Source organism: Salmo salar, chromosome 29 (genome assembly GCF_965601325.2).
Source record: "Salmo salar chromosome 29, fSalSal1, whole genome shotgun sequence".
NCBI classification, from domain to species: domain Eukaryota; kingdom Metazoa; phylum Chordata; class Actinopteri; order Salmoniformes; family Salmonidae; genus Salmo; species Salmo salar.
In genome coordinates, this window is record NC_138319.1 from 25,841,819 (window position 1) to 25,902,766 (window position 60,948).

The following is a 60,948-nucleotide window of genomic DNA, read 5'->3' on the forward strand; positions in this document are numbered from 1 at the left end:
ATTCATTCATCTGCAGGAACGCCCCCCACTCTAGCATCCCATTGGTTCCGGCTAGTATTCTCTCGGGTATGCAATCTGGTTTCCACTCAGGAGATGGATGTGTAACTGCAACCTTAAAAGTCCTCAATGATGTCACCATTGCTCTTGATTCTAAGCAATATTGTGCTGCTGTTTTATTGACTTGGCCAAAGCTTTTGATACCGTAGACCATTCCATTCTTGTGGGCCAGCTAAGGAGTATTGGTGTCTCTGAGGGGTCTTTGGCCTGGTTTGCTAACTACCTCTCTCAAAGAGTGCAGTGTATAAAGTCAGAAAATCTGCTGTCTCAGCCAATGCCTGTCACCAAGGGAGTACCCCAGGGCTCAATCCTAGGCCCCACATTCTTCTCAATTTACATCAACAACATAGCTCAGGGAGTAGGAAGCTCTCTCATCCATTTATATGCAGATGATACAGTCTTATACTCAGCTGGCCCCACCCTGGATTTTGTGTTAAATGCTCGACAACAAAGCTTTCTTAGTTTCCAACTAGCTTTCTCTGCCCTTAATCCTTTTCTGATCACCTCCAAAACAAAGGTCATGTAGTTTGGTAGCCCCTCTTCCCACAGGTGTGATTACTACTTCTGAGGGTTTAGAGCTTGAGGTAGTCACCTCATACAAGTACTTGGGAGTATGGCTAGATGGTGCACTTTCCTTCTCTCAGCCCATATCAAAGTTGCAGGCTGAAGTTAAATCTAAACTGGGTTTCCTGTAACGTAATCGCTCCTCTTTCACACCAGCTGTCAAACTAAGCCTGATTCAGATGACCATCCTACCCATGCTAGATTAGAGACATTTAATTTATAGATCGGCAGGTAAGGGTGCTCTCGAGTGGCTAGATGTTCTTTACCATTCGGCCATCAGATTTTACACCAATGCTCCTTATAAGACATATCACTGCCCTCTATACTCCTCTGTAAACTGGTCATCTCTGTATACCCGTCGGAAGGCCCACTGGTTGATGCTTATTTATAAAACCCTCTTAGGCCTCACTCCCCCCAATCTGAGACATCTACTGCAGCCCTCATCCTCCACATACAACACACATTCTGCCAGTCACATTCTGTTAAAGGTCCCCAAAGCACACACATCACTGGGTTGCTCCTCTTTTCAGTTCGCTGCAGCTAGCGACTGGAACGACCTGCAACAAACACTCAAACTAGACAGTTTTATCTCAATCTCTTCATTCAAAAACTCAACCATGGACACTCTTACTGACAGCTGTGGCTGCTTTGTGTGATGTATTGTTGTCTCTGCCTTCTTGACCTTTTGTGCTGTTGACTGTGCCCAATAATGTTTGTACCATGTTTTGTGCTGCTACCATGTTGTTATGTTGTGATGCTACCATCCTGTGTTGTCATGTGTTGCTGCCTTGCTATGTTGTTGTCTTAGGTCTCTCTTTATGTAGTGTTGTGTTCTCTCTTATTGTGATGTGTGTTTTGTCCTATATTTATATTGTATTTATTTATTTATTTATTTATTTATTTTAATCCCGGGCACCCGTCCCCGCAGGAGGCCTTTTGCCTTTTGGAAGGCGGTCATTGTAAATAAGAATTTGTTCTTAACTGACTTGCCTAGTTAAATAAAGGTTAAATAAAAAATTAAATAAATAAATAAAAAATCCTCTGCAGCATAGGTGACTCTGCGTCTTCCTTACCTCTGGCAGTCCTCATGAGAGCCAGTTTCATCATAGCGCTTGATGGTTTTTGCACCTGCACTTGAAGAAACTTTCAAGGCAAAGTGTGGCTACTTTGAAGAATCTCAAATATAAAATATATTTGACTTGTTTTACACTTGTTTGGTTGCTACATGATTCCATGTGTTATTTTATAGTGTTGATGTCTTCACTATTATTCTACAATGCAGAAAATAGTAAAAAATTAAGAAAAACCATGGAATGAGTAGGTGTGTCCAAACTTTTGACTGGTACTGTTTAAATACACACACTACATGATCAAAAGTATGTGGACACCTGCTCGTCGAACAGCTCATTCCAAAATCATGGCATTAGTATCTAGTTGGTTCCCCCTTTGCTGCTATAAAAGCCTCCATTCTTCTGGGGAGGCTTTCCAATAGATGTTGGAACATTGCTGCGGGGACTTGCGTCCATTCAGCCACGAGCATTAGTGAGGTCGGGCACTGATGTTGGGCGATTAGTCCTGGCTTGCAGTCGACGAAACAGGAAAGGGCCTTCCACAAACGGTTGCCACAAAGTTGGAAGCACAGAATCGTCTAGGATGTCATTGTATGCCGTAGCGTTAAGATCTCCTTTCACTGGAACTAAGGGGCCTAGCCCAAACCATGAAAAACAGCTGCAGACCATTATTCCTCCTCCACCAAACTATACAGTTGTTACTATGCATTGGGGCAGGTAGCGTTCTTCTGGCATCGGCCAAACCCGGATTCGTCCTTCAGACTGCCAGATGATGAAGCGTGAGTCATCAGTCCAGAGAACGCGTTTCCACTGATCCAGAGTTCAATGGAGGTGAGCTTTACACCACTCCAGCCTACGCTTAGCATTGTACATGGTAATCTTAGGCTTGTGTGCGGATGCTCGGTCATGGAAACCCATTTCACGAAGCTCCGGACGAACAGTTCTTGTACTGACATTGCTTCCAGAGGCAGTTTGGAGTGATGCAACCGAGGACAGACTTTTTTTACATGCTACGCATTTCAGCACTCGCCGGTCCCATTCTGTGAGCTTGTGTGACCTACCACATCGCAGCTGAGCCGTTGTTGCTCCTATACGTTCCCACTTCACAATAACAGCAGGGCAGACATTTGACGAACTGACTTGTTGGAAAGGTGGCATCCTATGACGGTGCCCGTTGAAAGTCACTTAGCTCTTCAGTACGGGCCATTCTACTGCCAATGTTTGTTTATGGAGATTGCATGGCTGTGTGCTCGATTTTTATACACCTGTCAGCAACGAGTGTGGCTGAAATGGCCAAATCCACTAATTTGAAGTGGTGTCCACATACTTTTGGCCGTGTGTGTGTGTGTGTGTGTGTGTGTGTGTGTGTGTGTGTGTGTGTGTGTGTGTGTGTGTGTGTGTGTGTGTGTGTGTGTGTGTGTGTGTGTGTTTTTCTCCGGTAGCCTTACCTGCAACAGATATTAACCTTAGTCTCTACGAAGTACAACAGCAAACTCCCCCCACCCTGACCCACAGAGCAAGTTTTTTATGATAAACATAACCTGGTTTGGTAGCTTGGTTAATGATAGCATGTGTGCTGTGCTTTTAACCTAGTACAATACCCACCTGCTGCAACGCTTTCTATTCAGAGAAAAGAATGGCACCAGACAGACCTTGAAGAGTGTGGCCTTGGAATGAGTGTCAAAGCAAGGTGACAGGATAACACCAGGCTGCTGTGTGAACCTGGTCATGAGGACACAGGTAAGAAATGGTTACGGACACAGTGATTGACCAATGAGCTGAAGCTTGCTCAACCAGTGCCAGAGGAAAAGCCAGTCAGGCAGAACAAAACCATCATTAGGGACTATGAAAGGAAGAATGGTATGAGATGTTCCTTGGTTTAGAAAGTGTCAACAATAGCTGGCAGCATCTCCAGGTCCACCTCTTGCTCCGCAGTATACATGGCTGTGGTGTGGTGAGTTTACTGTGGTACTTTGGAGATTCCTGAGAAGAAGAATTAAGTGTGTCACTGAAACATTCCGTCTCCTTGAAGTACAGGTCTCTGTGAGCTCACCAGGGCTCCGACCTGCACCCCTGTGGTTTCATGCCACTTCGCTCAAATCAACCTGGATCAAGAGCAGGGGGCTCTCTAGAAAACCTGAACAGCCAAATGTTAAACCAGTCCCCTAAACCATTCAGTGACATTTGTAACAACAATAAAATAAATATTATAACATCCCTAAGCAATGTAGTGTACAGTACAGCCAGTCTTGCCATTTTTTTGGCTTGTTTGGTTTAAAATGAAAACATGGAGAGGGTGATGACAGATATTTCACGGTCAGGCTTTCCCGCCTAAGCCATTGACCGTTTATGAAATTCCAGACTATTGCCGTGGTAAATGTCAAGCTCATGCTCAGTAAAGTACCTATTACAGGTTTGTTGACTTTGAGCTGGCCAATCGTAGCACACAAGATTAATTCTCTCATACAATATAAACTTGTTGAATGTGTCACATCTGCTCCTGCAACGCCCTCTACTGCTCAGCCTGTGTCTCCTTGACCTGCTGCCACTCCCCCAGTACTCTCTCCCCCTTCCTCTCTCTCGTGTGTGTGTGTGTGTGTGTGTGTGTGTGTGTGTGTGTGTGTGTGTGTGTGTGTGTGTGTGTGTGTGTGTGATTGTGTGGGCGGAGACAGGTGTCCTGGAGTCAGAGCAGATCCTCACCGGCTGCAACCTGTTCCATAATCAAGACTTCTACAAATACTCTGCCCTGGCACTTCCACACTGCCAGATCGTAATCTCTGCTCAGTCAGTCTACGCTTCTAGCTATTTGTTACTATTCAGATCCTGTTGTGCTTGTTTCCCTGCCCGATGCTGTTTTCCTCTCCACTACAGTTCTGCCCGCTCTGACTCTGGTCCCTGTCTCCTGTCCCACGTCTCGTCATCCTGCTACTCTGTCCTGGATTCCCCACTCTACTACTCCCTTGGATTGCCCCCCTGACCTGCTTACCCTGTCTCAACCCCTCTCGCTCCAGCCTCAGCCTCCGCACCTGGTCTTCAGTAACCCGCCCGAGCTTCCCCTGACCTGCACCCCATCTTCCCCCTGTGTTCCAATAAATACCTTGGTTACTTTATCGTCTGCTCTTGGGTTCCACTCCGTGTAACAGTACGATCTGGTCTAAGAGCTGAACCCAGCAGACTGCTACTCTCCACCAAACTTTCATCGGCCAAGGCGCCCTGCTCGAGCAACATGACCAAGCCCTGAAGACCCTTCCAGAGCACATCAAGGAGTTTTCAGAGCCTGTCTGACCTACAGGGCCGACCCCTTGCCCAGAGCTCACAACCAGTTCCTAGTCCTTCTCCTTACGATGGCAACCTCAGAGCTTGCAGAGCATTTTTGTACTATGTTCACTAGTATTTGAGCAACAGCCCTACTCTTATGCTAGCGAACAGGCCAAGATGTCCTTTCTGATTGGCTGCCTCTGTGGAGCAGCGTTTTCCTGGGCCACAGCAGTGTTGGAGAGACAGTCCCCTATCTGCAGCTCCTACTCCAGATTCACAGAGGAGATGAAGAAAGTCTTCGACCACCCGGTCTGCAGTAAGGATGCCCCTAAATGACTCCTGTCCCTCCGTCAAGGTCCCCATAAGGTTGCTGAGATGGCATGTGAGTTTTGCACCCTCACTGCTGAGAGCGGCTGGAATGAGGAGGCCCTTCAGGGAGCATTCCGGAACGCACTCACTGAGACCCTCAATGACGAGTTGGTGTCCAGGGATGAGCCTGATGGACTTGATGAACTCATCTCTCTCGCTATCCACATCGACAACTGTCTCCTTCTCCGACTGCATCCCATCCCCAGGCTCGGCCAGATCCTGAACCCATGCAGCTCGGCCGGGTCCGTCTCTCTCCAGGGGAGCGGCAACGACGAATCGGCGCTAGGAGCTGCCTATACTGTGGCCAGGATGATCACTTTGTCTCCTTGTTCCCTGCGTCCAGCAAAAGAGGGGGCTTGGCAGTAGTGGGGGATATACTGTTGAGCCAAATCGCCTGCCCATCTTCCCCCAGACCCCTGCTTGAAGGCAACCTTGTGCGGCAGAGCCAGGCTCTTTCTCTGTCTGCTCTCATCGATTTGGGCACTGACGAGAGCTTCGTGGACCGAGATGTCATTAACCAGTTGGGCCTGGACACTGTTCCACTTGATTCACCCCTCGATCCCAATGCTCTCAATGGAAAACTCCTCGCCCGTGTCTGTAAGAATCGTCCCTGTCATCCTGCGTCTCTGGAAATCTCCAGGAAAAGATCAGTTTCCACAATCGACTGTCCTTACTCTCCATTTTTTATATTTATTTAACTAGGCAAGTCAGTTCAGAACAAATTCTTATTTTCAATGACGGCCTAGGAACAGTGGGTTAACTGCCTTGTTCAGGAGCAGAACGGCAGATTTGTACCTTGTCAGCTCGGGGATTCGAACTTGCAACCTTTCAGTTACTAGCCCAATGCTCTAACCACTAGGCTACCTTACTAGCGAGAGGCCTGCTTTTATGACCACACTTGGATTGTGTACAGCTGCCTCAGTGTTCTCTATGGTTACTTGAACCATCATCAAACAATAAAAACAGGTGAGATGGTCTTCAAAGAAACTAGGGAGCTTATTGCTTCGGGAACTACATTTTTACATTTTACATTTTAGTCATTTAGCAGACGCTCTTATCCAGAGCGACTTACAAATTGGTGCATTCACCTATAATATCCAGTGGAACTAGTATGGCTTACTGTGCAGGTAGACTAGCTGGTGTAATGGCCAAGCCAATTTACTCCACGGTCACTTGGTAACACACTTTCATGAGATTTCTATAGGGCGGTAATGGAGGGATGCGACCCAGGGGGGTATTCTATCCTCACCTGCTGTCTCATACGTCTCTGTCAACATGGGGAATCATTTACTAAGCGTGTACTGCAGTGGGAAGATTGCACTGTTGCAAGGTTTGCACCTGTTCATTTAAGAAGGGCTGGAAAAAATATATATTCGGGTACACCTTACTTTCGTATTCCTCTACCTTTTGTATTTCTTTTTATGTTGTATACCATTTTGAATGCAAGTGAGAACGGTTGAAACCAATGATATGTATTAACCCTAGATGACTATTGGGCCGCTGTTTTGAAGCCACTTTGGTACTCCGTTGTAAAAAAAGATTTTGGAAGCTATAGAAATAAATGTATTTATGCTTACATTCATTTCTTAAAAGTATATTCTATTTCAGACACCTTAACACATACTTCTAAATTATTTTTTGTGAGCTGAGCATAACAGTAGGGTACTAGGGGGCAACTAGTCCCCCTAAGAACAATGCCTAATTGCTGACACAAAAAAGCAACGTTCGGAAAACAAATTGGTATGTGGATGAAGGTCATGCTTAGGCAAATAAACTATAGAGGGAAATGGCTACAGTTTACACTTTTTATTTTTTATTTCATGAAATGTTTTTATTTTTTTTAAGGGATTTTTTGTTGTTTTTCTCTCTAAACAAGTGGATTATTTAGGGTTCCTACTTATATAATTTTTTAAAAATATACATCTACAACTTTTATATAATGTAAAAAAAAAATGCTAAACTTACCACAATCGTTTTGTTCAACAAGAACAGTGACAGCCAGGGAAACTGTTGGGAAAATAATTTGGTGACATCTTGTGGTCTTCATGTAAATTACGGGGGGGGGCAGTTACCCCCTACTATCCTACCAACTTAACTGTCCCCACTACAACAAATAAATTGTCACGACTTCCGCCGAAGTTGGTCCCTGTCCTTGTTCGGCGGTCGACGTCACCGGTTTTCTAGCCGCCACCGATCCAGTTTTCATTTTCCATTTGTTTTGTCTTCATTGTACACACCTGGTTTCCATTCCCATATTTATATGTTCCTTATTTAACCCTCTGGTTTCCCCATGGTTTTGTGCGTGTTTGTTCATTGTAAGTTGGACTGTGTTTGTGAGCTTGGTTATTTTCCTTCTTGGAATATATTTGTTGTTTTGAGTAAAGTTACATGTATTACTCATCTCTGTGTCCTGCGCCTGACTCCGCCTTACCTGCTACACCTAGATGCCTTACATAAATACTTAAATACATGTAATTTTGTCCTTGAGACATTTTATTGAAATACTGTATAATTCCATTCATTCCTATAGAGGACTACTCCTTCTGAGGAGTACCAATGTGGCGGCCGATGGATTCAAAGCCTCTCATTGGCCATTACATAACATCAGCAATCCAGGGTTTATACACATCATTGGTTAAAATATGTCAGCAATTCATCTCACTTTCCAGCGGCTAGCTATCTGATTAAACTGAAAGTTCACACGTCTATTTTTTGTCAATTAAAGCGTCTGTCAGTAGGCCCTACATAAGAAAAAGACTATCAAATGCCACAGTTGCGCAGCTGGCTACATTCATATTTGACATATGGGACAGTGGATACAAGCTACTGTATATTTCACCACAACCCCAAATTCATGAAGTCTGAAGTTTAGCGATAACAAATCGTCAGTGTGTTCTGCTAGGGAAAGCTGCGGTCTCTGCGTCCACGCAACAAAAAAATAGCATGGGCTTAGCTTCTGTGTGAACTCACGCAGCAGATTGGAATGCGCTGGGTAAACAGTAAGGTAGTGCTCGAGGGCATTCAGCTTTTAGAAAATGCTCCTTTTGTACCGGTACTGTCAGGATGGAACACCCAAAATACAAATGTACACCACAGTTACCCACATATACCATGCATCTACATGGAATATAACTTCAAAGTAACTATACGAGTCTAAACTCATATTAGGCCAGTTTCTCTCACTACACAATTTAGTAATTGTTTTATAGCTATACATTATCTACATTTGCCATATGTGCAGTTAAGTAATTATTTTCTGAGATCTATGTAGGTGTATTAAATTAGAGTAATTGCATGGCATGAGGGCAACTTTATGTAACGCTAGATATAAAACTTGATGATCAAAGCAATCCAGAGACTAAAATTCAGTACTGTAGAAATTAATTACACAAATCATTGAGAGCTGTGTGCCAGCGGAGGATTTAATAAATTATGTAAGTACTCCTACAATGTGTGTTAATAAATCACAGAGAAGGAGGAAAAGATCTAATTCGAACGTCAGGACTTTTGACTCACTGCTAACTCTGGGGGGGGGGGGGGGAGAGCACATTCCAAAGACTTGCTGGGATGATTCAATTGGATATCATTACAAACAAAATCATAAAATGATGCAAGTCGTTGCAAAAACCACATGAATAAGTCCAGCTGCCGAGTGGAGCGGGCTGTGGTAACAAACCAACAAAAAAAGTCCTGCTCATGAATTACATTATGAAATGAGCTCTGGAGACTCCCTGTGGACTGGCCAGTGTGCCTGAGAGGATGATTTGCAGGTTTGTAAGCCATGTTTGTGTCTGTAGCATGCTTATCAGTGACAGATTAAATACTACAGACCACTTGACTGCTGCTGAAGGATAGGGGAGGGTAAGGGTGAGGGGGTGAGAGGGGTTAGGGGAGGGGATGTCCTGTTTAGGTCATGTGCACTGGAGCAAGTTAGTGTGGGAAAGGGGAGGAGCGAGAGAGAAAAGCCTCTGTTGTGAGTGAGTCTGTTGGGGGCCTCAAGGAGTCTTGCATGTTACAGGGACTCCGTGGGAATAGGGTGCTTACACGCACACACACGTTTTTTTTCCCGCAGTTGGCAGCTTTTGGACTCTCTTCCTCCCTGTGGTTCTCTCTCTTTATGGAACACACGTGTAACTTGACATTTTCATGAATCATTACTGTAACCTTTCATACTGTGACCATTCATATTTTCTACACATTGTAATCAACGACTGGAGGGTGGAGTGGGGGTGGGGGTCTCAAGGAGGGTGGGTGGAGACAGGCAAACTCTCAGAGCTGAACAGTGCCATTTGGCGGACCCAGTCATAACAATGCATGTATGAGGAAGTATGGCACTCTTTGCACTTCCTGTACCTCTTTTAGTTAAAATCATAGCCAGCCCATTTCCTTTAATTCTTCGCCGGCTCTGGGAAACAATTGTACATCCTTCCTGCAGTCCAACTTTTGTGCTGCAGAGGCACTGGCAAGTCATCCTTGAGGGCATGAACTATTGTCTTTTTGTTTGCGTCTTAAACCCTCATACAATGCCGGGCTGTTTTTTGCCATATAAATCATGCTTGTCTTGTCCCTCTATGTTTATCCCTCAAAATGATGATAATAATAATTTCTCATTGTACACTGAATGTACAAAACATTAGGAACGCCTTCCTAATATTGCGTTCCACCCCCTTTTGCCCTCAGAACAGCCTCAACTTGTTGGGGCATGGACTTTACCAGGTGTCAAAAGTGTTCCACAGGGATGTTGGCCCATGTTGACTTCAATGGTTCCCTCAGTTGTGGCTGGATGTTCTTTGGGTTGTCGTGTCGTTGCTTATCATTAAATGTGAAGACTGTATATTATCAAATCAATTCTATATGTGGGATTTAATTACGTGATTGAACTAATCATGTAACTTTAATTAATTAGGAAGTCCAGGCACCATGGGAACATGTTGTTTATAGAGTTTCAATTTCCCGAATATAACTCTTCAGATATTTTCATATCTTATCAAAACAGTCGCTTATTAATGAATTTTACCTCATCAGTCTCATTACTGAACATTGCAAACCCTTGGATATCTGCACGAATCCTAGCCTAGATCATGAATCAGCGATATACAAATTGGCTTAATTATTTATTTATTTACTAACTACCTTAATCAATCACAGAATTACATAAACACACACACAAATAGTTCATACATCGGTTACTACATGATACAAAGAAAAAGTCCCTAGCGGACGAAACCGATATGATGGCTTGGTAGACAAAGGAAAGGGGGTAGGGACCACTCAAGAGCGGGAAACTCAGAGGATTACTACACTCATAGAAATTGCTAATACTTTGAACATGAACAACCGCTCATTTGAAAATAAATTGCAATTTACATATTTACGAGTGTCTGCCTTTGTTGTCCCTCTCTGCGATTGCCGGTCAGTCTGCTGGATAGTCAGTCAACAGAGTCTCTGATTTGTCCACCAGAGATTAAAGTCGTAGGTTGTTAGAATGGATACTTCAGAGTACCATTCGGGAATGTTCTTAGGATCGGATGCCTTTACCAGACTAAAGTATTTAAACAGCTGCAGTCTGAATAATTGTTCTTTAGTTTGTAGGTTTATTCGCCATTTCAATGTTGGGACCTCATCCCTGCGTTTTTAACTCTTGTAGAGTTGCCAACCATTTCAACATGTAGCTACCGTTTCATGTTTTCTGATCTTGTCCTTTGGTAGAGTTGTAGTTTGAACCACTTCACACAACAGCTTCACCCGGCATGTTTTGGTCTCGAGTGACAGCCATTCCAACGTGGGGACCTAATCCCGCCGTTATCTTGACTCTAGTTTAAATTGCCAACCATTTCAACATAGCTACGGCTTCATTTTTTCTGATCTTATGTACATTTTGTCGGAAGTGGGTTTTATACTCTGTGGAAGATGCCTAATGAGATGTCTGGTCACGTGGGCATGGCCACCGACTTGGTTAAACCCTTTTATATGAAGAGACATTTTGTCATTTAGAAGGCTGACACAACATTACATCTTTTCACAAATAGTTTCATATTCACTCATTCATTTTATACAACATTCAGGTAGAAAACTAATAACTGAGGAATGTGCACTTCCATACAGTGAGGGAAAAAAGTATTTGATCCCCTGCTGATTTTGTACTTTTGCCCACTGACAAAGAAATGATCAGTCTATAATTTTAATGGTAGGTTTATTTGAACAGTGAGAGACAGAATAACAGCTCGTTACCTGTATAAAAGACACCTGGGAGCCAGAAATCTTTCTGATTGAGAGGGGGTCAAATACTTATTTCCCTCATTAAAATGCAAATCAATTTATAACATTTTTGACATGCGTTTTTCTGGATTGTTTTTGTTGTTATTCTGTCTCTCACTGTTCAATTAAACCTACCATTAAAATTATAGACTGATCATTTCTTTGTCAGTGGGCAAACGTACAAAATCAGCAGGGGATCAAATACTTTTTTCCCTCACTGTAGATACCGTTATCTTGTCCTACTGCCATGGACCATTCCCACATTCTCAAAAATATAAATATTGTTTAACTATTCAAACTTTTGATGTCCAAGTATCTCTCTGTGTTCCACAGTTTACATTCCAATCTTAAACACCACAGAGCATAGCGGCAGCGTATTTTACGACCGCCATAAAACAGCCGACTTTCCGCTCTCTCCCTCTACGAGAGAGAGCATGCTGTATAGCGGACCCACTGTAACTTGATCCTTCAGATCGTCACAGGAGAGTTACGACAGGGTGGTGGTCCATTCTTGATACACAATGGGAAACTGTTGAGCATGAAAAACCCAGCACCGTTGCAGTTGTTGACACACTCAAACCAGTGTGCCTGGCACTTACTACCATACCCTGTTCAAAGGCACTTAAAACTTTGTCTTGCCCATTCACCATCTGAATGGCACACATACACAATTCATGTCTCAATTGTCTAAAGGCTTCAAAATCGTTCTTTAACCTGTCTCCTCCCCTTCATCTACTCGGACAGAAGTGGATTTAACAAGTGACATAAATAAGAGATCATGGCGTACCCCTGGATTCACCTGGTCAGTCTATGTCATGGAACGAGAAGGTGTTCCTAATGTTTTTTACACTCAGTGTATATCACTCCGTTTGACATCCTGATGATCAGAGCTGAATGTCAACATCTTTAGATTCATATGTTTGTTTTGATCGCATAATAATGGGGAAATAGTCCCCATTTTATAAAGTGACTGTCTTAAATTGGAATATTTTGAACAGTGGTAGACAAAGTACCCAATTGTCTTGAGTAAAAGTATAGATACCTTAATAGAAAGTTACTCAAGTAAAGTGAAAGTCACCCAGTAAAATACTAAAGTAAAAGTCTAAAAGTATTTGGTTCTAAATATACTTAAGTATCAAAAGTAAATGGAATTAGTAAAATATACTTAAGTACCAAAAGTAAAAATGTCATATTCCTTCTATTAAGCAAAGCAGATGGCACCATTTTCTTGTTTTTACAATGTACAGATAGCCAGGGGTACACTCCAACACAAATAATTTACAAACAATGCATGTGTTTAGTGAGTCTGCCAGATCAGAGGCAGTAGGGATGACCACGTGTTTGCTTGATAAGTACGTGAATTTGACCATTTTTCTGTCCTGCTAAGCACTCAACATGTAACGAGTACTTTTGGGTGTTAGGGAAAACGTATGGAGTAAAAAGTACATTATTTTAGTGAAGTAAATGTAAAAGTTGTCAAATATAAATAGTAAAGTACAGATACACAAAAAAACCGAAGTAGTACTTTAAAGTATTTTTACTTATGTACTTTACACCACTGATGAGGAATATGAACATCCCCCCCAATCCCTTCTGAAATGTTCATACGGCCTTGTTAGTAGCTTTGCCCATATGGTAATGTATCATACAGCAATGTTGAGTTTTACGTTGAAAATTAACCTAAATGTCAGAACATATTTTTTTGCAGATTCGACTGTTTAACTACATTTACACACTGAAATGTCAAAAAAATATTATTTTGCTATGACCACCGTACTAAGGATGTTTCAGTTGAATTGGAGATACATCGAGATGGATGTAGTTTGAAGTAGAGGTAGGAATGGTTTCGAAACGGCAGAGGACAAAAAGTGGCAAATGACATTGCACTATGGACATGTTGATTAATAACCAAAGCATTGACTAATTCTAAGTCATTTAATTAAAACATTAAATAGCATTACAGTAAATAATTCAATAGCTCCTCAATACCAAAAGTTTTCTGGCACAACGAAATTCTCTCAAAACGAGTCCGTAATCTTGACAGTGATTTATGTTCCTACCGCCCATACCTCCCAGAACGATTAAACTACAATTAGAGTGAGCAGAATTCCTGCTGAGGTTTCACCACATGAGCAGTGCAATCAGTGATAACAACTTTTGGGGCATTGCAATGACAACCCAGAGACAAGATAAATAATGAAGTCAAACAACCATTTCACTTCAAGAAACAAACCAAGTTCTCTAGTCTAAGCGACACATATAGGGCTTGTTCCCATTCTATGGCCAAGCTTCAAAGTCAGAATTGCCTATATCATGAACATGAAAATTAGCATTGGTCTTAAATGAAGGTGTTGGTTTGGCATATGGTTAGGGGTGTGGTTAAGGTAAGTTAAATCAGGGTTAGATAAAAAATCAGATTGTTTTGGAAAGAAATTGTTGTATCCGTCTTTGCAGCTTGAACTGATAGTGACAACACATAACAGACGAGGAAGCGTGAAGAAGGCCATGGTGCCAGGAACACTGCCGTTGAGAAAGAATGGCAGGCGATAAAGGAAGGAAAATTCAGGGTCTTTACAGTAGACGGAACTGGTACAGAAAAGTATTCTACATGTTCAGGTGTCAACTTGTCCGTGTTCTCCCATTGAGAAGACTCTTCACCAGAATATATACCCACAAGCTTAAACAGCGTCTGATAGGTGATGATGTTGAGGCAGTCCCTGGGCCTCTGTCCCTTTTCACACCAAGGATCAACAATCCTGAATGTCTTGTAGCTCTGTGCCTTGAGTCCTTGTATATCTCTCAAAAGGGCTTGGACCGTCTCAAGCTAGCAAAATGGATTTAGGATGCATCTCCCTCAAAGGCGTTAAGTAGCTTCTTTTGGTCCATTCAATCCACCATAATCCTGAAATGACACAATGAACAAACAAAAGTTCCCTTTGTAGGTTCCCTACCTGTCTTCCCAGGCTACCTGTCTAACCCAATTTCCCCTCTGGGGATCAATAAAGTATTTTCATTCAAAGAAGTTCATGGGTCTCTGGACAGCCACATTGCACAGTCACATGGGAACCAAACAAACCAACATCTTAAGCCAGGATGTCGCTGCGCTTACTGCACCACACCACCAGTGCGATCATAGCCAGGGTGAGGAAGACGGGGATGAGGATGAGGATGGTGAGTGTGTCGTCCGGTGGGTCCACCAGGATCACCCTCTCCAGGGTGCAGTTGGAGAAGAAGTGCTTGTGGATGCGGATGATGTAGTTCTCCACCAGCGGATTGGGCCAGTAGCAGTTGATGCGCCCGGCGTTGGTCTCTGTGCACAGCGAGAAGACGTGGTACTCACTGCGGAGAGAGCAGAGAAACACAAATGTTTAAAATAAACAGTCAGGTTGAGAAAGGGCTAGTACTCACCAGAGCCATAGAGGTGTAAATATATGGCTCTGGTACTCCCGGCCTAGAGCAGGGCTTGGCCAACCCTCCTCCTGGGCATGTACAGTAGGCTTTTGTTCCAGCCCTGCTCTAACAGCCCCTGAGCAGCTGATCAGTAGATTCAGATGTTGGGGCAGGGCTGGAACAAAAGTAGCTATCCAGGAGGAGGGTTGGCCAATACCTGGCCCAGATGATCGAGGAACACAAAGTGTTTAGCAAATCAGAAGACAGGGAATCTGGGGCCATGGATTAGACTGAAAATCATGTTCTCTGCATCTCCGTATTTATTTTCTATTTCAGGGGAGAAGAGATAAGGGGTCTACTTAGCAGATTTAGCATCTTAGCTGTTACCTTACGCACAGCTACTTAGTGCAATTAATAATCAGGGAGAAAAAGGCGTGGATTCACCAGCAGAGCGTGACAGGTGTTTATTTTGCCTTCGCAGAAGGCAGGAATCGTGGTCACAGGCAGGCAATGGTCATAAACAGGTAGGTGAAATAAAACTAGGACTGAAGGCTATAACTGGTTCTCACAAACGAACTAGTAAAAGTCTTAGCAGAGTCAAAACGAACAATACCTCACAAAGGCACAAACAGAATGAACTGAACTAAATAAGGAGCTGATGAGACCAGGTGAGTAACTTATCCAGGTGAAGTCAATGAACAAAAATGAAAGACAGGACTAGGTTCAAGAACACAAAGAAACAGAACACAAGGTTGACTAAGAAAATAAATACAGAACCTTACACATAGGATGTGTCTAAACGGATAAACAGGGAGGGTTTATCCCTAAAATTCTTACTCTGCAAAAAACTTTTTCAGCCCGGTGTGAATCTATAAAGAAAGAGGCATGCCTCTTTTGTCATAATATGCATAGAAAATCGATATGAATGGATGTGCGTCACAATGGTAAAATGTAAACACATAATTTTTGAAGACGTTATTTTTGGAGGCACGGTAGCGCTACTGTAGCTAGCAAAATAGTGTATAAGTGATTGCTAGCTACAGTAACTGTAAACCATTTTGGCTTGCTAGCTAATCATCATGGCTAACTGTGGGGCAAAACAATTCACTTATTTCCATTTAAATGAACCACAATTTATAGAGCATTCATAAAGCCTTCTTAAGCACTGCTTAAGGATGTCCTAATTTATATGGACACAGTTAAATAGATGGTTTTTGAAGAATCTATGTAGTGCTTATGAATGCTTTATGAATGTGTTATAAAGCCCTTGTAACATTGTTTTTGTTCAAACTAGGACCAATGTTTTTATGTCACTTTGGAAACTGTTGGAGTAGCCATATGCCATGTGTGTCCTCCTCATCAAGTTTACATCATTAGCTACGAGTTGGACACAGGCTGCCTCATTAGGGTGCATTTCTGTATGTACTATGCCCTATAAACTGCACTAAAAGCAACCCATTATAACACACACAGTTTTTCTTCCAGTATGACACAAATTACCTGCACTTCCCAGGCTTGTTACAGTACACAGTTAGGAGCTAAATGGGTGATTAGAGTTGATATAATAGCATTCTGGGTAACATGATGCTTACCTAGCAAAACAGATCCTATCAGACCACATTAAGTCAAACTAGTCAAGACCAAAGTGCCATTTTCCCCTCCTATGCCTTTCATACTAGCGGTGTGGTTTGACGTCAGCCAATCCTCATCATTGCTTTCAGATAACCTCCGCCTAAGTGCTGCAAATCGAATGAGTCTTGGTCAAGCGTGTAGACTGTGTCTCCATACGACATAAGGGAGGCTGCTGTAAATTAATGGATTAATTGTATGGTAACTCTGGAATAGCTTTTGGGCTTGTATATTATTGTAAAAAACGATGGTACAAGATGTTGACCCCAGACTTAAAAGTGATGGAATACGTGAAGCTACCATTTATATTTAGCTGCGTGCTGTGTTATTTTCTTTTATCATTTAAAACCGGCAAAAGCTTACCCATCATTAAAAGGACAAATACATTCTTATAAAAGCTGATTGTCTCTTGAAAATCCTTAAGAGTCTAAGCTGGGGGAATGGGTTCTACTAAGCTAACATATGGAATTGTTTTAAACTGGTCATACCAAAGATCATTTTGCTATTTGGTTTGGAATTTTAGGACCACTTAAGGTATCAAAACTATATACAAATTTCTGGGCGGATGACACGTTGAATTTGACCTTACTTCTATTAGCTCATAGAAACACATTTAATAACAGCTTCATACATGGATAAACAGACAGTGAAAAATAATAATCTGAAGGAAGTTTGTTCTGAAGTGTCTGTCCTATGTATATAGAATACTTTTTTTTACATGTCAAATCAAATCAAATCAAATGTATTTGTCACATACACATGGTTAGCAGGTGTTAATGCAAGTGTAGCGAAATGCTTGTGCTTCTAGTTCCGACCATGCAGTAATATCTAACAAGTAATCTACCAATTCCACAACAACTACCTTGTACACACAAGTGTAAAGGAATGAATACGAATATGTACATAAAAATATATAAATGAGTGATGGCCGAACGGCATAGGCAAGATGTAGTAGATGGTGCAGAGTACAGTATATACATATGAGATGAGTATTGTAGGGTATGAAAACATATAAAGCAGCATTGTTTAAGGTGGCTAGTGATACATTACATCAGGATGGCAAGATGCAGTAGATGGTATAGAGTAAAGTATATACATATGAGATGAGTAATGTAGGTTATGAAAACATTATATAAAGTGGCATTGTTTAAAGTGACTAGTGATACATTACATCAAGATGGCAAGATGCAGTAGATGGTATGGCGTACAGTATATACATATAAGATGAATAATGTAGGTTATGTAAACATTATCTAATATAAATAATATAAAGTGGCAAGTGATAAATTGATTACATCAATTTTCCCATCATTAAAGTGGCTTGAGTTGAGTCAGTATGTTGGCAGCAGCCACTCAATGTTAGTGATGGCTATTTAACAGTCTGATGGCCGTGAGATATAAGCTGTTTTTCAGTCTCTCGGTTCCAGCTTTGATGCACCTGTACTGACCTCGCCTTCTGGATGTTAGCGGGGTGAACAGGCAGTCGCTCGGGTGGTTGCTGTCCTTGATGATCTTTTTGGCCTTCCTGTGACATCGGGTGGTGTAGGTGTCCTGGAGGGCAGGTAGTTTGCACCCGGTGATGCGTTGTGTAGACCTCACTACCCTCTGGAGAGCCTTCCGGTTATGGGCGGAGCAGCTGCCGTACCAGGCGGTGATACAGCCCGACAGGATGCTCTCGATTGTGCATCTGTAAAAGTTTGTGAGTGTTTTTGGTGACAAGCCGAATTTCTTCAGCCTCCTGAGGTTGAAGAGGCGCTGCTGTGCCTTCTTCACCACGCTGTCTGTGTGGGTGGACCATTTCAGTTTTTCCGTGATGTGTACGCCGAGGAACTTAAAACTCTCCACCCTCTCCACTACTGTCCCGTCAATGTAGATAGGAGGCTGCTCCCTGTGCTGTTTCCTGAAGTCCACGATCATCTCTTTTGTTTTGTTGACATTGAGTGCGAGGTTATTTTCCTGACACCACACTCCGAGGGCCCTCACCTCCTCCCTGTAGGCCGTCTCGTCGTTGTTGGTAATCAAGCCCACCACTGTAGTGTCGTCTGCAAACCTGATGATTGAGTTGGATGCGTGCATGGCCACGCAGTCGTGGGTGAACAGGGAGTACAGAAGAGGGCTGAGAACGCACCCTTGTGGGTACCCAGTGTTGAGGATCAGCGGGGTTGAGATGTTGTTACCTACCCTCACCACCTGGGGGCGGCCCGTCAGGAAGTCCACGACCCAGTTGCACAGGGCGGGGTCGAGACCCAGGGTCTCGAGCTTAATGACGAGTTTGGAGGGTACTATGGTGTTAATTGCTGAGCTGTAATCGATAAACAGCATTCTTACATAGGTATTCCTCTTGTCCAGATGGGTTAGGACAGTGTGCAGTGTGATGGCAATTGCGTCGTCTGTGGACCTATTGGGTCGGTAAGCAAATTGGAGTGGGTCTAGGGTGTCAGGTAGGGTGGAGGTGATATGGTCCTTGACTAGTCTCTCAAAGCACTTCATGATGACGGAAGTGAGTGCTACAGGGCGGTAGTTATTTAGCTCAGTTACCTTAGCTTTCTTGGGAACAGGAACAATGGTGGCCCTCTTGAAGCATGTGGGAACAGCAGACTGGGATAAGGATTGATTGAATATGTCTGTAAACACACCAGCCAGCATGCTCTGAGGACGCGGCCGGGGATGCTGTCTGGGCCTGCAGCCTTGCGAGGGTTAACACGTTTAAATGTTTTACTCACGTTGGCTGCAGTGAAGGAGAGCCCGCAGGTTTTGGTAGCGGGCTGTGTTAGTGGCACTGTATTGTCCTCAAAGCGAGCAAAAAACTTGTTCAGTCTGTCTGGGAGCAAGACATCGTGATCTGCGACGGGGCTGATTTTTCTTTTGTAGTCCGTGATTGACTGTAGATCCTGCCACATACCTCTTGTGTCTGAGCCATTGAATTGCGACTCCACTCCACTTTCTATTTAACCCCTTGTCTTAGGCACAAAACTATCTCCATCTATGCTTCCATTCATTTTTTAAACTGGTACCCGGCTTCAGACTATTCTTGTGAGGCTTGGGGGCGTCCTAGAGCAACACCATCATGTTTGTGAGAGTCTCATCTTTCCATAGAGGGGTCAAAATAGTTTGTAGGCTAAACCATTCGGACCCTACAGACGTTTTCATGAGACAACCAATTTTCAGGATGTCTCATGGTCTGACAAACACAGCTCTAGCTCTGCTACCTTTCACTGCAGATGCGGAAGGGCGACATCGGTGGATGTGGTGGATTGAGACGCAGCCATGCAAATAAAACAGATATATCTAGCTTAAACAGATTTTGATGGGGATTTTTTTTATTATGCTAATTAGATTTATGCGGGGGCACGGACATCAACTCTAGGTTAACAAGGGTACATTTTAGACGAATGAAGTCATATTTATTTTTATTTAACCTTTATTTAACAAGGCAAGCTCGTTAAGAACAAATTCTTATTTACAATGATGGGCTACCCAGACAACGCTGGGCCAATTATGAGCCGCCCTATGGGACTCCCAATGCCCTGCCAGATGTGATACAGCCTGGAATCGATCCAGGGTCTGTAGTGACGCCTCTAGCACTGAGATGCAGTGCCTTAGACCGCTGCGCCACTTGGGAGAAGTAGTGGTGCTGAGGGTGCTGCAGCACCCCCTGAAAAATGTGAATTCAAAAACGATATATATAATATATATAAATATATATATTTTTTATTACACAAAAGTTGTGCACTGGGCCTTTACTAGCCTTCTGTAGCGTTGGCAAATTTGTTTTTAAAATCTGCTGTGCTTCAGATAAAGTAATAACTGGAAAAACTACATTATTTCCAGCAGCTGTACATTTGGTGCGCGAGAAGAGCTGAGGCATATTCTAAATGTTTTCTCAGATGTATTTTTCATGTAAGGAAAATTCAAAGCTTCCCAATAGCAAAACAAAACCAACCCACAATGCCAACATTACAGGTCAACTTCACTGCCAAACATTGCCTGCACAAATATTCTTCAGAAATGGCAAAGACTTGTAAAAAGCCTTTTGGGTCAGTTTAAGTAGCTTATGTTAGCAGTGGCTTTTGAAACATATCTGAATAGCGGATCACTGTCTCTTTGGGCCACAAACAATACTTTCAGGGCAAGGAAAAAATGTTTTTAATGAAGCCTCATACTCTTTATAAAATGCTTCAGAAATCATTCATCAGCAAACAACACGCTAGGACCTTTTTATATAACCGTTTATGCGGGATAATATTGCTTATAAATAATTTCTGAAGTATCCATGTATTGCTTATGAAGACTTTATGAGTGTTCTAAAAAGACTTTATAAAGTGTTGATTGTCCAATGGGATCCTGTTTTAAAGTGTTTTGAGTCCAGCTTGTCAGAAACATAACAAAAGATCATTATATCTGATTGTTTAGAGTCAATGAGTCCATTAGGTTGTCAGAAGAAGCTATGCTGCTGAAAAATTCATCATAGTCTGCACTGCTCTTAAAAAATGTAATAAAGGATATGTACAGACAGGCATACTTGGGGGAGGAGAGGACATAAATCAAATCAAAGTTTATTGGTCACGTCCACAGGATACAGGGTGTAAATGGTACAGTGAAATGCATAGGCTTTACACCAAATTTATGTCATCCAAGATGGATTTTTGCTGGATTGTTTTGGATTATGGTTGTTGAGGTAATTTTCTTCCGACCCAAGGGACAGTGGCATAGCGCAGTTTTGCTGGATTTATGTAAACTCCATCAGACATCCTAAAAGGCATTTCATTTTTACAAGTATTGTCCAACAAGTGTTTAAAGGCCTTGATTGTTTAATTATAACATTACATTATTCAAATATGTAATACAAATCTCCAAACTTCTTTTTGTTTTGTTTTAGACCACTATTAAATGGTCCAGGGCTAATTTCGTTAGCATTTTGGCATGTGTTTCTAGATTTAGTACATGAAACAACATTTATAAAGCGAACATTATCCCTTAGGTCTAGCACAGCAAATAATTCAATTGTTTAAGCATATGTTGCAGAACAGTGATTCAAATATTTTTGCCTCTAAAAATGTAATTGTAATAAAAACATTTTGTAAAATATGGAAAATTATTCATTTGAAAATCCCAATAGAAACATAACCATTCTATCAGATCTTTCAGCACTCTGACGGAGTTGACGTTAGACAAAAATCTGACAGAGTTTATGTTTTGCGGAGTTGACAAAAATTGCATTTTACTTCTTCATTCAAGTGGTATACACTAGCAATCCCAAGGGATCAACCTGGGACCTGGAGAGAAAAAAAACGGTTCCCTTCAAGTTGTGGTGAATTGATTATATTTCCAACTCTCCTCTCAGTATGTCCTCTGTGACTGGTACTGCAATTACCACATTTTCTGTTCTACTAAATTACACAGACAGTAAATTCTCATTGCGTTTGCAAATGGCCATTTGGGGCACTCTAACATGCACTGTTGACCTTGGAGGAGCATCTGTTAGTTAGAAAGCAGACCAAGCCTGCTGATGATATTGTCCCTAGGCCTGCTGTTGATAACGTACCTGTGTTAATATTCATTAGCAGTGGATGGCACCGTGCCTGGCATTCAGTCTCTGCTGATGTTCTGCAGTTAGTCCATGCCTCCTCGGCTGTCCCATTCTCTTGACTGTGTACCCGTGGTGAGATTCAGATTTGCTCATTTGAATCAATATACAGATTTAGGATCTTAATTTGATCACCTTGTTGTTTCAGGAAATGCAAAATCTTGGCATATTCAAGGTTTAAAAAGTCAAAGTCTGTAATTTCCCCTTAAAAATGTCAGACTTGATTTGCCCAAACAAAAAATCTATCAACCCCTACAAAAATGTCCATTAATTACAATCCACACAATAATTCACATTTCCTGTTGCTGCAGGATACTGCTCTGAGAAACTGATCAAATGAAGATCTTACATGTGTAGATGGCCGTGCATTTTGGAAAGAGTTCCATCTAACATATACTGACACCTCGCTGACATGGTCCTTCACTTTATCTCATTCTATTTCTTTCTCTCTCTCTAAACAGAGTGCCACAGATTCACTGGGGATGTCCATGAGAACACATGTCTCATGAATAACATGTTAATGTAACGCCCTGGCCATAGAGAGGGGTTTTTTGTTCTTTATTTTGGTTAGGCCAGGGTGTTACATTGGGTGGGCGTTCTATGCTCTTTTTCTATGTTGGTTTGTTTTGTTGATTTTGGCCGTGTGGCTTCCAATCAGGCACAGCTGTAGAGTGTTGTTGCTGATTGGGAGTCACACATAAGTGCCTGTTTTTCCGTTGGGGTTTTGTGGGTAATTGTTTCTGTTAGTGTTTTGCACCTGACAGGACTGTTTGGCTGTCGGTTTTCTTATTTTTGTATAGTGTTCTTTCGTCTATTAAATATTCAATGATGAACACTAACTCCGCTGCACCTTGGTCTACTCTCTCTCACGACAGCCGTTTCAGTTAACAAGCACTGTAAATATCATTTTCAAGCTGGTATGTTTGGTAACGGATGTCTTGATTAGAGAAAACTTAAGCAATGTCTTGACAATACGAGCTACTGGACATAATATGAGGTATTGTACAAGGTACAGAGGAGGAGGGAAGGGTTGGTGGAAATGGCTGTTACACCCTGTAAAGATAATTTGTCTCTCACATAAACATCTGGCCAGTTGGTAATAGAGAGGTACCTAGATGGAAGCTAAAGTAATAGTCAAAAGTTTGGACACACCTACTCATTTCAGGGTTTTTCTTTATTTTTACTATTTTCTACATTGTAGAATAATAGTGAAGACAACAAAACTATGAAGTAACACATATGGAATCATGTATTAACCAAAGAAGTGTTAAACAAATCAAAATATATTCTATATTTGAGAGTCTTCAAAGTAGCCACCCTTTGTCTTGATGACAGCTTTGCACACTCTTGGAATGATTAGGTGTGTCCAAACTTTTGACTGGTACTATATCTGGACATATTATACACTGCTCAAAAAAATAAAGGGAACACTTAAACAACACAATGTAACTCCAAGTCAATCACACTTCTGTGAAATCAAACTGTCCACTTAGGAAGCAACACTGATTGACAATACATTTCACATGCTGTTGTGCAAATGGAATAGACAACAGGTGAAAATTATAGGCAATTAGCAAGACACCCCCAATAAAGGAGTGGTTCTGCAGGTGGTGACCACAGACCACTTCTCAGTTCCTATGCTTCCTGGCTGATGTTTTGGTCACTTTTGAATGCTGGCGGTGCTTTCACTCTAGTGGTAGCATGAGACAGAGTCTACAACCCACACAAGTGGCTCAGGTAGTGCAGCTCATCCAGGATGGCACATCAATGCGAGCTGTGGTAAGAAGGTTTGCTGTGTCTGTCAGCGTAGTGTCCAGAGCATGGAGGCGCTACCAGGAGACGGCCAGTACATCAGGAGACGTGGAGGAGGCCGTAGGAGGGCAACAACCCAGCAGCAGGACCGCTACCTCCGCCTTTGTGCATGGAGGAGCAGGAGAAGCACTGCCAGAGCCCTGCAAAATGACCTCCAGCAGGCCACAAATGTGCATGTGTCTGCTCAAATGGTCAGAAACAGACTCCATGAGGGTGGTATGAGGGCCCGACGTCCACAGGTGGGGGTTGTGCTTACAGCCCAACACCGTGCAGGACGTTTGGCATTTGCCAGAGAACACCAAGATTGGCAAATTCGCCACTGGCGCCCTGTGCTCTTCACAGATGAAAGTAGGTTCACACTGAGCACGTGACAGACGTGACAGAGTCTGGAGACGCCGTGGAGAACGTTCTGCTGCCTGCAACATCCTCCAGCATGACCGGTTTGGCGGTGGGTCAGTCATGGTGTGGGGTGGCATTTCTTTCTTTCTCCTCCATGTGCTCGCCAGAGGTAGCCTGACTGCCATTAGGAACCGAGATGAGATCCTCAGACCCCTTGTGAGACCATATGCTGGTGCGGTTGGCCCTGGGTTCCTCCTAATGCAACACAATGCTAGACCTCATGTGGCTGGAGTGTGTCAGCAGTTCCTGCAAGAGGAAGGCATTGATGCTATGGACTGGCCCGCCCATTCCCCAGACCTGAATCCAATTGAGCACATCTGGGACATCATGTCTCGCTCCATCCACCAACGCCACGTTGCACCACAGACTGTCCAGGAGTTGGCGGATGCTTTAGTCCAGGTCTGGGAGGAGATCCCTCAGGAGACCATCCGCCACCTCATCAGGAGCATGCCCAGGCGTTGTAGGGAGGTCATACAGGCACGTGGAGGCCACACACACTACTGAGCCTCATTTTGACTTGTTTTAAGGACATTACATCAAAGTTGGATCAGCCTGTAGTGTGGTTTTCCACTTTAATTTTGAGTGTGACTCCAAATCCAGACCTCCATGGGTTGATAAATTGGATTTCCATTGATTATTTTTGTGTGATTTTGTTGTCAGCACATTCAACTATGTAAAGAAAAAAGTATTTAATAAGATTATTTATTTCATTCAGATCTAGGATGTGTTGTTTAAGTGTTCCCTTTATTTTTTTTGCAGTATATTTACTATAAAAATGAATGTCTTGAATCCTCAAATAGCACATATTAAGGAGAGAAATAAATGTTTTTGTCTTTGGTCAATGGCTCAATTCTTTCATAAATGTAGCCAACTGAAATTGCAACACAAGTGGCCATCTTTCGAAAGCCCTCACTGTATTACTCATTAGACTATACTCTGAGCTATGCCAGGAGATACCTATTTGATATTATGTTTTGAAAAGAGATAGGCTATTCTATGATGGCATCTAATCCAACTTGATGGCCTGATACAACATCATCCATCTCTTTATCAGATTAGGCTGGTTATCACACCCCTGAATGACTCCCTATTGCATTCTCTGTCATTCATGCTGAGTTTTATTGAGGCTTAATCGGATCCAGTAGGGCAAAAAATCTATGCTAGGCCTCTGAATCCCCAGCACAATTATTTATTTACAAAACACTGAAATTCACAGAGGGACATTTTTCTAGTGTTGATTTGGCATATGCAGTGCATTCAGAAAGTATTCAGACCCCTTGACTTCTTCCACATTTTGTTACGTTACAGCCTTATTCTAAAACGTATTAAATACATTTTTTCCTCATCAATCTACACACAATACCCCATAATGTCAAAGCGAAAACAGGTTTTTCGACATTTTTGCAAATATATTAAAAATAAACACAGAAATACCTTATTTACATAAGTATTCAGACCCTTTGCTATGAGACTTGAAATTGAGCTCAGGTGCAGTATGTTTCCATTGATCATCCATGAGATATTTCTAGAAGTTGATTGGAGTCCACCTGTGGTAAATTCAATTGACTGGACATGATTTGGAAAGGCACACACCTGTCTATATAAGGTCCTACAGTTGACAATACTTATCAGAGCAAAAACCAAGCCATGAGGTCGAAGGCATTGTCCTGTAGAGCTCCAAGACAGGATTGTGTTGAGGCACAGATCTGGGGAAGGGTACCAAAAAATGTCTGCAGCATTGAAGGTCCCCAAGAACACAGTGGCCTCCAGCATTCTTAAATGGAAGAAGTTTGGAACCACCAAGACTCTTCCTAGAGCTGGCTGCCTGGCCAAACTGAGCAATCGCAGAGAAGAATTAGTCAGGGAGGTGACCAAGAACCCGATGGTCACTCTCACAGAGCTCCAGAGTTCCTCTGTGGGAATGGGAGAAACTTCCAGAAGGACAACCATCTCTGCAGCCCTCTACCAATCAGGCCTTTATGGTAGAGTGGCCAGATGGAAGCCACTCCTCAGCAAAAGGCACATGACAGCCCACTTGGAGTTTGCCTAAAGGCACCTAAAAGACTCTCAGACCATGAAAAACAATATTCTCTGGTCTGATGAAACCAAGATTGAACTCTTTGGCCTGAATGCCAAGCGTCACGGCTGGAGGAAACCTGGTACAGCGTTTCCCTACGGTGAAGCATGGTGGTGGCAGCATCATGTTGTGGAGAAGTTTTTCAGAGTCAGGGACTGGAAGACTAGTCAGGATCGAGGGAAAGATGAACGGAGCAAAGTACAGAGATCCTTGATGATAACCTGCTCTCTGGAGAGACATGAAAATAGCTGTAGAGCAACAGTACCCATCCAACCTGAGCTTGAGAGGATCTGCAGAGAAAAATGGGACAAACTCCCCAAATACAGGTGTGCCAAGCTTTTAGTGTCATACCCAAGAAGATTTGAGGCTGTAATCGCTGTCAAAGGCGCTTTAAAAACGTTCTGAGTAAAGGGTCTGAACACTTTCATTTTTGTATTTTTTTAAATTACATTTGCAAAAATGTCTAAAAACCTGTTTTTGTTTTGTCATTATGGGGCATTGTGTGTAGATTGATGAGGGGGGGAAACAATTTCATCTATTTTAGAATAAGGCTGTAAACATAACAAAATGTGGAAAAGGTCAGGGGGTCTGAATACTGTATGGGTATGTGAGTATGCCTGTGGATGTGTGTGTCCATGTGTGTGTTTATCTGTGTGTGTGGACGGTTCAAGGGTGTTAGAGAACCATACTGGGTCAGCCAGCAGGCACAGGTGCCACTCATTGGTGAGGGGGAAATTATCACTGGGCAGGCCCAGCCAGGCAAACAGCCCCCTGGATCTGCAATGCCAACTAGCATTTGGATGCCAATCGCCTGTTCATACACAAACAGCCAGATGTATGCATTCACACACAGAGTGGACACATTTTTTTTATTTTACTAGACTACCTACACTGCAATGGAGTATTCTTTGATTTATCCTACAGTAGGTTTCTTAAGACAACTTTTTAAGTAGGAAAACTGTTCTGAGCTTCCCCAAGATGTTGTACAATAATTATTGTGCTGAAATTATCATTTTAGTGGAAATAGGTTTTATTTTGGCTTTAAGATCCAAATCTTAGACTGCCTCCAAAAGCAAAACGTTTACCAACAGGTAGAGTGGGGCTACGCATGTTTTTCTGGCTGGAACTAATCCCACCTTTCCCTTCTCACACACATTTATTCAGAAATTATACTGAGTGCCTTTAAGAAATGGGTCAGTGAATTGATAGGACACTGGCTTGTTCTGATAAGACTGAAAGGGCAAGATATGGCAGGGGAGTCTTTTACCTGATGAAGTGTGTTAAGTTGCACCAGTTCTGGGGATCCACATAAGCCATCTCTCGCTTGAAACCCTCTCCACACACCTCCATCTCCCACAGCAGCTGGGTCTCGTTGCACAGAGCCACACTAGGCCTTCGTGGTATAGACTCAACATTGATATTCTCGGTGGCTGCAGGACATAAAAAGGTCCAAATTACAGAAAGAAACATGACCTTCAATGTTCCACAGTAACATTAGGGTCGTGTTCATTAGGTCAAGCAACAGAAAAAGTTCTGCAACTGAAAACGAAAATGTATGTCCAGATAGTCCCTCCCTGTTTTAGTCAGTTTTCTTTCCATTGTCTCATGAGCACAACCCAGAAGTGAATATACTTCTGGCACAGGGTTTGTCAGAAGTCAGGAAATCTGAATTTTGTCAATTTTAACTATTATTGTTATCACGGGGTTAAAATGACTTCTTATAAAAACATAAAAAGTACAGCATTTGTAAGCTGTGTTCCACAGTGTTTCATGTCTTCAGAAGGAGATGAGGTTACTTACCTGACAATCCTCTAGTCATCCAAGAGTTCACTGTCAAAGACAAAATCACAGAGACTTGAAACAGTGTTAGTAGTCATGACAACAGTCTCATTGAATCATGACTTTTTTGGGACCAACATTAAAGATGCAATATGCAGAAATCACTGCCATTTCCTAGTTACTAAAATTCGAATAGCTTGCCTAATTTAAATGTATAGTGTAGAGAACCATTGTACCATCTATATCACTCTGAAATATATTTTCAGTTACCCAAAATATTGTATTTTCAGCTGTTTGAAGGTAGTGTGCAAAACCGAAAGTAAAAGATGCAAAAACAAAACTTAAGAATGGGAAGCATAGAAAAAGTGCAAATAGAACAGATGTACTGCTTCTTAGACTTGCTTTCAATGAAAATGACAGATCTAGAACACAATTTTCTACATGAATTTGGTCGGGTTGCCGAAAAAGCTACATATTGCAGTTTTAAACGTTGTTGTCAAAACACAACTGAAACATATATAGAACCTTTAACATAAAACTGACAATTCTGACCAGCTGGCCCTTACCTTTCCCATTCTAAACACATCCTGGCTGACAAAAAAATAAAGAAACATGAATTCACAGTTTATGAAACAGTTGTGTGAGAATCGCTAATTGAGTAAATGATGGCGAGAAGAACAAATTCATTAAAGAGTTTTCTGGAACAATGGCAAGCTGTCTGATGTCGGATGTTGTTGCTGCTGCTGCTGCTGCTGCTGTTGTCATGCACAAGTGCACACTAAATTCAGGGGGGAGGACCATGACTGCATGGCCATGCACGACTCCAACACTATCATCAAGTGGTAGGCCTGATCACCGACAGCGATGAGACAGCCTATAGGGAGGTCAGAGACCTGGTCATGTGGTGCCAGGACAACAAACTCTCCCTCAGTGTGATCAAGACAACGGAGATGATCGTGGACAACAGGAAAAGGAGGACCAAGCACGCCCACATTCTCATTGACGGGGCTGTAGTGGAACAGGTTGAGAGCTTCAAGTTCCTTGGTCTCCACATCACCAACAAACTATCATGGTCCAAACACACCAAGACAGTTGTGAAGAGGGCACGACAAAGCCTATTCCCCCTCAGGAGACTGAAAAGATTTGGCATGGGTCCTCAGATCCTCAAAAGGTTCTACAGCTGCACCATCGAGAGCATCCTGACTGGTTGCATCACTGCCTGCTATGGCAACTGGTCGGCCTCTGACCACAAGGCACTACAGAGGGTAGTGCGTATATCCCAGTACATCACTGGGGACAAGCTTCCTGCCATCCAGGACCTCTATATCAGGCAGTGTCAGAGGAAGGCCCTAAAAATTGTGAAAGACTCCAGCCACCCTAGTCATAGACTGTTCTCTCTGCTACCACACGGCAAGCGGTACCGGAGCACCAAGTCTAGGTCCAAACGGCTTCTTAACAGCTTCTACCCCCAAGCCATAAGGCTCCTGAACAGCTAATCAAATGGCTTCCCAGACCCCTCTTTTACGCTGCTGCTACTCTCTGTTTATAATCTATGCATAGTACCTACATGTACATATCACCTCAATTACCTCAACTAACAGGTGCCCCCGCACATTGACTCTGTACCGGTACCCCCTGTTTATAGCCTCCCTTGTTATTTTACTGCTGCTGTTTAATTATTTGTTACTTTTATTTGAAATGTTTTACTTATATATTTTTACTTAACACATATATATATTTTTTCTTAACTTCTTAAAGCATTGTTGGTTAAGGGCTTCTGTCTCTTAGGACACCTGTCGTCCTCTCGGCTGAACCTGTGCCCCCACCCCGAGGGGGCTCTTCGTCATTGTTGGACATTGACTCAAAACCACAAATACAGTGTAAGCATTCTGAGTGAACCCACAGTTGTTTTTACTTGATCTGCGATTACAAAAACTATGCTGTTTAGTTCAGTCTCACCCGGGGGATAACTACGTTAAATTTAACAATTTCCTCCCGCAGGATATGTGTTCAAAGCAGAGGGGTCTGTGATCGCTACGTGTGATACGTTCAAATGGTATCGGGGCATGACACAAATACAGGGTCGTCACAATGAGTGTTTTCACAAATCAGTCCCCCCCTCTCCTGACAAACCTTCAATACTATGTACATCCCAGACACAAAGGCATTCAGCTTCCCTTATACCCACACAGTGTTCCCCCACGATTGTATAGGTGGCTCACGGCTCACTTTCTCCCCAGCTGAAAGAGTTTGGCTATTATGGGTTTCAATTGACAGTTTTAGTTTCCAGCGGGTCTGGAAATTGCTATGGGGGCCTTTGCATCTCGTATGAAAAGTCTGGAAGGGAAACACAAATAACACACGGATAACAAACTGAAACTGATAACACACTGATAACAAACTGAAACTGTTAACACACTGATAACACACTGAAACTGTTAACACACTGATAACACACTGAAACTTATAACACACTGATGACAAACTGATAACAAACTGATAACACACTGATAACACACTGAAACTTATAACACACTGATGACAAACTGATAACAAACTGATAACACACTGATGACAAACTGATGACAAACTGATAACAAACTGATAACACACTGATGACAAACTGATGACAAACTGATAACACACTGATGACAAACTGATAACACACTGATGACAAACTGATAACAAACTGATAACAAACTGATAACACACTGATGACAAACTGATAACAAACTGATAACACACTGATAACAAACTGATAACAAACTGATGACACACTGATGACAAACTGATAACACACTGATGACAAACTGATAACAAACTGATAACACACTGATGACAAACTGATAACACACAGATGACAAACTGATGACAAACTGATAACACACTGATGACAAACTGATAACAAACTGATAACACACTGATGACAAACTGATGACAAACTGATGACAAACTGATAACACACTGAAACTGATAACACACTGATGACACACTGATGACAAACTGATAACACACTGATGACAAACTGATAACACACTGATAACACACTGATAACACACTGATGACAAACTGATAACACACTGATGACAAACTGATAACAAACTGATAACAAACTGATGACACACTGATGACAAACTGATAACACACTGATGACAAACTGATAACAAACTGATAACACACTGATGACAAACTGATAACACACAGATGACAAACTGATGACAAACTGATAACACACTGATGACAAACTGATAACAAACTGATAACACACTGATGACAAACTGATGACAAACTGATGACAAACTGATAACACACTGAAACTGATAACACACTGATGACACACTGATGACAAACTGATAACACACTGATGACAAACTGATAACACACTGATAACACACTGATAACACACAGATGACAAACTGATAACACACTGATAACACACAGATGACAAACTGATAACACACTGATGACAAACTGATAACACACTGATAACAAACTGATAACACACTGATAACAAACTGATAACACACTGATAACACACTTATGACAAACTGATGACAAACTGATAACAAACTGATAACACACTGATGACAAACTGATGACAAACTGATAAACTGATAACACACTGATGACACAATAGAAAACGACTGAAGTAAAAATATAAGTCAACCAGTAAAATACTACTTGAGTAAAAGTCTAAAAGTATTTGGTTTTAAATATACTTAAGTATAAAAAGTTCGGTTACTAGTCCAACGCTCTAACCATTAGGCTACCTGCCGCCTCTCTTACAGTGCCACTTTAAAAGAACAAGTTATAACGTCTTTATAGAGCATTCATAAGCACTCAATAGATGATACACAAATCATTAGGACAAGTCATACTATATAAAGGGTGATATAAAAGGTCCTTACGTCTGGTGCTTTGCCAAATGTGGCATAACCCTTTTGCCACGTTGTACTGCATAGCTATAGAATCTCATATCTGCTTATGAATGATGTCTGAAACATCTATATAGGACTTATAAAGGGTTTATGAAGGCTTCATTAAGCCCTAAAAAGTTAACTTCCGTTTACAGTTGGATCACTAGCTTTATGACCTGCTGAATGCATATCTGAGTTGAGGCTGTCGTCCGTTGCTTGAGTTTGATAAAGACAGCGTGGTGTCTGTCTGCTGCTGCTTTGGGTGCCTTCATTTTTACTACAGCCTTGTTCCCTCTCACTTGGCAATAGGATGACAGGGTTTATGAGAACTAGAAATCTGAAGTCTCACATTAACCAATGAGGCGTCTCTTGAGTAATATTCCTGGTTTACATTTGCACAGCAGTGAGTCAAAGGGCCAAATCCATCCATTAAATAGAGAAATTAAAACACAGCTTTTATAAGACTGGAGCTAGTAAACCCTTGTCAGTCTCTCTTCCACACTACAAGGATATCATTCAGAAAGCTGAGAAATTCACTTGCATCCTGACTCGAAAATAAACATTCTTCTGGAGCCTAAAAAGAAAAAAGAAAATGCTGTTTCAAATTGAAGAGACAGTATTTGAATTAGTCGCTTCCTAGCAACCACATAATCCATTTTGTATAAGTCTATTAGGGAAGCTATAGAACCAACATGCTAGGTTCTGAAAATAAAAATAGAAGCATAGCATTGTGCCAAGTGCAGGGCCATCAAGCATAACACTTCTCATTGGGTTTTATCTTCATATGGGAACAATGCTGTGACTGTCAACACCTCCCCGCATGCCCCCACCTCACCCCTCCATATGCCTAATATAGTCCTGTGGTTGAAACAATTAAGAACTTGTCGGTAGAGAACGTCGACTGAAGCATGAAATACAAAGATACAAAAAGGCTTCACCTTGTAGCGTTGCCATGTTCCTGAATTGCCAACTTGTCTGTTGTATAAATATTCTATACACAGAAATACACTTTACGCTGAGTGTGATACAGTAGGGTGAAAAATGTAGCTACCTGCAAAAATGGAGTACGTAGCGGGGCTAATGTAGACAGTAAACAAGATACACTATATATACAAAAGTATGTGGACACCCCTTCACATTTTTGGATTTGGCTATTTTAGCCACACCCGTTGCTGATAGGCGTATAAAATCGAGCACACAGCCATGAAATCTCCATAGACAAACATTGGCAGTCGAATGGCCTTACTGAAGAGCTCAATGACTTTCAACGTGGCACCGTCATAGGATGCCACCTTTCCAACAAGTCATTTCGTCAAATTTCTGCCCTGCTAGAGCTGCCCCGGTCAACTGTAAGTGCTGTTATTGTGAAGTGGAAATGTCTAGGAGCAACAACGGCTCAGCTGCGAAGTGGTAGGCACACAAGCTCACAGAACAGGACCGGCAAGTACTGAAGCATGTGGTGCGTAAAAATCGTCTGTCCTCGGTTGCAACACTCACACCCAAGGTCCAAACTGCCTCGGGAAGCAACGTCAGCACAAGGACTGTTCGTCGGGAGCTTCATAAAATGGGTTTCCATGGTGGAACAGCCGCACACAAGCCTAAGATCACCATGCACAATGCCAAGCGTTGGCTGGAGTGGTGTAAAGCTCGCCGCCATTGGACTCTGGAGCAGTGGAAACGCGTTCTCTGGAGTGATGAATCACGCTTCACTATCTGGCAGTCCAGCGGACGAATCTGGGTTTGGCGGATGCCAGGAGAACGCTACTTGCCCCAATGCATAGTGCCAACTATACAGTTTGTTGGAGGAGGAATAATGGTCTAGGGCTGTTTTCCATGGTTCATGCAAGACCCCGTAGTTCCAGTGAAGGGAAATCTTAATGCTACAGCATACAATGACATTCTAGACAATTCTGTGCTTCCAACTTTGTGGCAACAGTTTGGGGAAGGCCCTTTCCTGTTTTGGCATGGCAGGCCCATTCCTCTTCCAGGGGGGTAACATGTTGTCAGTATGATATGTTCCACTACATTAGTGGTGTCAAACTAATTTTGCCCCGAGGGCCGCATTCGGTCTTCAATGAGGTCAGAGGGCCGCATTGAACCTTTTTATGTTTCCTTACCATCAAAATTGGCAAGACATAGTCCTGTATCCACTGTATAGCTTTCATTACTGTGAATATTAGCGAGCTGGACACAGTGAAGAATGTAGGTCCATTCTCATTTTTACACAGTTTCAATTTGGTTTTAGTCATTTTAAAGTATATCGATTATTATTACATAGAGATTTTTGTTTTTACTCAAACTACCCATGGGCCATATGTCTGACACCAATGTGCTATATCCTTCTTGATAGCTTCTTTGAAATTAGCCAAGGAACGCTTAATGGGACAAACTTCTCGGAGCCCAGAACCAGGCTTAAATAAAAGTCCTAATTTCTCAGATGTGATACTTCTAATCTCCCAGTAATTTCCTTGAGGCTGCTAGAGGTTAACACAGGGCCAGACACCGAATGTAATCAGAAAATAACCAGTCTGTACTCTGTTCGATAGCAGTCCAAGGTCATCTATCTGCAGGTGTCAAGACGTCATGCTTCGCCGGGCACTGGAGTCCACTTCACAACTGGAGCAAGGAGACTTACTCAGCCTCTCAAGTATAGCCTTAGCTGTCAAAAAAAGGACAACGCTACAGGTCCCTGTTCCCTTGGCAGTATTGCTGTCTCTTTGCAGAGAGCAAAGCTCTTCGGCTTGATCTCAACTCACTGTATGCTTCTGTTGGTGCTAAACATCATCAATGCTAATGTTGACCTATGGCGTTTCTATTAATTTCAAGTTGAGGTGGTACTTTGAAGTTGCTCGAGCGCTGCGGCTGCTAACTTGAAACAAACAGTTCAACGGAGACGAAAATATCAATGAAGGCAAATGATCTGCTGGGATGCATGGGGAGGTGTCATATAGTGAGAGAGAGAGAGAGAGAGAGAGAGAGATTGAGAGGGGGGATGTTTGACTTGTCATGTTCATGATGCAGTTCTAATCCAAGTACATGGTTCTCATCATACATTGCATTGCATCTTACATTACATTCAAACCACTCTGATGGTCTGAGGTAATTTGCAATTCCTCAATTAATAAATTATGTCATAGAATGAGCTCATTGAAGTCAAATTGCAAAAGGGGGTGTTTGTTTCAAATGAGATCATATTTGAGTACAGGTTGTCTGGGTGCAAAAAATACAGAGCAAAAATGGAGAGGATAAAGGTACCACTGTCACTTGTTTAACAAACCGGGACGTTTATCGATTCACTTTGGTTGATAATATTGACGTTTCAGTCCTCGAAGCCTTCATCAAAAATATAGAAGCCATTAGTGCAGGTAACTGAAATAGTCTGCTCTCAAATTTGCCATTGTCCAAATTGCTGTCATTAACTGTGATTATAATAAATGGACTCTCACCACAGGCGCAGAAACTAGCATGCACCCTGTGTCACAGCAACAATGGGAGGATGTAGTTGTGATACTAACTTCGACTGGCCAAGGTTCCCCAATGTCATTCTACAATCTATTTGAAGCTTGTCTGTCACTCATTGAAGTACACACCTCTTCCTACTAAGGTTGTGCTCTAAAGGTTAAAAAGGCTGTCATTTAGTGCTGGCCAATTTGGGATAGATAGAGAAACTCTCTATGTGGACCAGGATTGATATCTCTTGCAATTTATTCTCAATCATTAGATGAAAATTAAGGGGGATTTGTTGAAAAACAAATAAATTACAATAAGCAGATGGCATCAATCCAGATTAAATGTTTTAGTACTGTACTATAGCTATTGCAATACATTTTACTTCTGTTATGTGGCCAACTTTGCAGTCTTACTAAGCCAAATACTATACCCACACATAACTCAAATATCCTATTGACATTTTTTATGCATAATTTACTCACAAGTTAAACTTATTGTCACATCCTGACCAGTATAAGGGGTTATTTGTTATTGTAGTTTGGTCAGGACGTGTTTGTTTAGAGTGTTTCGGGGTTTGTTAGGTTATGTTCTTATTTAAGAGGGGTGTTTGTTTAGAGCGTTTCGGTGTTTGTTGGGTTATGTTCTTGTTAGTATATTTCTATGTTAGTTCTAGTATGTGTATTTCTATGTGGTGTTTGTTGGGTTGACCTTCAATTGGAAGCGGCTGCTCGTAGTTGCTTCTAATTGAAGGTCCTATTTAAGAGGGGTGTTTTTCTATGGGATTTTGTGGGCAGTTGTTCCTTGTATAGTGTTTGTTGCACCTGACAGGACTGTTTCGGTTTGTTCTTTTTTTGTATACGTATTTAGTTGTTTCTCCTTCTTCAAATAAAAAGAAGATGAGTATACATATTCCCGCTGCATTTTGGTCCAATCCTTACGACAACCGTGACACTTATGCTCCCATACAGCCCAATAGAGGCAGTCAATTGACTTAAGTCCTGTTCCATGCCTAAAGTCACAGTGTCTAAAGTCACATACTTTTAAAAGCACATTTTTCATTGTCACACTATTTTGTTGAGAGCAGTAATGGTATAAAAGAATGATAAGCTACCGTAGTAGTGTAGCAATGTTCCCAGACCTGTCTTATTTATTGATTTGCACTTGGGAGAATTGGAGGGCTGGATTCCATCATTTCAGCTTGGTAAGAGAACGTTGAAATTACCTCTGCTGTGATTTTAAAATCGTGCTGGTTATTTGCCACATAACGAGATTACAACAAACTGGTCTCTGTTAAGACAAGGTAAAGATGACATCAAGATGTCATAGGAAATAAATCCTATTTTGGTTGTCCTTTTAAAACCAGTATACAACCTGACCATGAAATCTTAAGACATCATTGCAGCCAGTTTTGCCCGCTAATTACATAGGTACAAAACCTATTGCTGCAAAAAGAGTAGATAACTAATTCAAGATGACCAGTAAAACATACATTTCCAACATTAATGACCAACATCGATGTTATGATCATCTTCTTAGATGATTTATACACAATAAACAGGCTTCATCATGAATGCTTTGATCAAAGCCCTTTGATTATTTTTATCACACATATCAAATCCCTTGGACAACATAATTCACATTTCAATCAGGCCACTACGCCTTGGTGGAAGACAGGCATCAATCCAAATAGAAAATGTACCTCTGAGCATGGTGGGCGTGATCTTTTAAGTCAACTCAATCAACTTTACTTAAATGAAACTGGGCAGACGTGATAACATCTACTGATTTAACACCACAAAATGCCCTAGAATTCCCCAGTCATTCGCCTAAATAATGAACAAAAGTACATATTATGAAATTATTCTTAATTGCTAACACGTCTTCCATTTAGCCCCAAGAGGTTCTGAAGTATTAGACTACAGATTTAGGATCTTAATTTGATCACCCTGTTGCAGGAAAACGTTCCTGCATTGCAAATGTAAAACTTGTAGTGCATGAGGTTTATAAAGGCTTATGAAGTTTGTAATTTCCACTTTGATTAGATTTTTCCTTACGGAAAACGTATCAACCCTTGTCAGTTATTGATAATCCACATAATAATGACCATTTCCTGTTGCTGCAAGATTATATTCCTGCTGTAGCAAACTGGCTCAAATTAGGACCCTACATTGTACCTTGTGCCTGACTTCTGCTTTGACTGAGGGAATGAACCACTAAGTGGACAAAGGCTCAAGATTACGTGGATGTTGTGGATTGGCAACCACAGCCTCAATCCGAAGTCATAGGGTAAGGTTCAAAGTGGGATCGTGATACTGGGCCAGGGGGATTGGATGAGAAAGTGGAGTGGAAAAGGCGACTGAGGATTGACATGGATGTTGAAGACAGAGAGAGGCTCTCTGGACTTCGCAAACAAAAGCAGGAAGGGGTTGTCATGAATGGCCATGTTGAAAAGGGACCGAAATAAACGCTGCATAGCCGGGGAAAGAGAAAGCCTGAATTAAAATCATGTGAGGGATGGTCACTCCAAGCAAGGAGGGACATTCCAGAGAGGCTATAGCATTAACCCATTCCTGTTTGGAGAGGAAAGTTATTGTGGGGAGTGTAGACAATGGGACACATGTAAACACAGATACCTGACCAAATATCTGAGGTGTATTTTCTCTGTTTAAGCTTAAAAACATGTTTGGGTTCACATAATGATAATTTTCCTCTAAAGTTGTCATGGCTGTTCGATGGAGCAGACCGAGATGCAGCGTTTCCGTAGTTCCACATATTTATTAAAAGTGAAACTGAATGCAATACTAGAAAATACAACCGAACAAACCGTGACGCAGAGAGTACAACACACTACTCAAAAGACAATAACCCACAAACAACATGCAGAAACACCCCTACTAAATATGACCTCCAATCAGAGGCAACGAGGACCAGCTGCCTCCAATTGAAGGTCAACCCAATAAACCCCAACCTAGAAATAGACAAACTAGAACTACAACATAGAAATAGAAAACAGAACAAACACAAAAACACCCCCTGTCATGCCCTGACCACTCTACCATAGAAAATAACAACTTATATTGGTCAGGACGTGACAAACATCTAATTGTCTAGGATGGAATTGTTCTGAGAATGTCCCATTTGAAAAAACATTGCAGCGACAATCATTCTCAAAAAGCCATGGAAATGTTGCTTGAACGTGCTGAGGATGTTTCTGGAGCATCATACCTGACACCATTCCAATAATATTCAGACAGGATTAGATAATGTCATCTCACAACCAAATGGGAACGCTTCCCTTTTGTTAACTGAAAATACAATGGGTGTGTGACAACATCACCATGATCAGTCAATATTACCAAGGCAGACTGTTGGTTACAGATAAAGAATCTTAAAATGACAACGTGGTAAACGAGCGGAAGCCTCTGAGCCACTCAATAAAAGCCCTTGAAATTTAAACTCATTCCAATATGGGGGAGAGAAAACCAAACAGAAAATACAGTGGGGAAAAGTCACTGAGGCATTTAGTTGAAGGTCACTGCTTCAAGTCAACTATACCATTCATGAAAAAGGAAAAAATATCCTCCAGCCTCCTTCTGCCTTCAGTTCTCTCCAAATACCACACATAATATGTTTGGAAGATATCTTTTTTTAAACAACACTGGTATTGCAAGGCAGTCTATTAGCACATGAACTTAAATAAAAATAAAAAAATCAAATACCATTGGCATTCTAGCAGTTGCATGGCGACACAACACAATGACAATGCTTTAAATCCAGCAGAAGTATTGACGTACAAGGGACCCGGAAGTCAAAAGAAAGTCGTTTAGGGAGATTTCAAACAGTTAAACTGGCAAGGCTATGGTTTCCATGAGAACCAGCATCGATATCTGTCTCCCCATACAACTGTAAAAGTAAAAAGTAAAAGCACAAGTATAAATCATTTCAAATGTCTTACATTAAGCAAACCAGACGGCAGCATTTTAAAGATTTTTTTTATACGGATAGCCAACACTCAGACGTGTGTTTAGCGAGTACGCCAGATCAAAGGTAATATGGATGACCAGGGATGTTCTCTTGATAAGTGAGTGATAGCGACCATTTTCCTGTCCTGCTAAGCATTCAAAATGTAACAAGTACTTTTGGGTGTCAGGGAAAATGTATGGAGTAAAAATAACGTTATTTTCTTTAGGAATGTAGTGAAGTAAAAGTAAAAGTTGTCAAAAATATGAATTGTAAAAAAAAACTACTTTGTACTTTAAATTATTTGTACTTAAGTACTTTACACCACTGAATCTTATTTCTAACACATTCATTTCCAGACACAGATTAAGCCTAGACCTAGACTTAAAAAAACAAGTTCAATGGCGGTTCTCTCTTCCGAAATGTCTTCTTAGTCCAAGATTAGGCATGATCTGTGTCCGCCTTAGTAAGTCACAGCACAAGAGTTAATTAATGGAAAATCACCATTTTTGTCAGCCATGCTCACTTAGAAAATCTGTCTTAGTGCCAATGACCCTTGCCAAGATTAGGTGTGATCTGTGTCCGCCTTAGTAAGTCACAGCACAAGAGTTAATTAATGGAAAGTCACAATTTTTGTCAGCCACGCTCATTTAGAAAATCTGTCTTAGTGCCAATGATCATTGCCAAAGTGGCTCTGTGACCTGCTGTGTATAAGAGTGATAGGAAGGGAGACAAAGAGAAGAAAGTGTGTGTGTGTGTGTGTGTGCGTGTGCGCATGCATGTGCGAGTGAGTGAGACAGAGGACACAGGTATGGCCACCCCATTTAGAGTCAGGCACAGAAAACGTACACAGCACTCCATTTCAGTACACTGTTAAAAAAACGTCCTGTTGTTTTTACGGTAACTTACTGACAGCCAGTTACCTGTAAGTTACTGTACAAATACGTACAGTATGTTACCGTAAATTCCAAATAAACTTTGATTTAACAGTACATGCCTTCTACCACAAGCCATAACACTGCTAAATAGCCAGACTGCTAAATAGTCAATTAATGGTACCAAAACTATCTGCACTGACTCTTATCTTGCACTGACCCTACGCACACTCACTAGTCTATATTTACACTCCACGTACTCGTAAGTGAGCATTTCACAGTAAAGTCTACACAAGTTGTTTTCAGCGCATGTGACAAATAACATTTGATTTGATTTACATTACTGTAAAGTTTACATTAATGTACTGTTAAACCAACATTTATTTGGAATTTATGGTAACAGGCTGTACCTTTTTTACAGTAATTTACAGGTAATTTGCTGCCAGTAAGTTACTGTAAAAACAACAGGATTTGTTTTTACAGTGTACTTAAAACCCCTATTGAGGTATGAAAAATGGCAATGAGGGTTCACCTCAGTTTCAATTCACACAGAGTACTCTCTTCCAGACGGCCACACAATCCAAGTGAGCGTACCCCACTTCCACATCACACAGACACATGCCGAAACCGGATTTATTCCTGGCCCACATATTCAAACTACTGACTGAACCAGTAAGCAGAGAATAATAATGCTAAACATGTTGGCTTATTGTGAGAGATAGGACATTATGTGTTACTTGCTTATCCTCAGGAGTGTGAGAAGAAAGCCACGGCACACACACACACACACACACACACACACACACACACACACACACACACACACACACACACACACACACACATACACACACACATATCACACACACACACACACACACACACACACACACACACACACACACACACACACACACACACACACACACACACACACACACAAAGAGCATTCTACACTATCCTTGGCTGAGCCACAACACTGTTCCAACTCTGCCCTCTTGCTGTGACAGTGGGAAGCCAAGCCAAAGGCCTGGGTTCCAACTGAGGGTTTCGCTCATCAGCACTATTACATTATCAGAGGCGGTGACCCATTAACAGAGCAGCGCTATTGATTGAGTGCCAACTCAAGGAGGAAGACACTGCTCATGCAAATACCGGAGCCACAACCTGCAGAACTGAAGAGCCTAAGGCTTTTTCCTTGGTTTCGGAATTTCGATGCCCCTTTATAGCCTAACCATTATTATCTGCTAATTCAAGTAAACAGACATTACTCAGTGGAGCAATGCTAATTGTGCTGCAGCACTGATGTAATGACATAATCTTTCATAAATACAACATATAAATCATAGTCCCCCTGTGCCCCATACAGTTGGACTCATGCAGCTTTTGAGGATATCATGCATGCATGTAAGAGGTCCCATTTGGGTTGTAAACCTCAAAACCTGCCTTTGCATTTTCCACTGTACATCGGCTGTTTTGCGGTACATAGTCTACATGGCAGGTATCCAGGAGAGTTCTGGACAGTTTTGGGGACTTTACTATATCCCTGACCCATAATCGTTGGGCCTCAGCTTTGAATATAAGCTATTGGGTATATGGAGGTGGGTTCCTGTCCAAGTCTCCCCCTGATGAGAGAACCAGAACAAAATCCTCCCCAAAGAAGAATTAATCTCAACACCGGGACAACAAAGTTTATCTTTGTAACATATGTTACAAATATAAACATGAATTTGTGGTAACTGAAAGATATTAATGATTGCTTGTCATTATAGACAATCGTATAGGCTGCATTAGGCCCTTTCAATCGACATCCATCGTCATCATCCGTTAAAGGAAAATTCAAGATATATGACTTTCAAAATACAGAAATACAGCCGGCAGGATGCATTTTGCATCATATGATGTAAAACGGAACATCCTTTGATGCAAAATCTATCCTACCGGCTGTATTTCTGCATTATGAAAGTCATATATCTTCAAAACTTGATTGCTGACATGCAAAACATTTTGGGACTATATCAACAATGGACTAATGAAACAAATACCAAAATATCATTTTTGGGTGGAATTTTCCTTTAAAGAAATATTTTCTGAACAGCATACTGGTATGGAGGTTATTATATTGTTTAATGAATTCTAATGGCATTTTATCATTGGCCTACAGTCTTTTACATATCTACCAGGGTCAAGAGACAGATGGTGTTAGGTTGGCTATTAACTATATTTGATCAAATATATTATGAAATTCTATGAAATTCATGAAGTGATTGATCAACATCCATTTTATTTCATATTTATTATCAGCCTTTTTAAAGATGATAGGTCATGCAACTAAAATGTCTTATTGGCTACAGAATGAACAATGACAGCAGATTTCAATCAAAAGGATCTGAGAATTATTATAATGCATTTTTCATTAATTTATTCCATGATATGAACCCATTTAAAACAGACGCAACATGCTAAAAAATAGACTATTAAATCATTAAGAAATAGTTTATTTTAATCATCTAGAAAACTATCCTAGACTACATAATATGCTAATAAAATACCATAGAATACTCACCCAAAATTCCAACAAGTAAGAGTTTCAACACAGCCAAAGAATTTGTATCCATCACGTCGTGAATAAAGATCCCACACACACGATTCCGATGCATTCAATGATATCTCAGCTGGGTGAGGAATGTCTGTGGCAAACCATAATTATCCAAATTCACTGAAAGCACGCGAGTGCAAGTTCCTTCATAGTTCACGAGTCTGTCGTCACGCAAGATTGTCGGCCCGTGTTTGAAACTTCGAACTCCGCAACACCTCCTCAAGTCTGGCTCCTCTGATCAAACCTCCACATGGGCTTTCCTGCACATCTCGTTGTTAAAATGACTTCTGCGCTTCCTTGCATCCTTTCAGATGGACGGTGGGAAGGAGGGAGGGAGAAAAGAGGAGAGAGAGAGGAAGGGAGAGGAAGGGTACGATCTATCTCATTCCATATGCAAGAAAGCATGAAATTGACCATTTAATATGAATGATATGATAACGATTTTTCTCGGCATTGTTGGGAAGGGTGGTTAAGTAAGCATTTAACTCTTAGTCCACACCTGCTGTTTACGAAGCATGTGACGAATACAATTTGATTTGATTTGAAGAATAAGACATTGTAAGCTTTTATAAATGCGTTATAGATCATTACATTTCATTTTATGTAGCATTATTAATTCTTATGCAATGTTTTTGAATGCTTTAATATTTCTATACATGTCCATAAATGAAAGTTATATTATAAGTATTACAGCCTATACCTAAGGAAAAGTAGCCTAGTATAAAATAAAAACAACATTTTGCTTAGCGACCAATGAAGAGGAAGATTCCCGGTGTTTGTGATGCTCGTTGTTTGGTGCGACCCTGCGCCATAGACAGGGTGGCGAGTGGAGAAACAAAAAGGTCATTCTCTATTCTTTTGAGTTCTGATGTTGAGTCTTTGCCCGACAAAGTGATGTTAGGATATATCAGTTATCAAGTCATCAAGGGGCGGCAGGTAGCCTAGTGGTTAGAGCGTTGGACTAGTAACCAAAAGGTTGCAAGATCAAATCCCTGAGCTAACAAGGTAAAAAATCTGTCATTCTGCCCCTGAACAAGACAGTAAACCCACTGTTCCTAGGCCGTCATTGAAAATAAGAATTTGTTCTTAACTGACTTGCCTAGTTAAATAAAGGTGAAAAGTACAAGCTTTTGTACTGAATACATTTAGTTGTTACAGGTGTCAAGCTTATAGGCATGTGGCAGCTGTGTGTAGGAGGGAGGTTCCTAGGTGTGAGAAGTGTGCAGAAGGGCATGAGACAAAGGTACAGTTGAAGTCAGAAGTTTACATACACTTAGGTTGGAATCATTAAAACTCGTTTTCAACCACTCCACAAATTTCTTGTTAACAAACTATAGTTTTGGCAAGTCGGTTAGGACATCTACTTTCTGCATGACACAAGTCATTTTTCCAACAATTGTTTACAGACAGATTATTTCACTTGTAATTCATTGTATCACAATTCCAGTGGGTCAGAAGTTTACACATACTAAATTGACTGTGCCTTTAAACAGCTTAGAAAATTCCAGGAAATGTCATGGCTTTAGAAGCTTCTGATAGGCTAATTGAAATAATTTGAGTCAATTGGAGGTGTACCTATGGATGTATTTCAAGGCATACCTTCAAACTCAGTGCCTCTTTGCTTGACATCATGGAAAACTCAAAAGAAATCAGCCAAGACCTCAGAAATAAATTGTAGACCTCCACAAGTCTGGTTCATCCTTGGGAGCAATTCCAAACGCCTGAAGGTACCACGTTCATCTGTACAAACAATAGTACGCAAGTATAAACACCATGGGACCACGCAGCCGTCATACCACTTAGGAAGGAGACGCGTTCTGTCTCCTAGAGATGAACGTACTTTGGTGAGAAAAGTGCAAATCAATCCCAGAACAACAGCAGAGGACCTTGTGAAGATGCTGGAGGAAACAGGTACAAAAGTATCTATATCCACAGTAAAACGAGTCCTATAACGACATAACCTGAAAGGCCACTCAGCAAGGAAGAAGCCACTGCTTCAAAACCGCCATAAAAAAAGCCAGACTACAGTTTGCAACTGCACATGAGGACAAAGATCATACTTTTTGGAGAAATGTCCTCTGGTCTGATGAAACAAAAATAGAACTGTTTGAACATAAAGGCCATCGTTATGTTTGGAGGAAAAAGGGGGACGCTTATGTAACCGATGTGAAATGGCTAGTTAGTTAGCGGTGGTGCGCACTAATAGCGTTTCAATCAGTGACGTCACTCGCTCTGAGACTTGAAGTAGGGTTTCCCCTTGCGTTGCAAGGGCCGCGGCTTTTTTGGCGCGATGGGTAACGATGCTTCGTGGGGTGTCAGTTGTTGATGTGTGCAAGGGTCCCTGGTTCGAGCCCGGGTTGGGGCGAAGAGAGGGACGGAACCGACACTTACACTTACAAGATGAAGAACACCATCCCAACCGTGAAGCACGGGGGTGGCAGCATCATGTTGTGGGAGTGCTTTGCTGCTGGAGGGACTGGTGCACTTCACAAAATAGATGGCATCATGAAGAGGGAAAATGATGTGGATATATTGTACCAACATCTCAAGACATCAGTCAGGAAGTTAAAGCTTGGTCGCAAATGGGTCTTCCAAATGGACAATGACCCCAAGCATACTTCCAAAGTTGTGGCAAAATGGCTTAAGGACAACAAAGTCAAGGTATTGGAGTGGCCATCACAAAGCCCTGACCTCAACCCTATAGAAAATTTGTGGGCAGAACTGAAAAAGTGTGTGTAAGCAAGGAGGCCTACAATCCTGACTCAGTTACACCAGCTCTGTCAGGAGGAATGGCCCAAAATTCACCCAACTTATTATGGGAAGCTTGTGGCTACCCAAAATGTTTGACCCAAGTTAAACAATTTAAAGGCAATGCTATCAAATAGTAATTGAGTGTATGTAAACTTCTGACCCACTGGGAATGTGATGAAAGAAATAAAAGCTGGAAGAAATAATTCTCTCTACTATTATTCTGACATTTCACATTCTTAAAATAAAGTGGTGATCCTAACTGACCTAAGACAGGGAATTTTTGCTACAATTAAATGTCAGGAATTGTGAAAAACGGAGTTTAAATGTATTTGGCTAAGGTGTATGTAAACTTCTGACTTCAACTGTATGTGTAGCATTTAGGAAAGAAGCGGCATGTGCTAATTGTAGGGGTGCTCAAGGGGCTGGGGATCAGAAATGTCTGGTGAGAGGCAAGTTGAGGTTACCAGGGTTAGAGTAGTGCAGAATTTGTAATATGCTGAGATAGTGACGAAGTAGAGGAAGATGGGTGAAGGAGGAGGGATCCTGAGAGGAGTGGTGTGAGTAGTAGATCTGAACCAGTACAGAGGGATAGGCTAACAAGTGATATATGCTTCAGTAAGATTGGATTTTTAGTGTTTACAGCAATGGTTATCAACTGTACTGCAACTCGCAGAAAATTTTGGTGTACGAGATTTGACGTCAGAAGAGTTACATTGTATGTTGAGTGGTGGTGTCCCGTCCTTTCAGGCTGTTGGCCTAAGATAAGACTAGATAGATTTAGTGGAGTAGGGTGGTGGGTTTTTAATTATTTTTTTTCCCCAAGCAAAGTATAAGGGACTTACTCCAGTCTAGTTGATGGCAGTAGTGCAACATTTATTGGATGCCAACCGCCGTTAAACCTCATCGAAGAAGAAACGTCTCAATGCAGCCAAATGAAATAGGAACTGAAAAGGCAAAATACTTGTTTCCCAGGGAAAGTATAACAGGGATGTACCATTGGCGCGCGGGCCAAATTGAACGTCACAACAACACTTTTTGCTCGAAGCTACTCCCTGAAAAAAATATTAAATTTTTGTCAGTTAAAATAAAATTGAACATGAAGTTCCGAGCAAAAATGATTGATGTTGGTTGCCTCAACCATTTCACACGTAAGTCTAACGTTAATACTGTAATGTTGCTCTTGTGTAGCTAACTAGTATTAAGCATTCATTGCTAGCTAGCTAATAACGTTAGCAGCTAGACTAACAATTTGAGCAAAGTCCTTCTCTAGGCTTCACAAAGTTGAACAATTATACCAACTACTGTTACTTGCTAACAAGCGTGTTTCACTTGCAAGAGAAAATATATGGTTGGTGCGGGTGCTGTCTGCAAAGTGTGTACTAAACTAGCCGAAAGACACTGATACAAAGATTTGTATAACTAACTTTAAACCTCATCGTTCTATCTGTGACTGATAGAACACAACTTTGCCAAAGAGGATATACCATGACCAAACTTCTCTGACTCGGTTTTGGTTATATGGGATACAGCCTTTGTCAGAATGGACTTTTCGTGATAGAATACTTATGCAGTAGGTTAGGTGAATTAACGTAGCAGGTAAGGGTAATTGTGTTCAGGTTGGGGAAAGGGTTAACATTAGTTAAATGCAGCAACAATAAAAAATCCTTTGCTCAACGAGACGATATTTGGAAGATGACCTCGCGACTCGAGAGATTGCATGTTTATCAATTGAACCCTGAACCGACCAAGAGGTAAACAGGCAACTTCTATGCTTAAGGTCCAGACAGGGTTAGAGATGGACAGAACCCCTCGTGAATTTTCTCTTGCATTTACATTTACATTTTAGTCATTTAGCAGACGCTCTTATCCAGAGCGACTTACAGTAGTGAATGCATACATTTCATACTTTTTTTTTGTACCCTTGCGAGTCGAACATGCAACACTTGGTAGCGTTTTACCTTTGATTTCTCCCCATCAGGTGTGGTGAATACCATCTCTAAACTAACGAAGACATGCATCCTGCGACTTACTCCAAACAACCTATATTTTGTACTGTCTGGTAAGGTAGCCAGCGGAGGAGTCGGCATGTGGTGTGAATTATCTCAGGTACATACCCATGCAATACAATATGTCTTTCTACCAATGAGTTGTACTTCGATAGCTCACACAATTATGTTTTTAATACTCTCAATTGTTACATGTAGGCCTATGGATTATGAATTGGACACTGTTGCCCACTATTTTAAATTTGGCATGTGAAGGGAGCAGAACAGAAACTCCAGGGAGAGGCCAGTCTGTCTGTTTCCATTATATGGAAATAACCTCTTATCCGACTGTGAAATACTTAGTCTTGTCTCTAACATGTAGGCTTGGCATTCCAGAACAGTCCCAATCAAATGAAATTGTATTTGTCACATACTCCAAATACAACCTTACCGTGAAATGCTTCCTTACAAGCCCTTAACCAACAATACAGTTTTAAGAAAAATAAAGAGTTAAGAAAGTATTTACTAAATAAACTAAAGTAAAAATATAAATACAAGAGTAACAATAAAATAACAATAACAAGGCTATATACAGGGGGTACCGGTACCAAGTCAATGTGCAGGGGTACAGGTTAGTCATGGTAATTGTACTTGTAGGTTGGGGTAATGACCATGCATAGATAATAAACAGCGAGTAGCAGCAATGTAAAAAAGGGGCAGAGGGTCAATTAATGCAATTAATGATTAGCTGTTCAGCAATCTTATGGCTTGGAGGTAGAAGCTGTTAAGAAACCTTTTGGACCTAGACTTGGTGCTCTGGTCTCGCTTCCCGTGTGGTAGCAGAGAGAACAGTCTATGACTAGGGTGTCTGGAGTCTTTTTTTTAGGGCCTTCCTCTGACACCGTCTGGCATAGAGGTCCTGGATGGTAGGAAGCTTGGCCCCAGTGATGTACTGGGCTGTACGCACTACCCTTTCTAGCGCTTTGCGGTCGGAGGCCGAGCAGTTGCCATACCAGGCAGTGATGCAACCAGTCAGGATGCTCTCCATGGTGCAGCTGTAGAACCTTTTGAGGATCTGAGGTGCCATGCCAAATCTTTTCAGTCTCCTGGATGCTGGCCTTCTAGGCAGAGTTCCTATGTCCAGTGTCTGTTCTTTTGCCCATCTTAATCTTTTATTTTTATTGGCCAGTCTGAGATATGGCTTTTTCTTTGCAACTCTGCCTAGAAGGCCAGCATCCCAGAGTCGCCTCTTAACTGTTGACGTTGAGACTGGTGTTTTGCAGGTACTATTTAATGCAGCTGCCAGTTGAGGACTTGTGAGGTATGTGTCTCTCAAACTAGACACAATAATGTACTTGTCCTCTTGCTCTGGTTAGAGCCAGTTTGCGCTGTTCTGTGAAGGGAGTAGTACACAGCGTTGTATGAGGTCTTCAGTTTCTTGGCAATTTCTTCCATGGAATAGCCTTAATTTCTTAGAACAAGAATAGACTGGCGAATTTCAGAAGACATTTCTTTGTTTCTGGCCATTTTGAGCCTGTAATCGAACCCACAAATGCTGATGCTCCAGATAATCAACTAGTCTAAAGAAGGACAGTTTTATTGCGTCTTTAATCAGAACAACAGTTTTCAGCTGTGCTAACATAATTGCAAAAGGGTTTTCTAATGATCAATTAGCCTTTTAAAATGATAAACTTGGATTAGCTAACACAACAAGCCATTGGAACACAGGAGTGATGTTTGCTGATAATGAGCTTCTGTACGCCTATGTAGATATTTCATAAAAAATATCCAGCTACAATAGTCATTTACAACATTAACAATGTCTACACTGTCTACACTGCAAAAACCATCAAGCACGATGATGTGGACCGCCACAGGAAAGAAAGACAGAGTTACCTCTGCCGCAGAGGATAAGTACATTAGAGTTACCAGCCTCAGAAATTGCAGCTCAAATAAATGCTTAACTGAGTTCAAGTAACAGATACATCTCAACATCAACTGTTCTGAGGAGACTGCGTGAATCAGGCCTTCATGGTCGAATTGCTGCAAAGAAACCACTACTGAAGGACACCAATAATAAGAAGAGACTAGGTGGAAGAGACGAGCAATGGACATTATACCGGTGGAAATCTGTCCTTTGGTCTGATGAGTTAAAATTTTAGATTTTTGTTGTAAGACTCAAGAGTAGGTAAACGGATCTCCGCCTGTATTGTTCCCACCGTGAAGCATGGAAGAGATGTGATGGTGTGGGGGTGCTTTGCTGGTGACACTGATTTATTTAGAATTCAAGGCACACTTAACCAGCAAGGCTGGTTTGCGCTTAGTGGGACTATTATTGCTTTTTTAACAGGACAACGACCCAAAACACACCTCCAGCCTATGTAAGGGCTATTTGACCAAGGAGGAGAGTGATGGTGCTGTATGAGATGACTTGGCCTCCACAATCACCCGACCTCAACCCAATTGAGATGGTTTGGGATGAGTTGGACTGCAGAGGGAAGGAAAAGCAGCCAAAAGGTTCTTAGCACATGTGGGAACTCCTTCAAGCCTGTTGGAAAAGCATTCCTCATGAAGCAGGTTAAGAGAATGCCAAGAGTGTGCAAACCTGTCATCAAGGCAAAGTGGGTTCCATATGTGTTAATTAATCGTTTTGATGTCTTCACTATTATTCTACAATGTAGAAAATAATAAAACTAAAGAAAAACCCTTGATTGAGTAGGTGTGTCCAAACTTTTGACTGGTACTGTCTGTCAGGGACAGGTTATTTTTGTCCAGGTGGGAAAGGGCAGTGTGGAGTGCAATAGAAATTGCGTCATCTGTTGGGTCGGTATGCGAATTGGAGTGGGTCTCGGGTATCTGGGATGATGGTGTTGATGTGAGCCATGTCCAGCCTTTCAAAGCACTTCATGGTTACAGACGTGAGTGCTACAGGTCGGTAGTCATTTAGGCAGGTTACCTTGGTGTTTTTGGGCACAGGGACTATGGTGGTCTGCTTGAAACATGTAGGTATTACAGACTCAGTCAGGGACAGGTTGAAAATGTCAGTGAAGACACTTGCCAGTTGGTCAGCGTATGCTCTGAATACATGTCCTGTTAATCCCTGCCGCCTTGTGAATGTTGACTTGTTTAAAGGTCTTACTCACATCAGCTACGGAGAGCGTGATCACACAACGGTGTTGCTCTCATGCATGCCTCAATGTCCCCTGCCACTAGGAGCTCCGCCACTGAATGAACATTTTCTTGTTTGCCAATGAACTTATACAGCTCGTTGAGTGCGGTCCTAGTGCCAGCATCGGTTTGTGGTGGTATAGAGTATAAACATATGAGATGAGTAATGCAAGATATGTAAACATAATAAAAGTGACTAGTGTTCCTTTTATTAAAGTGGCCAGTGATTTCAAGTTGATGTATATAGGCAGCAGCCTCTATGTGCTTGTGGTGGCTATTTAACAGTCTGATGGCCTTGAGATAGAAGCTGTTTTTCAGTCACTCGGTCCAAGGTTTCTCAGTCCGCGCCTGTACTGACCTCGCCTTCTGGATGATAGCGGGGTGAACAGGCAGTGGCTCGGGTGGTTATTGTCCTTGATGATTTTTTTGGCCTTCCTGTGACAGCGGCTGCTGTAGGTGTCCTGGAGGGCAGGTAGTTTGCCCCCGGTGATGCGTTGGGCAGACCGCACCACCCTCTGGAGAGCCCTGCGGTTGCGGACGGTGCAGTTGCCATACCAAGCGGTGATACAGCCCGACAGGATGCTCTCAATTGTGCATCTGTAAAAGGTGACTCGGTGAAACATAAGATATTACAGTTTTTAATATCCAGTTGGTAGCATAGTCTTGAACAGAGCTCATCCAGTTTATTCTCCAATCATTACAAGTCAGAATGTTGAAATGGTGATAACTTCATTTTAACTTACTTGACCGGTTGTCTGACGATTTTGTCCTTATGTTGGAGGTAATCTGGGACAAAATATCCACAGGGAAGCGTTATCAACCTGCTGGTCTGTATATCGGTTTATCGCACGTGACAAACACTTGCACAATATGGCTGAGCGTAACCATAGACCGAACGTTGTCCCACGCAATTAGCTGGCAAATTTCTCAACCACTTCCAGCTGATTGCGAGGAAATGTGCTTTGGTCAACTACGTTTGGTTAAATTTGGCTATTGTTTACATATTGAGCATGATGTGCAATATGTCAGAAGATTGCAAATTCAAACCACAGAACCTACTGGCGACGCAAAAAGTCGGGTATACATTTTCCTGTGGATACCCCATCTCCACCCCCTAACAGCAAAACTAACAGCATGGACAACCGGTAAAGTAAGTCTAAATATAATTTTATTCAACATTCTGGCTTGTAGAGACACTTGTGTTCACTGGTGTCTGCTCTATACTTATCCAACAAGCCATTCTCTATTTGTTTTGTATTTGACCAGGCCAACTTCTTTGATGAGTATCAGCTGGAAGGTGTGGCGCCCGACGCTAATGAGATCTGCCTAGAGGTGACCCCCGAGAACCTTTCCAGGGCTCTGAGAACCTCTCAGAATGCCAAGTGTGTGAAGATCAAACTGACCAAGAAGCACTGTCCTTGTCTCACTCTCGTTGCAGAACTGGTAAGAGCTACAGCAATTATATCCAGTGTGTCTGCTTCAAGGGAAAACTATCAACACTCACTGGGCTGTGTTGATTATGATGTGTAATTCTGTTGACTATATTGTCCATGTTTGTAAGTGACTACTTTGACATGTCAAGCAGTCAGTCAGTATATAACACTTTTCTAACAAACAGGTTAACGTTTAACACCTATAAATGAAACTGTCTTAACCCCCCTAAAAGCAAGACGTTCGTGGTGTTAGGTTCTAATTCTCAGAGTAAAACACTCAACGGACATTATGAAAGCTTAACCAAGTTTATTCTTCCCAGAGGACCAATACGGCTGCATTAGACAAAAACATTTTCACACGAGCACTGATATTTAACCGTTTAACCTCCTACTCATCTGTACAAACATCGTTCTTTACTGCTAGGCAGGACACTAGTTATACGGCCATAAAGTTTTATTTCTCCCTTAAGCTGACCTGACCTCAACCCCTTTCCATCACTAATCCATGGCTCTCTCCCCTTATCAATGCCTGCCACATGTAATCTCTTCCCTGCACTCAACACATTCAAAGCTTAATAGCACACTCTATATACCTTCCTCTTATAACCATTCACTTCTGGTATAGACCCTCTAACCCTCAGCACTCCAGCAGTGACATGAATACGTTTATTTTCATATTCTCAGAACCCAACAGTGGCAAAGAAAGTTTCTCCAGGTAGGAAATAACTTTGAGCGGAACCAAACTTCATAGAGGCAGCTCATCCGCCTAGCTGGCTGGCTATAAGTTTGGATACGTCAGAATTTTTATCTTTCCCTGCCCTCTTCTTCTTCCTTGTTAGCCAACACTTTCCAGCGTCAGTCGTGTTGTCACCCATGACATCCCGGTGGATGTGATACCCAGAAGGCTTTGGCACGACTTCAAAGAGCCCAGAATGCCAGACTTTGACGTGAGTACCAGAGCCGCTCTAACCTGAATCCCAGTCTCGTTCTGCCGTAGCCGACTCTAAAGCAGAACCAGACTGGCATCCAGGCAAGTCCTCTAAGTAATGCCAGTTTAAAACTTCAAGTGTACTGTTATTTAATTTGTTGTAATGATAACTATATCTAAATGCTTTGCAGGTGAGCATATATTTGCCTCCACTGAAAACTATGAAAAATGTTGTGGATCGAATGAAGAATCTCTCTAACTTTCTGGTAAGAGACCGTTTACTATGAGCTCAGATAATTTTACACATGCCCCCAACATACTATGATATATTTGTTATAATATCTTCAGTGTAGGTTTAATATAAAAAAGAAAAAAAGAAAAGTAAAACATTGTTTGGAAGTCACCAGTATGTCACAATGTCCTTTAAAGTAACGTAAAATAGAGCTGTTTGTTGATTGGATTATTAGCTTTCAATACAAAGTCACGTTGCCCTCTGTCCTAGGTGATGGAGGCCAACCTGAATGGAGAGATGAACCTGAAGATTGAAACTGACCTGGTGTCTGTCACCACCCACTTCAAAGATCTGGGAAATCCTCCCTGGGGTAGGTGCATCCCCTTTACTTGTGTTGTGTGCATTAAGGCACACCGTAGCAAAACCTTTTTGAAAAACCTAATGTTAGCCATGGCAACAAACTAATTTCAGTCTCGTCTCTTTTGGCCCTCCTCAGGTGACGATGGTTCCCAGGGGCGCAGTCAGAGCAGGGACCCTGAGGTCATGGCCCACACCCGCGTGGACATCCGCAAGCTGCAACAGTTCCTCATGGGCCAGCAGGTCAACCCTAGCAAGGCCATGTGCAGTGAGTCAACTCTCATTGACTTTTTACTAATATTAACCATATTGACCAATCAGCTCCTCTAATTTCAACGTCACCAACCCTGGTCCCAAAGACCCACAAGGTGATGCAGACTTTTGTTCCAACCCTAAAGTAACATATTTGCCGCACAAGATCTGCACGCCATGTATCTCTTTAGGACCAGGGTCGGTGAAGATTGGATTATACCATCTGATGACAGACAGAGAGCCTTGACTGTACCAGTGAGTTACGGTTACATCATCTTCTGTGATGCTTTATCAGATTCATCACTATATTATGAGTAGTGATGTGGACATGAATTGAATTGTGTGAGAGGGAAAAAATATCTTAGACTGTGTCATAAGATCCACTGTAAACTCCATGATTGAGATCATTTTACATTTTACATTTTAGTCATTTAGCAGACGCTCTTATCCAGAGCGACTTACAGTAGAGTGCATACATTTTGATTATATTTTTACATACTGGCCCCCCGTGGGAATCGAACCCACAACCCTGGCGTTGCAAGCGCCATGCACTACCAACTGAGCTACAGTGGTGAGCACTGATGAGCAATCTATTATTCCCACCAGATATTGTCCACAAGAGGATCATTCATTTGATTCTGCTGCACGAAGACGTTTCTCTGCAATACTTCATCCCAGCGGTGGCCTAGCAAGACAAATGTTGTCTAACACAAAAGTCAGCTGAGAAGGTTTGTTTTCTTCAGGATCAAATTGGCCATGCCTCCTACTGGAGGGCTAGTGTGTAGGCATGCTTTTGATTCAACCCCATTGTAACACACCTCGTTCAGCTAATCTAGGTACTAATGAGCCGTAGAATCAGGTGTGCTAGCTAAGGGTTGGAAAGAAAGCTTGCAGGAGGGTTGCTCTCCAGGAGGAGGGATGGGCGATCCTAGACTACACATTCCATTCATTTGAGAAGTTGTGGTTGATTAAGATTACATGAAAACGTGAAAAGCTTGTAAATCAACACTGCCGTCATGCACTTCCAAAAGTATAACTTATTCTCAGTGGAAGCTCATGAATTTCATCTTTAAAATGTAAAAGTTGTACTCTTAGACCTCGAACAAAGTTTGTGTATTATAGTTTAGTATTTTATTTAATGCGCTTACAAATCTCAAGGCCTTAAATGTATTGTCTATGTATGTTGCTACTGTATTGCTGTACATAGTTTAATAATTCCACTCAATATGTAGCTACACGCTCAGCCTTCATGCATTGTATGTACTGTTGATAAAACATTTTTTTTGTTAGAACACTTGTGTTATTTGTAGTGAAAAATGTGTTCAAGTCATTGCATATACCGGTAGCAATATAGAGGCAGATTGAAGGATAAGGACACTTTGGAAATCTTAAATGACCCCTTGCAAAAGATGTGCTACCAGTCTGTACAATGCATGGTATCTTGTAATAGCATAGGCAACAAATTAAATAACCACAGGATTATTTTGCAAAGGAAATAATTTGTCTTTTTTTTTATCCCTAGATTAATTTGAATATGACTATAGTCGTTTTTAGATGGTTGCGTACACAGTTGGTGCTGGACACACAGAAGGACCTTAGACATACACAAAGAGATTACTGGAAAATGGGAAATGCTTGTTTTGATTGGATTGGAAAATGCTTGTTTTTTTATTTATTTTATTTCACCTTTTATTTAACCAGGTAGGCCATTTGAGAACAAGTTCTCATTTACAACTGTGACCTGGCCAAGATAAAGCAAAGCAGTGCGACAAAAACAACAAAAGAGTATGCATGGCATAAACAAACGTACAGTCAATAACACAATAGAAAAATCTGTATAAAGTGTGTGCAAATGAAGTAAGGAGGTAAGGCAATAAATAGGCCAATAGTGGCAAAGTAATTACAATTTAGCAATTTACATAGGAGTGATATAACGTACGTAACCCCATTCTGTACAAATGTGAGTGAGTTTACGTTATGTGCAGATGAGGATGTGCAAGTAGAAATACTGGTGCGCAAAAGAGCAGAAAAACCAAAACAAATATGGGGATGAGGTAGGTAGTAGGTTAGATGGGCTGTGTACAGCAGCAGCGATCGGTATCTTGTATGCTTTTTTAATTCTATTTAATGTTTTTGGATAGTGGTAACATAAGAATGTTTGCCAAGCAAAAGGCTAGTTAAAGTCTACAGTGGGAGGGTGCAGAGAAGAAACCAGGATTTCTTATTAAACTGACTGAACCAATCAAGTGTAATTTCTACTGCTTTCGGACCAACCAGGAAACATTTTTTTCTTTGGTGCACATTATTTATACGGTAGTACGGATTCGACACTTTGGGTAGTGGTTTGTGATTGTACATTTCTCATGTAGTGTGCAGAATATCGTATATTAATGTGATATATCCACGCGTTGAGTGATATACTGTTTACTGCACGTAATTTAGAAATGTGCAATCACAACTGTAGGGCCGCGATGTACGCTGGGAATTATTTTGAATATTCATGAGCTCATTAGACAGTAAAATTAATTCGTGAAATCCGAGTTGTTTCGTTAGTTGGGATAGTTGATGGGTTGACGTATATTGTTTTTGGTCTAGTTATATTTTGTTAGATTGAGTTCAGGCAAATCTTTTTGTATATTATTTTTCTGATCATGGTTACAACTAGCAAGTATTACAAGATGTGTGATAATAGAAATATGTATATGCAAGTTACGAGAAACACGCTTCTTTCTGTTTTCCAAAAGACTAGTCAAATTGTGTAGTGAGCAGGTTGGGGTCACAAATGTGGACTCTACGTAACTGACTGTGAACATTATCAATCGTTTGTACCCACTACAATCGGACCAGTCAACTGCAGAACATATCGCCATATGTATTTATATAGACATGAACAAATATAGTTTTTAGTCATGGTTAGTGACATTGTAGAAACCTTATGCGAACAACATATGTTCCACCATTGCATTTAGTACAATGATTGCGCGCTGAAATAGATGCAATATTTTGAGAAATAATTTTTGTTCTTTGTAGAAATTGGTAGTGCATTATGGGATATCCCAAAAAGCTGAAACATGATTATTGTGTTGAATCTAATAGCAGGACAGACTGAACCACTAAAATTAATTCCCTGATTTTTACGACAATATTTCCGAGACACGCAAATAAGAAGATGCTGTAATTTGAACTGTTGAACGGACCAGATGCTGTTGTTAACAGACTGACGTATACAATGTATCAGGCGCAATGATTTTACCATTATTAGCCACTCGGCGGCGCACCACATCCGTGATATTTCTGGAGAACACCGTCTCTGAAACTGGCATTGCTATCATGTGCTACAGTGCCGTTTAATGAGTGCTAAGAAGTGGTGGAAAAAGTACCCAATTGTCATACCTTAATAGAAAATGACAAAAGTAAAAGTCACCCAGTAAAACAAGTCAAAGAATTTGGTTTAAAATATACTTTAGTACAAAAAGTAAATGTAATTGCAAAAATATACTTAAGTATGGAAAGTAAAATTATACATTTCAAATTCATTATATTATTAAGCAAACCAGACTGCACCATTTTCTTCCTTTAAAAAAAATTAGGGACAGCTAGGGGCATGCTCCAACATTCTGACAATTACAAAGCATGTGTGTTTAGTAAAGTACAGATACCCCCAAAAACTACTAAAGTACTACTTTAAATTATATTTACTTAAGTACTTTTACACCATTGGTGATGAGTCAAATTACAAAATAAAGTCTTAGGAACAGACGGCTTAAAATAATGTATGGATAGACTTTTCCTTTGTCTTGATTTTAAATTGGCTATAAAAAAAAATCTAAGTAGACCGTTCTGCTTCTGACATCTTGCATGACTTACGATCCTGCTGCTCTGGTCTCTCAATGCACTCGCCAAACAATTGAAACACATGCAGCCTGTTACAATCAATAGGCCCATTAAAAGGAAGTCAGAGACATGAGCTCCTCTACTGGGAAGCCAGAGACATGAGATCCTCTAATGGGAACAAAAGTCCAACTTTGGGGGGGTCTCTTAATATTGATAGTTTGACAAAGACGCGCTCCGAAAGCATACGAGCGAGCAAAACTGCACCCCTATGTCTCAGTATGTGTAGATGGTTGGTAGAGTTTCTTTGTCACGTGCACAGGCTCGAAAATGTATTTGCGTGGTTCAGTGGCCTTTTTAGGCTCCAACAGTATAGGTCAATGAGAAGTAAATGAAACGATAATGAGTCAATGCCTGTTCAGCAGCCTGATGATCTGGGAGTAGAAGCTATTAGCCAATGGCTATTCAGCAGCCTGATGGTCTGGGTGTAGACGCTATTAGCCAATGGCTATTTAGCAGCCTGATGGTCTGGGTGTAGAAGCTATTGGCCATTCTGTCCGTTTTTTTCCCATGATTCTCCTGTACTGCCCGTGTCTGAGTGATAGAAGCGGAGAGAACAGGCATTCCTGTTAATATGCATTCCTTTTGTCCAGGTGGGTGGGGGCAGTGTGCATTGCAATGGTGTTTACATCGTCCGTGGATCTTTCAGGGCGGAAGGTGAATTGGCGAGGGTCGGGGAGGGAGGAGGTGATGGGATATTTCACTAGCCTCTCTAACCACAGCATGATGGCGGAAGTGAGTGCTACGGGTCGGTAGTCATTCAGTTACTTTCCCTATTTTTGGCACGAGGACGATAGTGGACATATTGAAGCAGGTGGGGATAACGGCCTGAGCTAGTGAGAGATTGAAAATGTCCGAAAACACAACAACTTGCTGATCTGCACATGCTCTGAGGGCGCGGCTAGAGACGCCGTCTGGTCCGGCAGCCTTGCGAGGGTTAATACGTTTCAATGACTTACATACGTCCTCCGTGGAGACTGCAAGCACATAGCCCTCGTTGTCCTCAGCCCATGTATCTTATTCTGTCTGGCCAAAAAGAGTATGACACAGGATTTCTAGAGCTGTTGTTGTGCAGGCTATGTGGGCGGAGCTATAGTTCATGACTACCTTGCAATCATATGAACGAAAACTCTAGGATGGGACCTTTTGATCTTCTTCCCACTGAATGTGTTATGCAAGGCTGCCAGTCTCTTTCTCTTTACATAAATGGACATGTGAAATGTTGTGCCTGTGCTGATACAGTTATGATGCTGGTCTACAGATTAAGGATCGCCACTCAGGTGGAAACAATTATTATGATTGTGAATTATGGAGCATTTTTAAATGAAAAGATTGCAAAGAGGATGTTTTTTTAAATGAAATGTTGTGAACATAATTGATGCAAAGACAACCGTTCATATGATGCTTGGTCTTTGACACAACATAAACAAGTCACAACATGCTTTGTTTTAGTGGCCTTTGACAACAATTTTAAACAGTGCTTTAATTAAATAATTAAGCTTGTGCTGCATTTAATTTGCTTAGTCTGGTCTCTCTCCTTCACTAGCGCTTCTGGGGGGGGGGGGGGTTCAGTGCCCCTGTGATAACAATTTTGGACCCCCTTGTGGCCCCCCTAAATGTGGAGTATGAAATAATTTTTACATAGCAAAAATGTGTTATTCTTTTTTTTACATCCGTTATTAGACAGTGGCAACGATGATGATTATGAACATGGTCTTTTTCCTGCTAATGCCTGCAATGCAGTGAAGAAAACGATATGACAATAATAACGTCTAATGTAACTGGCCCCTCCAACAGTACAACTGGCCCCAGCTTGGCCCCCCCAGTTGAAATGGTCTAGAACCGCCACTGCTCTCCTTCCCATCTCTCTCTCTCTCTCTTGCTGTGACTGACAAAACAAGAGAGAAACTGCTGATGCACAACCAAATTTCAAACTTACACATTGTGTATTCAACTATTCTAACAGTAAACAGTAAATTGAGACCCTGGATGTGTTCGAATACCCGTACTTGCATCCTAAATAGTATTCCATTTGAGTATGCGGAAGAATAACGTTTTATAGTATGTGATACTTAGAAAATGGAGTATACTTTAAATGCCTGACTGTTACACTAATTTCAGCTTTGACAACCGCTGATCAATTAGATATATCAAATATTGAATTTGGCCTTTACTACCTCATAGAAAAGCACTGAATAACACATTCATAGATGGCAAAAAAAAATATAGATCACAAATGTAGAATAAGGTTTTGAAGTGTCTGTCCTATATCAAGGAGATATAAGAAAGCTCAGGAAATCTTTTTTTTTTTGTTTACACATTTAATCCCTTATATTTGTTGGCACAAACAAACTACCTCCATACTTCCATTAGTTTGCATAGGTTACCTTCAGATGTGTCACTTGTGGGGGTCGTGTTTGTGATAATCTCCCCTTTCCATAGAGTAGTGATAATACTTTGTAGGCCAAACCGTTCGGACACTGCAGACATTTTTGTGAAAAGACCGATTTTCGGGATGTCTCATGGTCTGCAGATGCGGAAGGCATAGACATAGACATAGGCATAGGTGGTGAGGTGGATTGAGACGTAGCCCAAAAACTGATATCTCTAGCTTAAACTGGCATATTTTTATGGGTATTTCTTTATTATGTTACTTAGATTGACACATGGGTGCGTCAATAGACTCTTAAGGATTTTAACCATATTACACATTTGAAAAACGGAACCAAACCATATTAAAGGGGATACCTAGTCAGTTCCGCAACTGAATGCATTCAATCCGAAATGTGTCTTCTTCTGAATCAGAGAGGAGCCTGGGGCTGCCTTAATCAACGTCCATGTCTTCGGACGTTGTTGTTGGGGGTTAACTGCCTTGCTCAAGGGCAGAACGGCAGATTTTTC

At 41.5% G+C, this 60,948-nt stretch overlaps 2 protein-coding genes across 3 annotated transcripts; one reads left to right on the forward strand and one right to left on the reverse strand.

Annotated features, from left to right (window-relative positions):
* Positions 1–14,412: 14,412 nt before the first annotated feature.
* LOC106590383 (receptor activity-modifying protein 3) lies at positions 14,413–43,318 on the reverse strand. Its single transcript, XM_045710916.2, has 4 exons — positions 43,018–43,318; positions 28,271–28,300; positions 27,738–27,900; positions 14,413–14,915 (listed from the first exon to the last, which is right to left on the reverse strand). The coding sequence occupies exons 1-4, from the start codon at positions 43,109–43,111 to the stop codon at positions 14,660–14,662; spliced, it is 543 nt and encodes a 180-aa protein (XP_045566872.1). The 5' UTR covers positions 43,112–43,318; the 3' UTR covers positions 14,413–14,659.
* Positions 43,319–46,676: 3,358 nt separating this feature from the next.
* hus1 (HUS1 checkpoint clamp component) lies at positions 46,677–55,448 on the forward strand. Of its 2 annotated transcripts, XM_045710532.2 has the most exons (9): positions 46,677–46,949; positions 47,780–47,907; positions 52,221–52,397; positions 53,227–53,334; positions 53,507–53,581; positions 53,818–53,917; positions 54,044–54,172; positions 54,303–54,411; positions 54,763–55,448. In XM_045710532.2, exons 1-8 carry the CDS (start codon positions 46,682–46,684, stop codon positions 54,401–54,403), a joined length of 1,086 nt encoding a protein of 361 aa, XP_045566488.2. In that variant the 5' UTR covers positions 46,677–46,681; the 3' UTR covers positions 54,404–54,411; positions 54,763–55,448. The 2 variants fall into 2 exon arrangements, with proteins under 2 accessions (XP_045566488.2, XP_014036916.2); XM_014181441.3 differs by lacking the exon at positions 54,303–54,411 and having other exon boundaries at positions 46,691–46,949.
* Positions 55,449–60,948: the final 5,500 nt, after the last annotated feature.

Excerpts from the sequence above, each read along its gene's own strand:
- LOC106590383 (XM_045710916.2), bottom strand. The coding sequence starts at position 43,111 with ATGCATCGGAATCGTGTGTGTGGGATCTTTATTCACGACGTGATGGAT. Across the intron at positions 28,301-43,017 it reads CTTACTTGTTGGAATTTTGG|TGAACTCTTGGATGACTAGA; the intron begins GTGAGTATTCTA and ends TGTCTTTGACAG. Across the intron at positions 14,916-27,737 it reads AACTTAACACACTTCATCAG|TGAGTACCACGTCTTCTCGC; the intron begins GTAAAAGACTCC and ends CTCTCTCCGCAG.
- hus1 (XM_045710532.2), top strand. The coding sequence starts at position 46,682 with ATGCCAACCGCCGTTAAACCTCATCGAAGAAGAAACGTCTCAATGCAG. Across the intron at positions 53,335-53,506 it reads CCAGAATGCCAGACTTTGAC|GTGAGCATATATTTGCCTCC; the intron begins GTGAGTACCAGA and ends AATGCTTTGCAG. Across the intron at positions 54,173-54,302 it reads CCCTAGCAAGGCCATGTGCA|TAACATATTTGCCGCACAAG; the intron begins GTGAGTCAACTC and ends CCAACCCTAAAG.